This window comes from Mustela nigripes, chromosome 5, assembly GCF_022355385.1.
Source record: "Mustela nigripes isolate SB6536 chromosome 5, MUSNIG.SB6536, whole genome shotgun sequence".
In the NCBI taxonomy this organism is placed as follows: Eukaryota; Metazoa; Chordata; class Mammalia; order Carnivora; family Mustelidae; genus Mustela; species Mustela nigripes.
Genome location: NC_081561.1, coordinates 53,207,637 through 53,271,856, shown reverse-complemented (window position 1 = coordinate 53,271,856; position 64,220 = coordinate 53,207,637). Strand labels below are relative to the sequence as shown.

General features: G+C 39.7%; 1 protein-coding gene across 1 annotated transcript; it reads left to right on the top strand.

The window, feature by feature from the left end:
• Positions 1–4,752: 4,752 nt before the first annotated feature.
• TFAP2D (transcription factor AP-2 delta) lies at positions 4,753–59,086 on the top strand. Its single transcript, XM_059399045.1, has 8 exons — positions 4,753–4,791; positions 5,819–6,316; positions 9,868–9,928; positions 19,456–19,621; positions 19,794–19,912; positions 33,404–33,545; positions 38,561–38,674; positions 58,867–59,086. The coding sequence occupies exons 1-8, from the start codon at positions 4,753–4,755 to the stop codon at positions 59,084–59,086; spliced, it is 1,359 nt and encodes a 452-aa protein (XP_059255028.1).
• Positions 59,087–64,220: the final 5,134 nt, after the last annotated feature.

Here is a 64,220-nt window from a genome sequence, read left to right as displayed (position 1 = left end):
CCGCCTTGTGGGGCGTGAGGCCCGGGGGGCGGGTCGGCGGGGGTCGGCGGGGGGGGGGGGGGGGGGGGGGGGGGGGGGGGGGGGGCAGGGACTCAAGAACAAGTGGAAGGGTGCCTGAGAGAGAATAGACCCAGACACACTAAGATAGGACAGAGCAGGGGTGCCTGGCTGGCTCAGACCATAGAGCAGGCACCTCTCGGTCCTGAATTCAAGCCTCACATTGGGTTCAGAACTTACTTTAAAAGAAAAAAAGATAGGACACAGCGGTCATTGGCTTTCTTTAGGCTCTCTAAAGGCCCCTCTGCTCTGTATGTGCATCCAAAACAAAAAGTGGAAGGAAAGGATTGGAAGGATTAGGAGAGGTACTGATATTCAGATCTACACCTCTTGTTTTGCTTGTGGAAAGAAGGTCTGCCTACTATGTTCCATCTTCAGTGCTCTGCTCTTTCCCCCATACTAGTATTCTTCCAAAGCCGGGTTTTGTAAAATTATCTCCTCAACTCATGTCTGGGTTATGGAACTGCATGCCCCACTGGAGCAGAAGACACTAAACTTCATTGTTAGATAATGTACACACATGCCCTGATATGGCATAAGTTTAATGGATTCAGTCTCATTTCTACCTTTCTCTAAAGAGGGAGGGAGGGAGGAAGGGTAAGGAAGAAAGGAGGGAAGGAAGAAAGAAGGAAGGAAGAAGAGAGAAAGAAGATACTCTGGTTGATTCAGATGAATGAATATATCGAAGGAAATAATTTGGGTTAAAAGTGTCCAAATAATTGCATCAATTACAATCTCTACTCCATTTCATTTAGCATTATACAGGCAATTTTGTGAGGAAAATCTATTTAGACAACGGGAAAACACACAAAATCTGTTTGGAGGAGCAAGGAAAATCCCAAGTAGGAAAAAGAAAGAAGAGGAGGGTGGGGGGGAAGGGGGTGGGAGAGGAGGAGGAAAAGGAGAAATGCGTTTAGTAAAGTTAGGGTAGACACTTGTTTGCTGGTGATTGTTCACCAACTTCAAAAACGCGATGGGTGGAGGACTCTTTCAGTAGAGATGTTTGGGATTGGATGATGACTGAGGCGAGTTGTATGATACCAGCATCTGAACTGTAAGAAACAGTTCAAAACCTCCCTTTTCTACCTCTGGACCCTCACTAAGACAGTAATGATAGATTTAATATATATAAAATATAATAATAGATAATAATAATAGATATAATATAGATATATTGAAGATTCCTAAAGCGACTGCAGTAGAACAATCCCTCCTGGGGTGTGGAACATGGAATCAGAAGGCAGAACAGAAGCTCTGGGTGCTAGGGGAGACCCTTCTTCAGCTTCTAGGGCCTGAGGCTGGCGGGGGGCGGGGGGGGGGGGGGAGGTGTTCTCTTGTGCTTTTATGAGCTCTCTCGAGTGGGCGGGAGCTGGCCAGGCCTTCGGCTTAGGCTAGGATGCTCACTACCGGTTTCTCCAGGGAGGGAGCCCCAGGCGATTGTCACCAAGTCTCCAACGCGCCATGGCCAGTTAATTCAATTAAGCGCCCGCTGGAGAATGTGTAGCCAATCGCTCTCCCGCAAAAGGGCAAAGCAGAGAAAGAGGAATTAGCTTTGCTGAAAAGCCCAGTCTTTGGGTCAAGCAGGATGGCACTTATTAATTGCTCAAGACTATTAATTGGATGGGAAGGGGAGATGGTGGGGGGCGGGGAGAATGACAGAAACAAATCTCGTGCGCGCGCGTGCGCGCGCAACACACACACACACACACACACACACACAACAAGCGAAGCCATACACCTGCCTCGATGAGTTTCTTTAGAAAAGGGGCGCGCCGAGCAACCCCATAGCAGATGGAAGGGAGCGCTGACCAGTATGTGCATATGGCGCGGATGATTTCCCCAACTTTTCTTTCAGGGACAGACAGCTTTTTTTTTTTTTTTTTTTTTCTTTTTCTTTTTGTTGGGATGAGGCGAGAGGGAGCAGTTGGCCAAATGGAGTTTCCCTACCGTTCAGATGCTGGTGTGGGAAGCTGGGACACTGGAGTGGGGGGACAGCTTTTCAAGGCAGATGTGGACCCTGGCAAAGTAGACCCTTAAGCTAAGAAACGCACGTTACCCTCCCAGTTTCGTTTCCTTTAAATACAAATACAAGTTTGTTTTTTTCTCATTCTGCCAGATCTTTAGTTTCTTCTAACTCCACAAAGGTTCGAGAAAGAGTAAATGAACCCTGGACACCTTTTGTCTTGGTATCTAGAAGTCACTCGGGAAAACGAAATGGGGATAAGGAGTGGAATGGAGAGGAGTTCAGATTGCCTGTTCCTCCGCGATGTCCAGAAGGACTTAGAGGGACGAGACAGCTAGAGGTCATTCTGTGGATGTACCCAGCTCCAGGCCAGAGCTCATTACCAAGAGTGTCAGCAGTGCGGGGGCTGCGTGTGGATCTTCTCCCGGACGGGGACAAACACATGGGCCAAACGCGCTGGCACACCAGGCAGAGCAGGCGGCCACCGCGTCCTGAGCCTCCTGGTCATTCCCAGGGGAGAGGGTTTTGCGCCTGCTGCCTGGACCTAAGCCGGGGAAAGAAGGTCCCTTCGCCTTCAATGAAGACGTATCTGACAGTAGAGCAGTTGGGGGAGGGGTTTACAGCTTGTCTGAGAAGGGGCCATCCTTTTCCATTTGAGCTCAGACCAACATCATCTACTTAGAAAAGCGCGTCTGGCGATTCCCAAGATAACCTGCGGGTTCTACCCCCTCCCAGGATGGGGGCTGGTGGTGGTGAGAGAGGTTACACCTTCGCAGAGGCGGGGTATCCTGGGGTAAGGTCGAGGGGGCCGGTCGAGCTCCCACAGACGGTTATTTATTTCCTCTGTGGGTGGAATATAGAGGCCTCACTCAGTCCTGACAAACAAAAGATTCCGCTGCAAGCATTTTGGGATTCAGCCCCTCGGTGCCAAGGGCACTCATCTTACCCCCTCCTGCTTAAAGATTAAGTTGGGCATTCTTTCTTTTCATCTTCACTGGGCTTTCATTCTCCTGACTTCATTAGACCAAAATATAGAATTTCAAGGCGGGGTGGGGTGAGGGCGGGGGCGCTTGCGCACCTTGAAAAAGGGTGCAAGTGTTGGGGGCTGACCCTTGTGCAGGACTGAAGTATCACGGATTTCCATTTCAGACAGTGCATTTCAATTCTTGTCGTGTGCCTTTGTCCATTTATATAAAGCAAAGAGCGCTGAGTGACAGCCCCAGTTAGCCTGCAAGAGCAGATCCTAATAAACCCTCCCAAACCCCGACCTAAAAAAAAAAAAAAAAAAAAAAAGCCACATGCCTGTTTGCCTGCGGCTTATTATTAAGACACCTTCCCAGCTTAAACACTTAAAAGCTAACCAAATGAAATGGCAATTAAGACTAAATTACTCCTTCTATCTCTGAGATGAGTCTGTGGGGCCAGCCAGTTCTGACGGGATAGGGTTGGAGAGCGGACCTTGCAAAGCCTCAGTATTCCCGGCATGTAGCCACCGCTACCCCCACCAGGTGCTGGAACACTTGGTGCAGGAAGCTGAATTTTGAACGAAGTAAAGCTCAAATACTGTTTGAAAGTCAAGAAATCCATCAAAGAGGCAGAGATAGGTGTACACTGCCTCCTTTCTGCCCTCTCTTTGTAAAATATAACTTTCAAACATTAAAGGTTATTTTGGGGTAGTAGTGTTCAAATACCTGGTGTCACTGCTAAATGGTCTTCACCCTCCTCCCCAATCCAGCTCTGTTTCAGAAAGGGATCAAGGAAAACACAAAAGAGGGGGAAAATGGGCTGGGTTGGGGAGTGGAAGACAACGTTTTACCTAAATGTAGAATCTTGCCACACGTCTTTATTCTCTTGTATTTTTCTTAAATATATTGCTAGTTACACCATTTCTTTATGATGAAAAGTTGGGGCTGTCCACCGTGGCTATTTATTTTAAAAGCTGCTGAAAGTGTAAGCTACCACGGGGTGTTGCCTTTCAAAAAAGGGAAAAGAACCCAAATTCGATGTAAATATGGAAAGAGCATTATTGTTTCCACTTGGGTAAAGGCAGACACCCCAATCTGGGTGAAATTGATTTGGGTGCTTGTTGGAAAAAGCAGTCTTCAGCATCTAGGGAGTGGAACCAATAGGAATGAACACTTACTCATGTAAAAGGAAGCTTTAATTACTATATATTTCTATCTCTAATATACACATATCGGGGCTGGATCTTTATCTTCACAATAAAATGTGTGCAAATGCTCTCTTTAGAGATGAGTCCCCACCTCAGTCGGTATAGAAAAGCATGATAAAGGTTGGAAAAAATGGATAAAAATGTTGAAAGAACCTCCAGTTCCTTATTAGGCGAAGATACAATATTTATTCCTTGTCTCCTGGGATAAATCTCTTCTGCCTATTGTCCTCCCAGTTCTCAGTGCTGATGCTTAATTTTCAAAACTTCTATATTACCAAGGGACCTACGACATCAGCCAAAGAAATACTCAGCAAGTACAAAATCTGTTCCAGGGAGCTGCTTTTGTGCAGAGGGAAAATTTTGTTCCTACAGGTTTTTAAGTGGGTACGAGGCAAGGAGCTATCTGATCCGGGCAAAGCCATTACAATTTAGATCTCTATCTATAGAACATTTTTTTTTTCCTTAAAAAAAAATTGGAAAATACAAGAAGTTTGGATTTTTTTCCCGATTCTTTTTTTGGAGAGGGAAATTGCATCGTAAGCTTTCGGAGAAACCCAACATGTCAACTACCTTTCCGGGACTAGTCCACGATGCCGAGGTATTATTACTTTTTTTTTTTTTTTTTTTTTTTTTTTGAGCGCGCGTGTGTGTGGCGGCGGCGGCGGCGGTGGCTGCGGTGGTGGCAGCTTTCCCTGTCTCTAATCTATATTGGACCGTTACGTTTAATTATAATCTGGCTTTCGGGAGAAGTTAAGGAAGGAAAGGGGAGAAAGTTCGTTATGACATCTGTCGCCAGGAAGGGCAACTCTCTGCCATGTTAAGAAACATTTGCCATAATGAGGGGGAAAACATAATCCTAATAATAAAGAAAGGAAGGAGGGGGTGAGGAGAAAGAGATAAAGATGGAAAAAAAGATACTCAGAAAGGCAAAGTAAAGAGATTGATGGGGGGCGGTAGGTGGACAAGGGGGTGGGGAACAACGCACCCCTTTGGAATGGGCTTATTCTAGGAAAGTGAAGCAGAAAGAGGGGAGTCGGATTCCTTGCCCCAAATGGTTAAGGAAATGAACAAGTTGAACGATTTGCACAGACTGGATTTTGTAAATATATGGATAATGATTTTGAGGAGCTCTGGCGGAACAACTCAGCAAGGACAGCCGCGGAATCCCGGTGTTGGGATCTGGTTGCAGCGGCGAGGTGCCCGCCTGCGTTCTGTGCGTGTGGACTCGGGTTCTGCTCCCCGCCGCCCCGGAGTCAGGCGTAAACCTGGCTCCCAGCGCCCAGCTCCCTGTGCAAGTTAGGCTGTGTGTGTGTGTGTGTGTGTGTGTGTGTGCGCGCGCGTGTGTGTGTATGTGTGTGTGGTGTGTCACCCGCACCTATATAGGGTGGGGGATTTTTTTCCGCCCTCTCGACTGTGAGGACGAGGCCGCCCACCCCCAGTTCGCCTGCTCGCAAAGGCTTTCTGGCAAAGGCGCTGAGCCCGGGCTGTGGCTCGGCCCCAGCCCTGCGTGCTCGCTCCCCTTGGAGAGCCAGAGAAAGCTTCTGGCTCCGGGAGAGCGGCGTCTCGGTTGCAAAATGACAAACCTCAAGTTTTTCTGCTCTCCCTTTTCCCCCTCTTCCTTCCAGATACGTCACGACGGATCAAACAGCTACCGTTTGATGCAGCTTGGCTGTCTGGAGTCCGTAGCCAATTCCACTGTCGCCTATTCCTCCTCCTCTCCTTTAACTTACTCCACCACCGGCACCGAGTTCGCGTCCCCCTACTTCTCCACTAACCACCAGTACACCCCGCTCCACCACCAGTCCTTCCATTACGAGTTTCAGCACAGCCACCCGGCCGTCACCCCCGACGCCTACTCTCTGAACTCGCTCCACCACTCGCAACAGTACTACCAGCAGATCCACCACGGGGAGCCCACCGACTTTATTAACCTGCACAATGCGCGGGCGCTCAAGTCGTCCTGCCTGGACGAGCAGAGGCGGGAGCTGGGCTGCCTCGATGCCTACCGCCGGCACGACCTGTCCCTCATGAGCCATGGCTCTCAGTATGGAATGCACCCAGATCAAAGACTCCTGCCAGGGCCCAGCCTGGGGCTGGCCGCCGCGGGAGCGGACGACTTGCAGGTAAATAAGCATGCAGCGAATTTGTCTGCGCCCTCCCCTCTTTGCCCTCCCCCTCCCAAACCGTTAAAGCTCTAACTGTAAGCCGCCTCTCCTCTCTCCTCTCCTCTCATCTACCCTCCTCTCCTCTCTCTCTCTCTCTCTCTCTCTCTCTCTCTCTCTCTCTCTCTCTCTCTCTCTCTCTCACACACACACACACACACACACACACCACTTATTATGGAAAGTTATCAAAACAATTAGAGGAGGCGTGCGCCATTCTGTCACTCTCATTGGATCAAGGCATTTCACCTGGACGCCCGGGAGTCTGGCTAGCTGCGGGCCCCCACTTTCAGTTGGTCTGCACAGAAATCGGTTGTGAATCCTCATTTCTGTCCCTGAGGGGATGGGGCGGAGGAGATCGGGGAGGCTGGGTTGAGCCGACTGGACTCCGAGTAAGACTCGATAAGATGATGACCAATCGCACCTTCAGTCTCTGCGTTTTGCTGGGTCTACCCGCCGGCGTCTTAGGTGTCTGTCCCAGACGGAGCTTGTGGAAACTTACTATGACCTGGGCGGGGAGGGGGGGCTGGTTTGTACTGCGACTTTGTTGGGCTCTAGCAAAAGTTTCCCCGAATATACTAGATTGCTGTGGATAGTAAAGAATTGCAAATGAAAGTCTCAAAATTCACAACAATCAAAGAATCTGCACAATGCAGTTCTCCAGGCTGTGGAGTTGAACCCAAGTCTGTCTAAGGAGACCCAATCCCACCACTCAGTTGGGTAATTCACAACTTTATTTTTCTCACCGGGTTATTAACTTTTACACAAGATGCAACTTCTTAAAAAGAAGGAAATTAGGAAATAAATGAAGGGAGAGGGGAAAGAAATAAGGAAGGAAGAAGTGAGAAAAAGAAAGGAGGGATGAGAGAGAGAGCAAAAAGAGAGGAAGGAAGGAAGGGGGGAGGGGGGAGGGATCTAGTACTGTGGAAGCCATCAATCAGATGATCTCTCTCTTACATTTTTCTTAATGTATTTTTGCACATTTTTTGCCAACAATAGAATTTATAATTTTTCAGACATACTGCCACAACCACATTGCAAACAAATAAACCCACAAATATCCCAAAAAAGAACTGAAAAGACATGAATTTGTAGCTTCTTCTAGCTGAAAGGACAGCTGTAGCTGAGTGTCTACTTTTTCAGTCCGCACAAAGCTGGCCACCCTCTCCACAGCCTCCATAACGAAAGGAGAGATACTCCAAGAGCACAAGTTGGAGACGTAAGAGATCCCTTTTTGCGCACGGAAAATCTTTGCCTCTCATTTACCTCCAAGCAAGGGATCATTTTAAAATTAAAGTGAAAGCCCTTACAGTCCCAACAGAGAGCCGTGGGCACAAGATCGGCACACAAGAAAAAAGATTTGGCTCCATAAACCTTGACTTTCTACATTTATATTCACAAAATAATTTTATACGCTCAGAACATTTTTACATTTTTCACAAGGATCCCCTTATGTCTCAAGGGGGGAAAAATCTGCCATTCAATGCTTAGCACAACTAAAACCTATTTACTCCTTTTAATAGCCGCGTCTGCTGCTGATTTTTTTGTATCTGTACAAATTTTTTTTCTGTGCTAGGCACAAAGCCGGGCATTTTTCAAAAGAGGGGATTAGAACATTTGCAAGCACCAAACAAAGGGCGAATCCCATGCAAAAGAACACCGTAGTTTATCCAATTTTCGACTTAGTGCCATTCAACTGGTCATTTATGCAATGTCATCCGACCAAACAACATGTTTTACTTATGAGGGGGAAAAGTTTGTTAAGTGTAGAGACCAAGATTCGTTTCTTCTGAGAAAATAAACATCTTAACAGTGCGCCAGAGAACGGGAGGGAGAGTGGTTCGCTCCCTTGGAGAGCTTCGAGGCTCTTTACCTTCTACATTTCAGATATTTTAAGACCTTTTCTTCAGTTTATGTCTTTTTTATATTTATAGTCTTTTTTTAGTTTTTTAGTTTATTGCTCATACTGAGGGAATATTCATACTGAGAAACACTCCAACATTTTAGAAGAAGTTGAAGAGTTTGATATGTGATGTATTTATGTATCTGTCTATAGACATATCTATATATGTACATATCATTGTGTATGTGTGTATATATATGCTATATATGTGTGTGTGTGTATATATATATATTATATATATATGAAACAAGTTGTAAATCTAGTAAGTTATTTTCTTGCACTCCTCTTGGACTTAGTTGGCAGAATGAAAAGGAAAGAGAAAAAAAGTAATAGCTACTTTTAAAAAGAGAAATAGGGAGGGGATGTGTGGGAGAAACCCGTCTCTCTCCTTTTATTTCTTCCTTTTTAAAACATTCATCAGCATATGCCTCATTTCAAATGCAACAAATGTAAATATACTTTTCCCTGCACAGAATTTTAAGTGAAAGTCCAATGGTTTGCAGGGCGGTCTAAGTCTGCCTAACAGATGCAAACAGTCTTGTGGCTTCAGTTCCATCTTTGAGTCCCCTAAAAAGATTTGCTATGGCCAACAAAGGAAACTGTCACACCTTTTCCCATCACCGCTTTAATTTATGCTCAGTCTCCAAGTTTTTTTTTTCATATTGATTTGATAATCACTTTAAGGCAGAACATTTAAAATAAGAAAGAGCTCGTGAGTAGGTTGAAAAGGGGGGTCTTACAGGCCTGCCTCAATATGGTGAAAATGGGGAAGCAAAAGGGAGCCAGGGCTGTAAAGGTTGTTTTGTAAAGTGGGTTTTTATTATGCACCGACTCTCTCCGCATTTACTTAACTCTTCACGGGCTGTTGGGTAGGTTAACACCCTTCAAGGCCTCTTTCATGTCCAATACCTCGTTTGTTTGTAAAGGAAAATGAGCCTTTAACACATTTCAACTCAGGGTAAAAAAGACAGAGAGAGAAATTTTCATTTTTCTTTATCAAAAATCAGCAAACCCTTTCCTTCTTCCCAGCTCAAATGATCCCTCAATCCATTAGGAGCCTGAAGATCTACAGTGAGTGAACCTGAAGGTGTTTCCTCTCTAAGGCATATTTTGGGTAGGATACTACTACTTCTGTGGTAAAGCAGAACCAACATCAGATATCTTGAAGGCTGCACTTGAAATGGCTCCTCTGAGCTCCCCAGAAACCCACAATGCCAGACTTGACACTTTTAGTATAATTTGCTCCACGCAGAAAGTGCCGTGGAAACTGTCTGTATATATGCTATCTGCCTTGATGGGGACTCAAAGGGCTTCTCATTCCCTTATGCCAAGATGAAAGACTCTCAGGTACTTTGAAGTGTAATAGTGTATGGTGCTGCAAAATGCATACCTTAAGATTTATACAACTTTTAGATTGTGGTTTTTCTGGCACTTTTTTCCCCCTTAAAATCATGTGTGCTGCCAAACTTGTTCCAGCTCAGTGGTTGCTTTTAACTGTCTACTACAGGGATATGGGGTTCAGGAATGGGGCAGATTGAAAGACTTAACTCATGTGGTCATACCTATTAGTACCTATTTGAGTGCTTTTATTTATTTTTCTTTTGTTAAGGGCTCCGTGGAAGCCCAGTGTGGACTTGTTCTCAATGGTCAAGGTGGAGTGATAAGAAGAGGTAAGTGACATGTTAAAATGAAACGTTCTTCTCTCATCTGATACTTTGAAGATCTGGTGGTGTTTTTGAGCATTGGATCCCTTGCCTGATGATTAAGAAAACAATTACTCTTGGTCGATTACTTTGGTCCCACATAGGCATACTCCCCTCCTTCACTGAGGCTTGAACCCAGACTGTGCCCCCAAAGAGCTATGATAGAAGAGATTTGCTATTCTCCATGGAACAGTGACACAATCAACGTTAGAGGGGGAGAAAAAGAAAAAAAGAAGAAAGCAAGAAAAGAAAGGGGAAAAAATCCTTGTCACACCTCCTTTCCCCATCACCACATCCTCAAGCAGAATTTCTGGTCTCTTTTAGTCCTGAATGTGCCAGCCACAGCCTGGGTGATTGAGGTGATGGTGTTAGCTTGAGGCTTTGAAGGATTCTATGAAAGGCTAGATTCATTGAGGCTTCGGGGAAGGCTAATGAAACACCAATATTGTAGCTGCCCTTATTTTTCTAAGTGTCCAGAACATTTCTTTCTTTAAGGGAGGTGGGAGGAGGAGGTGGTGTTAACTGTACCGGATAAAGCTTTCTTGTTCCCATCTGTTGAGGAAAACATCTGAATCCAGAGTTACCCATGGAATTGGAAGGTGGGGGAAGGCAAGAGTTGAGAGCTGTTGATTTTGGCTCAGACACTGAAGGGGGCTGCATCTCAGATGTTCCATTTTGACAAAAGGTTTTGAACTATGACATTTCAAGGGCCTCAAGGCGGTGCAGATTTTGCTGGCTTCCCCACTTAACTGTACCCAGAGCCTCTGAAGCTTATTTTCCCAGCAAAGCTGAGTAACCCGAGGAGCACACAGGCAAGGGGACCAGCTGTTATCCCAACTTCATACGAATTAATAAGATGTGGCCTATTCACCAGGACTAATTCCAGCTCCAGGGCCGCAGTTGTCTTTAGTAACAGAACTACTAAAGACTGAGTCACTTCTGATGGTACCAAATAAATGTCCTTCAGTCCCTGTCCATCCTCTTCAAAGCTTATTGAAAGAGTCCAGTGCTTTTCCAAAGAAAGCAATGGATTCTTTCATGTTTAAAGTACAGGTTTTACAACCCAGTGTCCAATGTGAAATTCCATTTAAATTTAGGAGGAACAAAAACAAAGACTGCTTTTCTTTTGGAACTTAAAGATTGTCATAGTGGACACTTGGAACTTCCACTAAATGTAAAATAGCTATTAGACTCCGTTGTTTTACTCCAGGGAGATTTGAAACTATTTTTCAAAAAACCACTAGTGTGGTTCAGTAAGGATTTTTTTTTTTTTTTTTTAATGAGTAATAGTAAGCTTGTCAGGCTAATATTCAGCCATGTTAAAGTGAGATGAAATAGGCCCAAGACTAGTAAAAATGAAATAAAATTCACATGCTATTGGAGGGAGGGATTAATATGCCTGGTGAAAGAAGGGTCAGGTGAGGTGTGCAGACCTGGGTCTGTAGCGGCGGTCACGCTGAAGGTGAGGCTGAGCAGTCAGGGCGCACGGAGATGTCGGTGGTGCTGAAGGACAGCGCCACTAATTAGCGCCCGAAGCCGGCTCCTCCCAAAGCCCGGCTGGCGCGACTGCGGTAGACGCATTCAGTTGCGCATTTAGTCCAAGATCACCTTCTCAAACCCTTGGAAATCGCATCAGACCTTACAATAGCTGGCAGAGGGTGGGAATTATTTGAGACCGAGGGCGAGAGCTGGCAGGGAAGTGGCTGTGTAATCAGTTGAAGTTTTTGGAGAGAGATTTAGGGGACACATGCTCAGCATTCCCCCAAGAAAGGCCTAGGATCCTGGATAGCTACAAAATGGGAACTGTGGTCCTGTCCTATTAAAGCCACAGAAATGGTCTTCCTTGGGTAATGTTTTATTTACAGAATTCCGTGTCACCTCGTTTCACCTGAAAATCAGCATGGAGCCTGTGATTTTAAACCAAACATTGATCTTTTAGGAGAACAGCATAGCTCCAAAGAGAAAGGGGTGGTAACTTGGGGCGTCTATCTGTATTGTTTGACTAAATCCCAGGCCTCACCCCCCCCCCCAGCCCCGCTTCCTGCAAAGGAATTCAGAATTTAGCTGCTGAATTTATTGCATTTCCACATGTCTTAGAGAAAGGCCAATTAACTTGGTTGAGCTCTGGAGACCAAGTGTGTGTCTGTTACTCTGAAACAATCAATGTTCATGACAGTTTACAAATGGAGAGCAAGGAATTCTTGCTTAAAAGGTTTTGTACATCCTACTGGAACCTGCCCAGCCCCTCATCTCAGGACTCCTCGTTTTTGAAGAAAAGCTGAGGAAGGCCCTTCTCTGTCTTGTCATGGTAGTGCACCAGAATCTTAAACTAAATAGCTCGAGTCACCTTCGTTCATCAAAAACCAGGAGGGTATTACGTTAAGCACTCTGCCGTATTGCCATATTGTGTAATGGTTTTGTTTAGGTAGGAATGTCTGTTTCTCTTCTAATCCATGTTTACAGGTAACTCTCCACAGGAAACATGATTTCTTGAAAACCACAACTTTTTGCCAATTTTCCCTCCCTTGCTATGTTCTCTGATAAACTTACATTTCTAATGATTTCTAGGATTTATTGTGGGAAGAACAAAACAGATTTCACTTCCAAAGTCTCCTGAGTATTCTTCTAGAAGAAAGATCCCTAAGTGCCTCCTATGAGTTCACCAGGGAGAGGCTGTCCTGGTTTGCAGGGTGTGTGTTGGGAGGGGGGGGGGGCACTCAGTTCTTTAAATTTAGCCATCTCTATTTGCAAAGAACAAAATACCATTTCTCTGACTCACTTCAGTAAGTGGCAGTTACATTGTCTTTGCCTATAATGAAGGCCAAGGAGCCAAAGGAAGCGTGGAACAGGGGCAGCGGCAAGGTAATTACCACCTAGATAAAATATTTGCCACCGCCTCTGAGATGCAGCTCCCGCACGCTCACTCTCACTTAATGGTGTGCGTGATTTTGCCCGCAGCTCCGCCACTCCAACCATCAGAACCAATAATCTTTACTTTACCCTGTGCTCTCGTATCGATAGCTTCTCTCGCCTCCGGCTTCGGCTTTGATATGTTAATATTTTTGAGTAGCAAATTCTGCAGAGATCATATTAATGTTGTACGTACAGAGTGGAGCTTTGCCTTCGTTGAATATTCAGATACTAGGTTTCAAAAGGCGTCTCTTGAAGAAATGAGGCTTCTATTTACAGGAGTCGTCTGTGTTTTTAATCATTAAAAAAAGAAAGGAAAACCCACTCTTCTTTTCCCCATGAATCTTCTGAGGCTCCCTCATGGCCCCCTCCTCTTTGTCAGGCACTGGTCCCTTTCATTTCTCACTCTGAGAATTTAATAGTAGGAGAACAATGTTGATGACGATGACGATGATGATGATGTTGCTAAGAATGAATGGATCCAGGTTGGAATGGCAGGGGTAGGGTTTCGAGTGGGTAGGGGGCTATGGCCTGCAGACGCAGATGGAGATGAGATGAGAAGACCCAGCTTTTCCATCTTTGGGTGGGAAGTGACATTTTGGCCCTGGTCTTTTTTGAGAAATCGGAATGGCAACTCTGAAAAAAAAAAAAAAAAAAAAAAAAAGGAAGAAAGAAAAAAATGAAAAAAGTGAAGAGGGGAAGCGCCCTTGTTTTGCTTTGTGATCCCTCTGCCTTGCAGCCCCAGGCTAATTTCAGACGCTTAAATACCGCCAAAGCCTCTGGGCCACGCAGAGAGGGAGCGGACCCGGCTACGGGCAGGCAGGAGCACTTTCCGGATTGCCCGTGGCTACACAAAATACAAACTACTTTGAATCAAACATTTTGGGGGAATTAATATGATCTGAACTCTGCACGTTTTAAGGGAGCTGGAATTTGTCAGATCGCCTAGAGGTGACTGGCACGCTGAGGAGGAGGCATTTACGCTGAGGTACAAACATTGTCAGATCTGATTTAATTTTTTAAAAATGCTTCTGTGAAACGGAGTTTAGCAGCACTCGCCCAGTCTGCCAATAAGAGGGTGGATGGACCTGACCGCTCTCCCCTTCTACAGTCCCCACAGCTGGCTGCCCACAAGCTGCTTGGGCAGGAAGATGAGCTGCTTCTGCTCTTTCAGTTTTGCCGGGGCTCTGAGTTTTGGAACTCCAGTTAGAAAGAGCCTCTGGCTCTTTCAGCGACTTCCAGGAGGAGTACAATTGGAGTGGGGTGGGAAGCCTTCCTCTTCTTTTGTCAGGGCCCCCAGAACCTCTCTTCACTAGAATTGCCCCAAATCATCTGTATAGCTCATCCATTTTGAAAATAGAACCAGAAACACACCTCTCCTGCCTTGTTAGTCCCCAAATACAGATGCTGCAGATTCGGAATTCAATCTCCTTTATATGAAGATGAAAATTCATATACCAAAGGATCTATAGGCATGGTTTTGGGGGGGAAAATTCTGTGGGGGAGGGGAGCTCCTTTCGTAGCCCACTGCCATCTCTCCATTTTCTTTATCGCTGTGAAAATCACCAAAACCAAAGCAATCCCTGCATTGAGAAATGGGGATTAATACACACACACACACACACACACAATTACACACCCACCGGCACATTAAACCAATGTCTCTCTGTGCAGACCTCCCTTTCTTTTGTTCTGCCTGGAATCTGCTCAGGGAGGAGCGTGTCCAAACCTCGTAATCCAGTTATACCTGGAAGGATACATTCTCCCCCTCAAACAGCGCAGTAAGCGGCTGATGCATCATTTGAGGCCCATTTGATTGCAGTTAAACCGCTATCCCTTTGCTGTTTGATTACAATGAGTATCTGCGGCCGGCGAAGGGGTGGGGAGAAGCGGGGAGGGGATTACCCGAGGGGTTTGGGATTGAGCAGGGCGAGGGGCTAGAACGGAAGCAGCCGAGAATGATCCTACCCCACCCAGTTTACACGCGCACCTCACAGAAATGCACCCGCAGAACAAACAGGGACAGGAAACTCCTATAATCGCTTACACATTTTTAATGTGTCAGAAAAAACGAGCGATCACTGGAGATGAAGAAGGGGAGAAAAAAATCCCTGCCGTTTGTATTTCTTTCATTTGAATTGTAAACATCTGTTTGGCTGTAAGGCGAACAGAACATTTATTTTGCTCTCAAGATTTGGTCTAATTATGTCAACACCGAAGCGACGGGGAGTGGGGCGGCGCTGCGGCTTTGGAGAGGCTGCGCGCGTCAGGCCCGCGCCCGGAAGCCAGCCAGGAAGTATTGATTGCACCTGGAGAGCGCGCAGGGCCTCTAGCCATCTAGCTCTGTTCTTTGAGAGGAAGGCACCCAGAGGGGCTGCGTGGCTTACAGGCAGCCTTAGGGGCGCCAGGAGAGCCACAGCTCCTTGGAGACGGTCGCGGCTGTTTCCTCTGCCCTAATTGCCTGGATAAGAAAAGGAAAAGCGCACTCAGGCGTGGGCGCTTGTCTTTCTATCCCATAGCCGCGCAAAAGGTGGATGGGGATCTTGTTGCGCTCCAAAGCTCGCGCCCCTGAGCGGTGGTAGTTGCTCAACACGATGGTGGAGTTCGGTGGGCTCTATTCAGGATGCTGAGCATGTGTGCGTCCTTTTCCCGTTGCACCTCCCACGAGCTGGGGAATTAAGTTGAGCAGGCGTGAGCATCCCCATTTTTCAGATGGACAGACCAGGGCCCAGAGTTATTCATCAGAGGTCCCATGGGTCGCTAGTTGGCCAACCTCTTACTTGCAGCCCAGTCTTTTTCCCACTCCCTAGGCTGTGCCTGCCAACACAGGGCCAGATATCTCCAGCCACTCCAGGCAGGGCACAGCCCCACTCCGTTTTTCTTTGGCCTCATGGGTTCTAACAAGGTCTGGCAGCTGAAGGATCTGCTTCTGTGTGTTTTGTGCCCAGTTTTGTCCCCTGCACGGTTTCTTTGCCTGATATTTCCCTATAGCTATGGCAGAGTTATCCGTTTTATGATAGTCATGTTCTAGACAAATGACCTTAAGTAGATAGTCCCTGACTTCTTATGCTGTTTCTATCGCTACAGATCTGAGTTTGAGCATCACTGGAAATAGGAAGCCCCATGACCAAATTTCAGTTTTGAAAATAGTGTCCTTCATAGGAGTATTGCTTCTGTGCACTATGATGGAAAAGGGATGTACTCGAGAAAAGCTCTGTATGAGTGCCCTGATTCTGGCGCCATAGGCATCTCTAATTGGAGTGCTGGATCTAGAATGAACGTTATGTAATTTCAATAAGAGCCCACCTGCAACACAGGTACCATGAAGAACTGGTAACCCTGGGGATGAATACTGCACATGCCTTGGCATGGATGACTCTCATGGCTATCTCTAGTCTGGGTCCCCTCCTCAGACCTTCATTCTAAACACAAAAATCTGGTTATGTTGACCTATTAATCTCTTCTTCTTCCCCCAAAAATAAACCACTGGGAAGAAAGATATCAGGTTCCCCAAGCTGCTGTAAACTCTACAAGTTGCCAAATCTTTAGCCAGGACGAGAGAGTTCCCCAAGGCTGCAGCAATGCCAACTATCAAAGCAACAGAAATTCCCTTTAAAGATGCTGTGACATAAAAAATAAAAGACTCTAGAGTTGATGGCTAATCCTGAATACAAAATAAATCTTCCAGGCAGTTTTTGTGTGCATAAAGCATACTCTTAATATACAGCTGGTGTAACTTACTTAATAAATGCTTATTTGAGCGAAAGCCAGAAGCCTAACCTGGATGCAGGAAAGACCCAGAGCCCAGGGTGGTAGCACTTGGCTAGATAGCAGATCCAATGACTTCCCTGGAAGCAGCTAGCTTTCACCACACAGGGTTCACTTTGCCAAAAGGGGGCAATTTTTCAGTTGGAGAAAATCTTATTTGACTCTCTTTTTTTTTTTTTCAACAAAGATCTTTTATAATCTTCTTCTGTATCTCCCTAAATTAGGTTTCTGACCCACTGTAGATTGGTGAATATAGGAAAGGTCTAAAGCTGTGTCCTTCTTTTCCCTTGACTTACCGGGAAAGTAGCACATGCACAAATATTCTTCTCTCATAATTTACTTGAAACCCATTAGGTGAGACTGCTTGTGTCCTCAGTTGCGTATTGGCTATTTTACCGAGAGGAGGGTTTATGTAAAGTGTAAATTTGTTTATGATTCCATAACAATAGATGGAAGCCCATTTTCAGAAGAGGGCTCTGTGAATTCTGAATATAGATATTATGATTCTTTAACATGTTTTACTTCAGATGGCCCCACAGTGACCAAAGTCCTAAAGTTACCAGGCTCCTGATTCTGACAATAGGATGCTAAAGGCCAGCTTCACTGATAGCCTGTTCATCATAATTTTTGAGAAGTCACGATTTTTCTGTAAAATACATTTTGTATCTATAGGTATAAAGGGAGAGCATCAATGAATGAGGATAATGGTAGTTCCCGGCCCCCAAATCTGGGAAAACTATGATGATGAGGAAGAGGAGGGACAAGGGAGGAGGATCAGCTTTAAAATTCTCTGTGACAAGGTTAAGTGGGATAGTGCAGATGAATTCCTGTTTGGGGCTCCCAAGACAGGCATTTGCATGGTTTTCCATTATGTTGACCACAAGTTTAATGCCAGGAAAAGGATTTCAAATTGACAGATGAAATTGTGACCTCTCAGATTTCAGACAGAGGGTCAGTTTCCTGGTACCAGCACTAACATTGGGAATGTGGCCAAGCATGCAGGACTCATCTTCCAGTCTGGAGAGGGCTGGTTACTCTAAGGTTCTCAGTATCCTCTCTTCTGTTTTGGGGAGTCATTCAGGGTGATTGCCAGCCTTAGAATGCTTAAGGAGAAAGAGTTGCAGCACTTTCAGGGGAAACTTGGATGACTCTAAGACAGCCTGGAAGAATTCCAGGTAGTACAGGGGTAGAAACATTTTAAGAAAGGGGTAAAACTAACCTGTTCTTTCCACCCAGGTCCAGGACCCCTTCACCATTTTAAACATCCTCCCTGGTTCTTTAACCACTGTGCTCAGAGAACATACGCAAATCTGAATGCCAGAGACTCCAGCAACACAACATCCTCCCTAAGCAGCTTAGTAAAGGAGGGGAGGAGCTTTGTAGGAGGCAAGTGGTGAGCCCTAGACTAGGACTTCTCAAACTTTAATGTGCCCATGAACCCCATGGGGATCTTGTTAAAATGCAGATTCTGACTCAGAAGGTCTGGAGTTAGGCTTGGGATTCCACATGTCTATCAAGCTCTCAGGAGATGCCAATGCTGTCAGTTGAGAACCACCCTTTGAGTAAAAGGATTTGGGGCAACACTCTCCTGCTTGTTTTTCTTCTTCCAGCTACTTTTCTCTCTTTTCTCTCATAGAACTTGACCTTTTGTAGAGATGAGTCTTAAGATCTCCCATAGTTGAAGAAATCAAATGCATGCTTAGGAAAGCAAGCCTTGAATTGGAACTTGCCAGTGAACCTCATTAGCTCTGCCCTCAGATGGCTCAGTACATGAAGAGGCAGCCTTGAATGCCAGGGCTGTGTAGCCACCATGTTGGTAGTATGGACACTGGATCAGGATTTTTGCAGTATGGGAAGACTGGGCAGCAGGAAACTCTAAGGGATTATCACCTTGGGTTCTCAAGTCTCCTTCAGGTGCCTGAGGCTAGGGAATGTACTCTTTTGTCTTGGAGGAGAATAAAGCTCTAGGGGCTTTCTGGAGCTCAGAGGTCAAAGGCAAGATTGCTTTGGTGATTTTGCTATTACCAGGTATATTGCTTTGTTCCCTAATAGTAATAATGAAAACTACAACCAAAACAATAATATTATTGGCCACTAACACTTAACGTGGCTCTTATTATGTTCTCCTCTTGTGCTGTATTTGACTGTGTGTGCCAGTCCTAAGGGCTGACATGTGATAGAGAGATGTGACCTACCATCTACCCACATGGGTTGAAAGTTTATGACAATGGGCAGATTATTTTTGGTGGTGCCTGAGAAGTGAGTGATTCTAGTCCCTATAGTTGGTAGGTGGAGGAGGGAAAAGAGATGGCAGTTTTCAAGCAATTTGGAAAAGAGATTCCAAAACTTTGGTCTGTATAATAAATCATGGATAAAATATAACCATCCATTGTGTCTATTGCACAGACAAGCACACACATATACAGAGCCATGGAAAAGTAATACAGACCCTCTGTGGGTTCAACTGGCAGAGTTTGGGGTTTTCAATTAATTGAAGTGGTTTTTTTGTGTGTATGATGTCAAAATTAGCACTGATGGGCCAGCCAGCAATATGTAGGATAATTTTTGCTTAAATTAAAAAACTGTACCCCCACAAGCATGTTCTATATGAGATTTGAAAGGTAAAACTTTTATTGTTATCTGAAAGGACATCTTCAGAGCAGCTTTCTGAGATGATCCCAATGATGTATATATGAGAACAATTGTTGTTGTGTATTCCCAAATCCCAAGTGGTGCCTTGATGTTAACTGTCTTTCATGCAATTATCTTCTCTCACTGTGACTAATATGTAATATACTTCCCCTCCCCCCAACAAGGTGGCACCTGTGTGGTGAACCCCACAGACTTGTTTTGCTCTGTCCCTGGCCGTTTGTCCCTTCTCAGTTCAACTTCCAAATACAAGGTGACGATTGCCGAGGTGAAGAGACGCCTCTCACCACCGGAATGCCTCAATGCTTCACTCTTGGGAGGCATTTTGAGAAGGTAAGATAACTGTTTTCTGGCACATAGTGTCTTCTAATTGTACTGACACCGTACTCCTCAACCCTCAGTCCTTCGGCCTTCTGTCTCACGTTGAATTGGTGGCCAAATCTTCTCATCATTTCCCTCAGAATATGAACTTCCAAAACTTAGTTTTTATTTTGTTTTTGGACAGAGCAAAATCCAAGAATGGGGGCCGCTGCCTGAGAGAGAAACTGGATAGGCTTGGCCTGAATTTGCCAGCAGGAAGACGGAAAGCAGCCAACGTTACCCTCCTCACTTCCTTAGTTGAAGGTATGATTTTTCAGCTCAGCAAAGTAATGGTACAAAGTTAACAATTCTTGGAACTCAGGCTTGTTAGAATATGCTGTTTTATTTTTGACTATAGTATTAAGTAGGACAGGTAACAAATTGGGTGAATTTCCCAATCAATCATGATAAAGATGACTACATTAGACAGCATAAGGCTCAGATAATTCATAAAATGTCATTTAATATGCTAATCTTGACAATAATATGGAAGATAATATAAGATTTAAGTACTTCAACCAGTATTTCCTAAATAACAGTAACCAAAAAGCTGGCTGGGTTTTGTCATTTTTATTAGTGTTTATTTTAGGGTTCAGATAAATCCAGCTTAACTTATTATTCAGTGCACCCTGATCTATAGGAGAATTAATCACCCTTTATATAGGGATCACAGGAGTCTAGGCATGATACGAAGCCTGAGAGCATATTGGGTTAATCCTAGTAGGCATCTCTTAAAGTACAGTGGCATTCCATGGCTTTCTAGGTGCATGAGCTCAGTCCCAGAAGGTTAAGGTTAATCAGTGATATAGAGACGGAGGTAACAATATCTTCCCAGAAGTTATTTTTTTTCCCAACTCCCCCTTTCCCTTTTGTTTCTTCTGTAAGGACTAAACTACAAAATCTTATTCCAACTAATTTTAAGAAGAGGTATTATCAGAGACTTATTTTTGACTTTATGGGAGAACTTTGGAATGCCAGATTAGAGTTCTCCCATAACCCAGAATGCTGTTATTTTCATTCTCACCTGAACTCACCTGAACACACCTGTGACACTTTTCTTGCACTGGGTACTCTCTTGTCTACAAGGCACTATGGGAAGTGAAGAGTAAGGAAAACACACACACAAACATCTTGACTTTATCCAGATTATCAATTCATACCTTTTACTGTACCACTTTCTGAAGTAGTATGTTCTAGACATTAGTCTGGGCAAAATTGGTTGGTGATTTTGCAATCCATTATTATCTTCACTTTGTTCCCTAATTATAATAGTGATAACAACAGTAATATTACTGACCACCCACATTTAACAAGTTAGTTACTGTTACTGCATTTTATGTCTTATGATGTGTTTGCTTGTCGATGCTGATACTAAGAACTAACAGACACCAGAGGAAGTGGATGTGTCATCCACTCATATGGGTTGAAGGTACTGGGGAAGGACGTGGTAGAAAAAATGACACATGGGTTGATTCTAAAGGGAGACAGATTCCTGCTCAATTTAAGGAAGAAGATAATTATAATTATAGCTATTTAACAATAGAATAAAACACTTCTTCAGAATATATATGAGGTGGATTCAAGAATCATATGGATATGGGCCTGGGTGGCTCAGCCATTAAGCATCTGCCTTTGGCTCAGGTCATGATCCCAGGATCCTGGGATCGAGCCCCACATCAGGCATCCTGTTCAATGGGAAGTCTGCTTCTCCCTCTCCCATTCCTCCTGCTTGTTCCCTCTCTCGCTGTCTCTCTCCTTTCTCTCTCTCTCTCTCTGTCAAATAAATAAATCTTTAAAAACAAACAAAAAAAGAATCATATGGTTAGTAAGAGTTGACTAGCTCTTAAACCCAACTCTGTAGGAGAATCAGCTCTGGAGGTTTATTAAAAAAATACCTGGGACCCTTCCCTAAACCAATTGAAACTCAGTCTGTAGGGGGGTATGACCCAGGCATCTACACTTCTTTTTCAACATCCCCAGTGAATCTAATGTATATGAAGTTTAAGGATCATTGGTCTAAATGTTTCTTGAGATCCTTTCCACTTCCTAGGACGCACTGACTGAATTCTTGTGAGATTTGTAACTGGTGTGAAAATTAAAGGCCCTAAGAAAGACCATTTTCTGGGGTGTCCTTGAATATCCTGGCTAATAGAAGCTGAAGAGCCAAACATGAAAGGGTATATTCACAAACCTTCTTACTGATTTTTTATGGAGGCCAAGCACTAAAGTATTCTGAGTGGGAATTCTCAATCTGTGGTAACAGAGGAGGTGAAAGTTAAATATGTGAACTCCTAGGGTGATCTTTAAGGTACCACAGAAATATCTAACTGTGTTCTCTGTTCTTCTGGCTTGTGTTCATGGAGGAGTCACAATTAGCCTTGGTGGACGAAACCCAAGATTTAATTCTTTCCAGATACTTTAATTGGATCCTTTTGAAATCCCCCAAATATTCATGATATAAAGAAATACATATTTTTTGTTTAATTCCAGACTGTGATGGAACTGAGGAAAAGAACTTTAGAGGCAAAGGACCTCTTGCATCCCTTAACTCCCCACATATTATAACCCACAAATACACATGCACACTTTCTCTCTATCTCTCTCTCTCTCACACACACACACTTAAAAGTTTTATTACAGTGTGTTATATTCTCTGATTTCTATTCTGGTCCATATTTTTGTGTTCTTTCTAATATTGATGATAAACCTACTGAATTTATTTCAAGACTCACCCTGAGTCATGACACACAGTTTAAAAAACTACAAGTTGTCTGAGGACATGGAGAGAACTTAATACTCGAAGAACAGGGACATTCCATCTAAATTAAAATAGGCTTTATTTTAATAAAGAGGAAGAGCAGTTTTAGAGTTGAGGACTCTCCTGTATCTTTTTATTCCCACATTTTGGTTGGGTTGATGATGACAGCCGATGACCTTCTCCAGCCACCAAGATGTCATTTTCTTTCTGCATTAGGCTCATAGTCATTGGAACCATGTAGATGATGCTGGATGGATACAAAATAACAGTGACTCAGTTTGGATTTGTCAAGCCCCTGAAGATTGACATAGCTAATGCTTCTCTTCAGTACTTTTTTGAACTAACATGGGTCTGATTTAGTTCTTTTGGATTTGTTTTGCTTGTGTAGTTTTAAGTGGTAAATTAAAACTTTCCCATATTTACCAGTTGGTGTCCCTAAGAGTTTGAGTTGAGCCTGTCTTTGAGTGATCCTTTTTTTCTCTTTCTATCAAACATATTCTGTAAGAGCCAGCAACATTTCAGGTTGATTTTTTCAGAAATTCCAAAACTAGATTCCTAGTCATCAAGAAATGGTCCATCAACTCTCTTATGAATCTGTGGTCTTATGGGAAGGAATAGTATTTTTCTTACCATTTGTATTGATATCTCCTTTTTACCTCCTAGATTTTCTGCAATAACCCACATATATATTTGAATACCCAAACCTAGTAATTTAGCTTCTCTTAAATGGCTTTTTTAAAAGTTTGTCTTTTAATTTATTAGTTAAGTTACAGTATAATATTAAGTTCAGATGTGCAATATAGTAATTCAACAAATTCATACGTCACCTGGTGCTCATCATAGTAAGTGTCCTGCTTCATCCCCATCGCCAAATTACCCCATCTCTCCCCTGACCCCTGTAACCCTTGGTTTGTTCTCTATAGTAAAGAATCTGTTTCTTGGTTTGTCCCCCCTCTCTCTTTTTCTCCTCCCCCTTACTCATTTATTTTGTTTCCTGAATTCCGCATATGAGTGAAATGATATGGTATTTGTCTTTCTCTGACCGACTTATTAACCCTAGCTTCCTCCATGTCATTGCAAATGGCAAGATATCATTCTTGTCTTTGACTGAATAATATTCCATTATATATACCACAGTTTCTTTATCCATTGATCAATCGATGGACACTTGGACTGTTTCCCTATCTTGGCTATTGTAAATAAGGCTGCTATAAACATTAGGGTGCATGTATCCCTTTGAATTAGTGTAAATACCCAGCAGTGTGATTGCTGGATGGTAGGGCAGTTTTATTTTTAATTTTTTAAGGATCCTCCATACTGTTTTCCACAGTGGTTCCACCAGTTTGCGTTCCCACCAACAGTGTACCAGTGCTCTTTTCCTCTACGTTCTCTCCAACACCTGTTGTTTCTTGGGTTGTTGATTTTAGCCATTCTGAAAGATGTGAGGTGATATCTTACCATGGTTTTGATTTGTATTTCCCTGACGGTAAGTGATGATGGACATCTTTTCATGTGTCTGTTAGTCATCTGGATGTCTTCTTTGGGAAAATGTCTATTCAGGTCCTCTGCCCATTTTTAAATTGGATTATTTGTCTTTTGGAGTTTGAGTTTTCTAAGCTCTTTATATCTTTTGGGTACTAACAATTTATCAGATATATCATTTGAAAATATCTTTTCCCATTCTGTAGGTTGCCTTTTAGTTTTGTTGATTATTTCTTTTGCTGTACAACTTTTTTTTTTTTTTAAAGCTGTACAACTTTTTATTTTGATGCACCTTAAGTGTCTCTTAAGGCCCTTAATTAAGACTCTTATAGTTATTTCTCAAACATCCTGATGGTCCAATATATTATTAGCATTAAATCACACACCCCACGCCATCCCCATTTTGCTACAGGACTTGAGCATAAGTGAGATAATATCTAACTGGCTTCATTTCTCATACACCAGACTTTGAAATAAAGTTCATGAAAGTCCGCTTTCCATGATGTTACCATACTTGTCAGGCCTTTTCTGGGGAGGATTTGAATATAGCCTTGCCATTGTTTCTATTTTGATAGAAATTTTTTTTTTAAACAAAGGGTAGTTCATGGAAACTCTGGTAGACATCCCATGCAGAAATTATATAACTGGGGCGCCTGGGTGGCTCAGCGGGTTAAAGCCTCTGCCTCTGGCTCAGGTCATGATCCCAGAGTCCTGGGATTGAGCTCCGCATTGGGCTCTCTGCTCACTGGGGAGCCTGCTTCCTTCTCACTCTCTGCCTACTTGTGATCTCTCTCTCTGTCAAATAAATAAATAAAATATTTAAAAATAAATAAGTAAATAAATAAGTAAATGTTTGAAAAAAAAAGAAATTATATAACCTTTGTAAAGATCCAATTGGTGAACAGCAGGGTGCATTTTATAATGGATATTGAAATTAGCAAATAAAAACACCCAAACATTGGTTTTTCAAGAACTATCCCTCTCACTGACATAAATAACATTACTTTCATTATGATAGTCCAAATTTCCATGCTTGCCTTGGGCTTTACCATCATTCTGTTTTTAATTGTTTTAAAATAAATCTCCTGTGTTTCTTTTAAATGGAGTCACTCAATTGATAGGACCACCCTAGCATTGTTCCCAAATCAACATATTGAAGTAATTATTTGGGGATTATTTTAGGAATTTAAGGGAGAGGACTATTTAATGCAAATTTATACTTAAATCACAACATTTGTTACAAATATCGTTGTACCTAGTGAGCACCGGATGAAGAACTTAAAACTGACTTCTTTTCCTCTCATAGAGTTGTTTGAAAAGTGAACATTCTGGTAAGGCAGTTATTGGGAGGGGGGGGGTCCATGTAACAGACATAACTGAGCTAGAATATGATATGAATATTTGAATCCAGAGTCCTCAGAATGTAGTAGTAGATCATTTCCCCTTTTTATCCATCTTCACCGAATGGGTTTTAGATATATAACTAATGGTTGGAACATCTTCTTCCCCACTTTATCATAAACTTGATGTCCTTTTTCTTTCCCCTTGTTTTAGTTATATTCCTGTGACTTCTCTTTTGTCTCTTTCTGGTTATCTATGACATCAGAGAGATGCTACTCTCCAGAAAATGTGGTGGGTTAGAGCTGCTTAACCCAATGCATGATTCTTCCTGAGGAGATCGTGGGGTAATCCCTACCTCTTGTATAGTGGTAATAATTCTATCTTTGGAAAACATTCAAAGAATATGGCCAATATTATTGCTCTGATTCTAGTACTCTTACTATATATTTATTATTTATGAATCAGCAGTTTCTGTTAACTGCCTCCTCTGTATTTTATTCCAGAATAATCTTTGTGGAGTTGGTGGTTGTTAAAATAAACATGAGGAGTCAATGATGTAGTTATTCGTACCCATTGCTTCCCCCTCACTTGACGTTTTCCAGGATGGCCAAAGCTGCAGGGTGTTGCACAAAACCAGAGTGTTGCTGGTTTTGTGCTCCGGAGTGGGGTGTTTTCCTGGGACAGTTCTGCTGAATTTGGAAAAGCTCATGTAACATTCTCGGGCAACACCAGGAGTTCTGAAAGCACCATTTAAGTCCCTAAACATAAATACCTTGACGTGTAGTTTGTTGTGACAGGGGGTCCAATCCTCTGTGTGTGTGTGTGTGTGTGTGTGTGTGTGTGTGTGTATTTCAAAACCATGGGGCAGAGAAGGATGTGAATATACACCAGCAACAGGAAAGGGATCATTTACAAATATTGTAAAATAATCTCCATTCAGGAGTCAAAGGATTTTGAGTTTAAATCCTTCTTTGTAGTTGTTTCATTCTTTAGTTTCAAAAAATGTAACCTTCCAGACCCTGCCCTGCACATCTTCACATGAACTAGTTGTCCCGCATGAGCTAGATGTATTTTCCCTTGGGCAAGTATGCCTCCCGAGTCCCCAATAAAGTCACTGTTGAAATTTTGTCAGACTTTGAGGTGGTTACTTAACCTGACTCAGCTTTATTTTCTTAGTTTATAAATAAAGATAATAACTATAATGGTTAGGATAATGTTAGTTATTATAACAGTTAATTCCCAAATTATCAGTGGCTTACCATGATAGAAGCCGATTTCTCATCATAGTCTGATGTGGGTGTACCTCACCAAGGGCCTTTTCTCACAGTTTCAGTCAAGGACCCAGAGTCCTTCCCTCTGTAACTATTCCCTTCTCTAGGTCCTCGGAACCCCATTCATTAAGCTCACAAGAAAGAGAGACATGGTGGCAGAAGTACACAGCTTCTTACCCACTTGGCTGAGTCCTGCCTGCCCTTGCCCACTTTGGTCCTTTTCACTTCTCAGTCTTGCAGGCCGTGCTACTCAAAAACACACCACTGTGTTACTTCCCTCATGATTTTATTTTCTTCTTTCCATTATTCTCTCTTTCAACACATATGCCTTGACTAAAGTACTTTTCAAACACTCGGTTTCTTCTTTATTTCCATGATTTAGGTTTATCAAAATTCATAGACATTTTAATAAAAGTATAGAGCGTAGTTCTTCCTACTGATGTCCATATCCTGCTGAATAGCAATAGCAGTTTTAGAATTGTTTGTATTTTAATTTACGACAAATATTTGAGTTTAGAATGAAATCTCTCTAAGAATGTAGTCAAAGAGTAATTTTACTTTTGAATTAATATAATTTAAGTAGATAATTTATTCAGATATTAGAAGAAAATTTAAAAGTTACAAAAGAGCATACAGTAAAATATTTGTTTTTCACTCTATTCCCTAGTTGGCTAGTTCCCCTCCTGGCAGAAAACAAATGTTCTATTAAAGAAACGGTTTCTCTATTTCCTTCCAATGATGTGTGTGTGTGTATGTGTGGAATATTTTCATTTTTTAAAGAAATTCTAGTATTCTGTACACACTATTCTACTGTTGGGTTCTTTTTTCACACCTTATAATAGTGTTTTTTCTCAGGGCTTACAACTTGCCCATTCCTTTAAACACTCATGATATTCCTTATTTGAGTGTTTCATAATTTATTTAACCAGTTCCCTACTGAATATTATATAGATGTTTTCAATCTTCAGCTATCACAAATCATGCTACAATGAGTAACCTCACACTTACATAAATAATTCTGCAGATAGGCAACTTTCGGATCTTTGCTAATCTGATGGGTTAAAAAAAGGGGGGGATACCTTGGTTATGAAAGAGGTTGAATTGAGTATTCCTAGAAGAATTTAGAGAGCTTCGCTGCCTATTCATTTGCTTTGTCCTTATGGGATATTTTTAAATATTTTCTTATTGATTCGTAAGTGCTCATTATGTAACAGGAAGCTGGCTGTGTGTCTCTGATCTGCATTGCAAGGACTCCCAACCATGAGCTTTGGTTTGTCTGTTTGCCGTTATGAGTTTTCTGTTGGTTTGCTTATTTGTTTAGGTCTGTGTCTTACAGAATTTTTGATATGAGTATAATCATATGTCTCATATATTTTATATCATAGTTTTTAGTTTGACTTGTAATATTTTAAAAGACTTTTTTATCCCCAGACTGTGAAAGAATTCTGTCATGTTCTAATTACTTTGTGGTTCTACCTTTTATGTTTAAATTGTTGATCCATCTGGACCTTGTTGTTAGATACATGGTATAGATCCAATTTTATTTGCTTATTTCCAGATGGCCACCCAGTTGTCCCAACACCTTTTCTTGAAAACCTATCTTTTCCCTACTAGTAAAAGAAAAGCAAGCTTAATTTCACACTACATCTCTCCATACACATAGACTTTTTCAGTAGACTTATTTCATTTCCTTAACAGTGCTATCTGTTTCTCCTTCTACCATTACATTTCAGTTTTTTTGTTTTTATTTTTTAAAACATTTATTTATTTATTTAAAGTGGGCTCTACTCCCAGTGTGGGGCTTGAACTCATGACCCTGAGATCAAAATTTGAGTGCTCTATCAACTGAGCCAGTCGGGTGCCTCTCCTTTTTTTTTTTTTTTTTTAAATTTTTGTTTTGTTTTTAGAGTTTATATTATGTCAGCCAAGTAAGGCAGAACCCTTTATGCAAAAGCCCTGATAGACAGAGATCTTTATAGTTTAAAATTGACTGTATAGTGACTGCTTTCCTTTTGTATAAGCCACAGAATTCTTGTATTTCATGACAGTGTACAATTAATCCCTAAGTAACACTTTCCCTTCACCTTGGGACAGTAGGTCTTAATGTTGGCCTGAGATTATTTCAGGAGCCTCAAAATAGGCAAATACCCTGAGACTGATATGGAGTGACACCCGGACATTAAAAACAAAAACACAAACCCCAGGTTATGGGAGTAGCGAGTGTTAAAAAGTATAGGTATAGTCTATTTTATAAAATGGTTCCACTGATAGAAGATCTTCTAGAATGAACTATATGTTCATTCTTTCTACCAATTCTTTGTTCTAGTTTTTCACCATTTTCATTAGAAGTCTTCACAAGACTATTGTTGTAATTAACCAATAAGATATTTCAAAGCTTTTTCACATGACAGATGTTTACTGAGTACCTATTTTGAATCAGGGCTGTGCTAATGGCATGTGATGGGGAATAAAACTATTGCTTTGAAAAACAAAGCGTTGTTTAAATAAAATCATCATTAAACTAGGGAATTACTAAATTATAAGACAATTACTTATAACATAGGTTATATTATATGTAGTGATATAGAGTACATCCTTTTCTGAATAGTTTGGGAAACCTATAATATATTAATTTTGTCCTTCAGCTCTAAAGGACTATGGCTTGGTATTACAGTTTATTTAATCGAGTACCTTATCCAGGTTTAAAAATATTCTCAAATTTGTTTTGTTGTTGTTGTTGTTTTGTTTTGTTTGTTAAGATTTTGTTTTTAAGTAATCTCTACACCCAGTGTGGAGCTCGAACTCACAATCTTGAGATCAAGAGTCACATGCTCTACCGACTGAGGAAGTCAGGTGTCTCTCAGATTTGCTTTCTAATAGGTACTTCTTAGAATAATCCCACAGATAGATTTCAGCGTGCTAGTTTCCCATACATATAAGTAAAATTGAAATCATAGACATGTGACTAGAGGTTAACAAATATGAATCATTGCTTTTATCTAATAACATCGGGTATTGCAATACTAAGTTAAACAAATTGTTGTTAAGGCAATACTGTTACAGTGACAGTATCTGGTAATCACAATATAGAGGTATTCTTTAGTGCAAATTAGTGTACTAGGTGGTGTTGATTTTTCATTATCTGAAGTACATTTTTCTCTAAAATACGACAATTCAAAAGGAAGGGAAAAGTCCTTAGTGACATAGAAGGTTGACATGCTGGTTATTTATTTCTATTTAAAAATACATTTAAGGGAGCCTGGGTGGCTCAGTGTGTTAAAGCCTCTGCCTTTGGCTCGGGTGATGATCTCAGAGTTCTGGGATCGAGCCCCACCTTGGGCTCTCTGCTCAGCGGGGAGCTTGCTTCCCACTGCCCCACCACCACCTGCCTCTCTGCCTACTTGTCATCTCTGTCAAATGAATAAATAAAATCTTTAAAAATAAATAAATAAATGTACATTTAGATCTTCTTGTAAAATAATGTAGGAGCCCAGAAACTTGGTAAAACAGGTAATCCAGAAAACATTTTCCCATTAACTTTCTACTTCTAGGCTGCATCAGTGAAGTTCATTTAAACTTTTCTTAATAATTTCCCCTAGTTGTTCACTTTTTGCTTTTGAGTGAAAAATGAGTGCCCTGACATCAGGGAGCAAATTCTTTTTTAAAAAGAAAGCATGTGTATAAGATTCTAGGGGATCTGACTGATTTGTGAAGGTAAAGATCAATGAGCTTCTGTGTCTCTTTGGTAGGGCAAAAGCAGGTATAGCAACCTGTGGTAGAAGAATGATTCAGGAAGGGCTGAGAACATTTTTCCTTCTGTTTCCGTATGGCAAATACTGCCGTGTCACCTCATAGCCTTGTAAGATGAGGTAGGATGCCCTAGTTTTTGTTTGCAAAACAAGTTTAAGTCATTTTGAAATCTTAATGCACTGTGCCACTTGACCAACCAGGACCTTCCACCCTTTATCACACGACCAGGCAATACACTGACTCCAGCATGGATGACCACCTTATACTGTATTATTTCAAGGATATTTTAGATGTAGGATGGATGTTTGGGGTTAGGGTTATTGTTTGTATAAGAGTATGTTAAGTGCCAGTCTTTAGGGTCTATAATCTAAGTATTCCTTATCTCCCTTTCCAAAATGAAATAGAAACCCCTAAGAAGTATTCATTTTTTTCAATGCTAACATCAGCAGTAGGTGACACACTGCGTAACTCTCTCAAAAAGTTAACAGAAGTAAAATTACAGAATATGATATGAGCATCAAACAGACTCCCCACTGAGCATGGACACCCCCCCAACATTGTGGGGTTTGATCTCATAACCCACAAGATCATGACCTGAGTGGAAACTAAAGAGTCTGATGCTTAACTTACTGAACCACCCAGGCTCCCCTTCAAATGCTTTTTATGATCCTAAAATTTCTATTTTTCTTAAACTTGTTCATTCTAAGGTACCTGCTGTACAGAATTTAAATACAGATTTGTCCTCCTTGCTGGATATCATGTGTATTTTAATTCACGATTCATTTACTCATTCATTCTTGGGTCCTTACACACAAAGCTTTTGTGGCGTGATACACATATTTTAACTACGTATCAGAGTGCCTTCACTTGCCATTTCTTTTAATGTAACATAGCTATACATCCAGTAACAATGTTACATTGCAAGCCAGAGAAAGCAGTAAACAGAACTAAGGAAAAGAAGGATCTGGCTGTCAGTGTAAATGTAAATAGCAGCTGCTCCATTCAAACTGCTTTAAAAACTGCACACGGTGAGAGCTTTGCATATAATGGACCAGAGTCAGGTTTTAACATCAAATTTAAGGGACATGCGGCCACCCTCCCATTTGCACTGTTTCATTTCTCTCACTACTGCAAAAGCAGTAGAGGGCAAATGAGTGTGTGTGTGAGAGTGTCTGTGAAAATGCTTTCCAAATATCTTTCTGTGACAATATTGCAATATGCAGATATATCAATATCCATAACTCAACACAATGTACAAAGATGACACTGCGAATGGGTTATTGTGTTAGTGGCAAGATACTTGTAAATCCCAAGATCACATGAGCTTATCCTCTGTCATGTGTTAGGGTCACTGCTTTAGACTATATGCCTCAAATTTGAAATGTCTTGAATTATCTCCCTTCTGTCATTTTTCTAGCAAAAGTGACCATCCTATATGGCATTACAATGTCTTTTTTTTTTTTTTTTAAGATTTTGTTTATTGGTTTACCAGAGAGAAAGCGAGCATAAGCAGGGGGAATGGCAGGCAAGGCGAGAAGCAGGCTCCCCACTGAGCAGGGAGCCTGATACGGAACTTGGTCCCAGAACCCTGGAATCATGCCTGAGCCAAAGGCCGACACTTAACCGACTGAGCCACCCAAGCATCCCACAATGCCTTTATTTTTTTCCAAAAAAACCTTTGTGCCATTTTTCTGTCAAATATGCATAAATTTTCTTTCTCAATTGGTTAGGGGGATAAACTGCTAGTAATAAGCCCTTTAAAAATATTTCTTGTACATTGCAGCTTTATCTAAAACCGTGACCCTTCAATAACCAGCACTATCCAGACTCCTCAACATAGGGACCCTCTGCATGAAGTTATGCCCTCTTCCTGTTTAGAGTGGATGACTAAGAAGGATATTTCCTACCATGTGAATATGTGAATCTTAACTAAAAACTGGCCCCTGCTTTGAAATTGGGGGGGGGGGTGTGGAAATCATGATCCCTAATTCACAAAGCATTATCTGACCTAATTCCCCCATGTTGACCACCTTTTCCCCCTTTGAACATCAATAAAACGTTTTCTCTCTAACACTCACATGATGCTTGTAGTACAATAGCTTGTGTTATAAATAATAACAACATGATGTCAGTAAACATGAGCAGATGATAGTGCTCATAAAGGTTGCTGCGTGAATTAGAAAGTGCTACTAAGGTGTTTTTGCTACTGTTATGGGAGTGGTTGTCGATGCCCTTTTAGATCCCTCGTTACTCCTACATATGCACTGCACCTTGAGCAAAGTAGGAGCTCAGTATATGTGCAGTGAAAGCTTGTTTTTGTTTTTGTTTTGTTTTTTTTTTTGAGTTTTCGTGCTCAAGTGAAATTTGGCTTGAGCTTTAAAACTACTATTGTTTTCAAGGTTGAACTTTATCCCCAAATCTTACTTGGCAGATAAGCCATTTTTACCTCATTTCTTACCAATTTATTCAGGTTTAAGATTTTTGTGGAAGACTAAAAGTTACTTATGATTTTACTATACTTAAAAAGCACTATGTTTTTATTAGTGTGCATAAGAAGCATTGCACACTGTGCTAAAAGGTACTGAAGACTGCCATGAAGCCTGATATGCTGGTACTATGATCACAGAATATTGCATCCTTGCAAACAGAGTGGTGTGAAATCGATAAAATTCATTGTTCTCCCCTTTCCAATGTGTTCCAGGTTCTTTGGAAAGTTACTTGGACCCTTTGTCAATATTATGATAGATCTCCTAGGAAAGATATCTGAATGTTTCAAATACACTAAGGTTAGGTTTTAGGTTGATCAACAACAGAATGGCAAACCCATTGAGTTTTTCCCTCTGGCATTAACCTGTAGGATCTGAGAAGCTAAACTGGTCTCTAGGAAAATCAAAACTCCTAGATTGTTTTTCTTGTTTTCCCCGCAGTTTTTCACACGCCCCTGCCTGGTAAGTAGCTTCTCTGTTCCTCAGTTTCTCCTCCTCCTAATCTACCCCCACCCCAAAAGTCTTCTCCTTAGTATTATTTAGAACAAATAGGAAAAAAATGATCTATCTGACCACAAAGAAGGAGGAGGCTTGAGGAAAATATAAAGTGTTACTCTTACTGAGTTTAGACATTTGTGGAAAACTGACTTTTATTGTCTGCCAACAGGGGAAGCTTTACACTTGGCTCGGGATTTTGGCTACACTTGTGAAACAGAGTTTCCAGCCAAAGCTGTAGGAGAACATCTTGCCAGACAACATATGGAACAGAAAGAACAGACAGCACGAAAAAAGATGATCCTAGCGACCAAGTAAGCAGAATGGGAAGCTCTGTATGCCTTCTCTCAGTTTTTCCATTTTCTTTGAGTGAGGGAAAGAGTCTAGAAAGTACCAGCTCTCTAAAGCAGGGGGTCTCACATTTCAGCAGATATATTACACAAGGACACACCCTTAGCCCCGGCCTTGTGCCATAGCAAGATTTACAAACTGCCTTTGTTTAGTGATGATGAGTTTTTAGAAAACCTCTTCAGAATATGCAGGCATTCTTAGGAGAAAAGTATTAGGAAATGTAGATTCCAGGCAAATATGTCATTAACTTCTATGTGATTTGGTCTAAACCACTCACTGCACCTTGGTACATGAGGATGAAGATCTCTAAACACTGTGAATGTCTGGAGAATATGAAAAAAGAGGACCCAGGTATGTGAGAGGTAACACAGAGTCCTCTAGGACCAAGGGATCACCATCACTGCCCCCATCTTTTCTAGTGTATAATGAAGCAAACAATCCCTATCCTGCCCCACCTGAAGTGTTGATACTGTCAAAAAGAAAAGATGGCATGTATGAGAAAGCTTCTGAAAATTGTAAAAAGTCCAACAAAAATGTGAATTAAAATAATGACAGAGATGATGTAAGAAAGGGGAAGCTTGCATAAGATGAGTTCACACTCCCTCAAACTTGACAGTTCTTTGATAAGGAATGGAAGAACTACCATAGATGCTGTGAAAAGCCAACAAAATAGTCAAACTGTGCTGCAAGTCATGTTCAAACTTTTAGAGAAAAATCTTTCAGACAGTAGCTAATTCTTACTCTCTTCTCTTTATTAAAATAAGTTATGCTACATAATAGACTTAATAATCTTGCTAATTTCCTAACTGTATATTCAAATTTTAGAACTAATAGTCTCAAGTGGGTTAAGCTATCATCTCTAAATTAGTTTCTTATTTGGGGAAAACTTTCAAAGAGAGAGTATAAGGTAGATCGCATTAAAGACGCTGCTTCTTAGAAACTGATGGAAAAAGACTTCACAACAGGTTAGCTAAAATCTAAATGGCCTCAAAATGCATAAAATCAAAACTAAATATTTCTTCTACCAACTTCTAATGTCACATAGGTCTTTTTGTGTGTTTTTACAAGTTTAAGGGCTTAAATGGGATACCTACCATCCAACAGTCTTGCTCACGATATTGAGTCCCTTATTTGGGATTGGTGCTGCTTGTGGCTGCACTGTTTGGGTTTGGGATATACCTTTGTATTACTCTTCTGAGAATAATTTAGATGGTTCGTCTTGCCCCAGAGAGAAGGAAAACAAAAGGTGGAGGCAAAAGGAGAAAAAAAGTAAAACAAGAAAACAAAAGGGAAAGGAACAGCTGAGAAAGAAAATGAAGACCAAGAGTTAGAAAAGAAACTTATAAGGCAGGTATAAAATGTGGATTTAAGATTTTGGAATAGATCTTATTGTGTGCAAGCTCCTGAAAACTTGCTATTAGAAAGAGCTGAACCTGGATTTTTTGTGTGGCTTATCTCCTGGGGGATCTTTTCTTCGGTTTTGCTTCTGCTCTTACCCCTTACACGGAAGGACCCAGAGGGGTCTTCATCAGTAATATTTCAGTTTCTCCAGGAGGAGCAGAAAGTACACATAGTCAGTACGAATTCTCAATATCATAAAGACATGTTCAGATCAAGAGAATAATACACTGCTAGAAGTTAGCTAGTGTCCTGCAGGTGTTTCCAAAGCTTGGTCTCTTTCTAGCCAGCAGGATTATACAGATTTTTCCAATATGTATACCCATAAGACACTTATGAATGACTCGGTTATCCCCAGATATGCATTATCCAAGAGAAGTCACCTTTATATTTTCTACCTCAAAATTAGTTTGTTATAGTCTCATCAGGCTTATTCTAAGACTTTCTCTCCCTACTCTAGAGCAGTCCTTCCTTTTGTGCCCCTTACCCCACAAGGGTTCCATAGCTGCTCACCTCTACCGCCCACAGCAATGCCGCCATTAACATTCAAGTACCCATTTTCTTGAGAGTTCCCATAACTCTGTTTAAATGTCTGTACATTCAAACCAATGCAGAGATTTTGTTTTCATAGAAGTCCAATGTTAGAACTTGAGGAGATTAAGAGAAGTATTTTCATATTTGCCCAAGTTGTGCTGAGACATCTATTTTACAGTAGTGGAGTCAACTTGGGAGTAGTATTTTCCTTTTGCCTAGGATCTCAAAAATGTCTATTTTTAGATGATATTTTGAATTTTGGTTTCATAAAATATTGTGAGAACAGAAAACATGTACTTTTCTTCAATCTTTCTGCCCATAGCTGGACATTTGTAAACCATTAAATAATCAAGAATTGGGCTCACTGATTCCAGTAACCTTAAGTTTTATATGAGTAAATAGGTCATAAACATTTAGAAATTAGGAGAGAGCCTGTATAATTTTTCTTTGTCTTTTTGGTTGTGTATATCTGCCCCATCTTCTTATTGGACAATGTGAAACAAGAATGAGAGACTGTGTAGTCATTACAAATATATACAAGACAAGGAGTTATCAACCTAAGTGGATTAGTTAAGGGATGTGTAGGAATAACAAGCTTTTCCTACAATATATGAATGGATCCAATATGTGTTCTGAGCAGTTTCTAATTTTCTAATAGTGAAGTTTTGGATATTTTCAATTAAAATCTTCAACATTGAAATTAAGTAGCCTACATGGATACCCATGCATTCTAGTTAGCTCGTCTTTGTTCACAAGACTGTGACAATGGCATCAAAAATACATATGAATTTCAAAATCTTTGGATAAGAGATCCAATAACTGATCTGCATTGTTGGATTGGCTTACATGTTTCTCTTTTACCTCTATGAATAATGGATTCAGTTGTATGTAATTGTGTTGCCAACTGTATAATTAAATGAAAGGCCTATTGACGAAGGGTAGAGCCTCCTAATTCCCCTTAATTTCTTGTGTTTTGTTGATTAACCAAATATCCTGGTGTAATTAGACAATTAATTATATAGGAAAGACAGACACTGAAATAGACCATTTTTGAATTCTAAAAATGTACTGGACAAAACATTTGATTCATAGAAAACACATTAAACTTCTTCATTGAATTTAGAACTAAATATGCTTAACATTTGATCTGCATTAAGGTAAAGCAGAATCATTAACACGTTTTAATTGTTACCATAACAATAATTGTCAAAAAGGGAAACACAAAACTTGAAATTCAGACATCGGCTTAAAAATTATGTCCTTAAGGACAGTGACGTAAGTGATAAAGTTAGAATTTATGATTCACCGAAGATCATCTTGTGTTACATAATTCATAATGTGTCATTTTGTTTTGAGAAACGAGTATTTCTTATTGTAGTTTTATAAATAAAATTTAAAATAAGGATGAAACTAGTCATAAAAATAATAACTCCGTAACTGTCATAATGAGATGATGATCATAATTGCCCAAGGGGAGTCTACAAAATTGTCATCTGTTTTTAAGTCAAGAAGCTGTCCTAAATCAGTGAGTTAAGAGCAGCAGAATCAAATACCAGAGGTCGAGAATTCTGGAACTGCTCCTGGTACAGCTTCCTTTATAGTGTAGCTGAATTGCTTAGCATAAGTTCAATTTTTCCACACTTGGCCTTTTTCTCATTTCTTCAGCAACTTTAAGTTTATTATAACTTGCTGTATTATTTATACAGTATAAGGAAGTTGATTTACCAGCTTATAAGCTAATTTATTCAATTATCCAAATAATTCCAATATCATACCACAAGAACTAAAGCAATGTTTTGACATTCAAATTTTTAAATATATTTTAATCTGATATAAAATTAAAAGACTCATCTTAAACAACTCCAATATTTTTTATAATAATGGTTCCTACTGATGACCTACCAAATAGTAATTCATATTGCCAGTCTGAAAAATGATAGCATGAATCTGGATTTTAAATTTTATTTAGAAATTGCCTAAAAAATAAAGATAACAGTATATCTAACTCTATTCAGTAACACAAAGTAACAGATAATGATGCCCTACCAAATTACATCATTTGAGGCTACCGACTGGCATCAAAAACTTAGTTTAAATTGTAGTAAATCTGAAAGTCAATCAACTAAGTCTAACTCAGAACAGAAAAAGCGATAAATTCAGATCAAATATTCTTTATGAACATATACACATGCAGTTGTTAAAAGCATGCATTAAGATGCTATATCTCAGAGACTAAAATATTAGCTGGAGGATATGGAGGATCCTGTTTGATTTAGAGCAGATCAGGGCTCTTTCTGGTTTTTTGTTTTTCCTCTCCTTATGATCCGCTTTTACTTTCAATTAGGTTCATAATGAAAAGGGCAATTTCTGTGAACTCACACTATCTGAAAATCACACTTAAGGGTACCTTTTGCAAGAAACAGTATTACATGGGATATAACAATCATTTTTGTGAAGCTAGTGGGCTGAATTGTAGTAAATGACTTTGTACTTTAAATAGTAAAATATGAATTCATTTCACAGCAGTCTAAATTCTAATGAAATGCTGGGAAACAGGATTTTCCAAAGTTTGCTTGAATCATGGCCTTGAAAGGAAACTGTAACTTGATTTAAACTTTTTACAAATGTGATATCCCCTCCAAAACTCATATTTTAATTTCTTAAAAAAACAATGGTTCAGTGCGATTCTTTTATATAGATATTTTTATGCTGAGGTTGATCTGTGAATATTCACCTTAAAAATGAACACAGTTTTGTCAGTGTCATGGGCTGTTGATCACTTCCAAAATTTTTACAGTTTTCCTATAGTTTGGGAGCAAAGTCACCATTGTGAACCTCATCTGTTTGTTGTAGATGGAACTTTGGAGGTTGCTTTATGAACATTAACCTAGTCCTCTTTAAATTAATTAATTAGCTAATTAATTAATTATAATTTTTTAATCTCATCCTCCTTTAAGTGAGAAAGCAGACTTTTGGTAAATATTGTGGGATGAAATTAAAGCCCCATATTAAGAGTTCAACTTCAATGATGAATCTTTTATTTTAGACAAATTTGTAAAGAATTCCAAGATCTCTTGAGCCAAGACAGATCACCACTGGGATCCTCCAGACCCACTCCAATTCTAGACCTTGACATCCAGAGACACCTAACACATTTCAGGTAAGACTGGTTTTCCAATCTCCGCAGACTCTCTTTTAAATTCTTAAGTCATCTTTATGAACCCAGATACTTTCGTATTCCTATCACAGTTCTATTTAAAGACAGCACTTATATATTCATATAGTGACTGACTGGATCTTTTGAAATTGTAAGCATATAAGATCAAATTATAAAAATAACTAATGCATGAAACATTTTAGATCAGAAAATTTAGCGTCTTTTTGCAATTTTGAGGAAATTGTGACTTTGCAAGTGAACAATATTATTTCAAGTAAAGACACTTTTGTTTTTTGTGTTTTTTTTTTTTAAGATTTTATTTATTTATGTGACAGACAGAGATTACAAGTAGGCAGAGAGGCAGACAGAGAGAGAGGAAGGGAAGCAGGCTCCCTGCCGAGCAGAGAGCCTGACGCGGGGCTCAATCCCAGGACCCTGAGATCATGACCTGAGCCGAAGGCAGAGGCTTTAACCCACTGACCCACCCAGGCGCCCCAAGTAAAAACACTTTTGAATCAGGATTCTGAAACCATTTAAATAACTTCTTTATCTTGGTGAGGTACATTGTTGAATGGACAGGTGATATGACACAAACTAATGGGACATCATACACTGATTTTACAAGTGTATATTAATAATTTCTGCCCAATTAGAAGCTGCAAATGACTCAAATTAGACCACACGTATATTTTAAAGCTCCTGGAATGTGTTATTGAAAGCGCATTTAATATTTTATTTTCTGATTTGCTTTGGAGAAGAATAGAATTTTTTTTCTGGTTAATTTATACCCTACATGCATTATGGAAAGGAAGAAGATAATTACTCAGGTAACTTCCAGTTTCAAAGCCCTAAAATTCTAAGCCTTACATGATATTTCTCATCAATGTAAAAAATATTTTATCTTCTTTTAACTATCACTATTTGGTTTAAAAAACAATGTTAAGCAGGGGGTCCTGGGTGGTTCAGTTGGCTCACCATGTTGATCTCAGCTCAGGTCTTGAGTTCAAGTCCCACGTTGGGCTCTGCACTGGCTTGGAGCCTACTTAAAACAAAACAAAGCAAGCAAACAAATAAAAACAATGTTAAATAAAGACAATTGTACATTAAATTTTAAAATGTTTTCAGTACCTCTCACTAATGATAATGCTGTCAGGGAGGACACTGCATTATATAAAATAGTAGATATTTTGATGAGTTGGAATTTTATCTGCAACACCAGAGACTTTTAAATAGAGTATTTTATCTGGCATCATGCCACAAGTCTCCTTAAGATATGGTAGATACATCTTTGAAGACTATATTTTGGGTTTACTTTCTAAAAATGCACCAGATAGACCAAAAATCTATCTCACAGGACTTTTCTCCCAGCACTCAGTTGGGTTAATGAAAGTGAGTATAATAACATTGGTAGAAATTGCAATGCCCAGAAGTTAAGGGGAAGAGGCTTCAAAGTCCATAGAACCATCTTCAAATCCAGACCCTCATTCTGGTGAGCTGGGTAGTTTTGGGGTGGCATGCATTCTTTCCAACCCTCAATCTCCCTAGCTTTAAATCAAATAAGAACCCTCCCATTATATGACAGTAGTAAGCTAACATGACAGAACGCATATAGGGGAGCCGGCCTGGCTTGTAATTCTGGATCTTGAGGCTGTGAGTTCAAGTCCCACCTGGGGCATAGAGCTTACTTTAAATAAATTAATATGTGAAAAATAAAGTGAGATAATGAATATAAAGTAAGCATTTAGTGAATGATGGGTTGTTTACTTTGCTGCCAATCAAGGTTTAGAAGGTATGGTTTGCTCCACTGTCCTATCTGTACAAATATTTTTCATATTTTTTATCCACACTAAAGATATTTGTAATTTTTACAGAAGTTCAGTTCTGAACTTAATTTTTATGCAAAATCAAGTCTCGATTTAAGGAAGTTTGTGAAGTGACAAATACACTCTATAGAAGAATTTACTGTTAAAACACAGGGAATTCAGATTTTATATCATAGCTACGAGGTTATTTCTAGTTACAGGTGCCACAGCCAGACAGTGAGCTGTCTTTTTTCAGACTCAAAACAAAATACAGCATCAATGTGTAAATTGAATACTAGCGACAGTGTAAAATAAATAGGCAAGCCATGTCTTTGCTCAGCATAGGCACAATCTGCTAATTTATTGATACTGTAGTTAGTTGCCAAATCAATGTCATAGAACTCCTTAAAGAGAAAACTTTGACTTCTAAACTTGAGCTGAGTGTTTCCTTCCTAGGCTTTATTTGCTTGTATTTACCTCCCCCCTATGCAGAATATGGTAATAAGCTAGTCTGGTGCTGTCCAGAAAAAAGCTACATATACTGAAAATTGCCCCCCCTCCTCCCATCCTCAGTTAAAAAAGAGATTATATTTTGGGTTAAAACTCTTAAGGTTACGTATGGCTGCAGATTCTTAGTCACAGCAACTCCAAATATACAGCCATATGTTAAAAGAATTTAACACTACATGGTCTATCTACTTATAAAAGTATCATCAATACAGTTTTGGTATTATTATTTATATATTAATATATATGGGCACAAATATAATATATTATTATTATGAATATTGTTATATATTAAGTATTTTGTTATTTTAAGTATTATTTAAGTATTATAAATATTGTTATATATTAAGTATACTTAAGTATATATTAAGTATCAGAAAGTTATGATTTCCTATTTATTATCCCTTTTTAAGATTCTCCAGATTTTTTATTTGCTTTGTTTTCACTACATTCCAGATTATTTATTTTGATGAGATGTTCCGATTTCATAATGGAAGGTCGTAGGAGGATAGAAATCACTTAACTAAAATTCACTTTATAGCAAACTTCCTAAATTATATCTTTTTTAATTGTGATAATAAGCACTTACATAAAATTTACCATCTTAACCACTTTTGAATGAACAATTTAGCAGTGTTAAGTACAGGCACATTGTTGTGCCAACAGCTCTCCAGGACTTTTTCATTTGGCAACTCTGAAACTCTATAACCATTAAACAACTCCCCATTTCCTCTCCCCCTAGCCCATGGCAGCTCTCATTCTACTTTCTGTCTCTGCGATTTTAATTTTAACTCTGTGTCTCTAGATGACTCATGTAAGTAGAATCCTACAGTATGTCTTTTTGTGCCTAGTTTATTTCACTTAGTATAATGTTCTCAAGGTTCATCCATATTGTAGCGGAAATTAATTTAAAATTAATTAATTTAAATTAATTTAAAAAGGAAGGAAATTCTTAAAAAGGAATTTCCTTCCTTTTTAAAACTGAGTAATAGTCATTGTCTGTATATGCTACATTTGCTTATCTACTGGTTCCTTAATGGGTACTTGGGTTGCTTCTACCTCTTGGCTGTTGTGAACAGTACTGCTATCAAAATGGATATGCAAATACCTCTTTGAGATCTTGCTTCAATTCTTTTGGATATATACCCAGAAAAGAATTCGTATATTCTATAGTAATTCTTTTTAATTTTTTGAGAAATTATCATAGACCTATAATACATGAAAGAGATTTTATAATAGAAGATTAAGCAGAGTACAGTAACTACCTGGGGTAGTTAGATAATGCATTCATCTTTCTATCCACAGTACTTGACACATGGTATGTACCCAATTAAATATGTTAGTTGTTTTTCTTAGCGTCTGCACCATTTTACATTCCCACCGACAGGACACAAGGGTTCTAATTCCCCCACATCCATACCAACACTTACTATTTACTGTTTCTATTTTTTTAGAAGATTTTATTTATTTATTGACAAATACAGATCACAAGTAGGCAGAGAGGCAGGTAGAGAGAGAGAGGAGGAAGCAGGCTCCCTGCTGAGCAGAGAGCCCGATGTGGTACTCCATCCCAGGACTCTGGAATCATGACCTGAGCCGGAGGCAGAGGCTTTAACCCACTGAGCCACAGAGGTGCCACTCTATTTTTATTTTTAATAGCAGCTATCCTAATGTGTATGAAGTGAATCTCATTGTGGTTTTGATTTGTATGTCCCTAGGGATGAATGATGTGAGGCATCTTTACATAAGCCTTTGACTGTTTCTATGCCATTTTTTGAAGAAAGGTGTATTCACGTCCTTTACCCATTTTTAATCTGGTTATTCCCTTTTTGCTATTGAATTGTAAGCTCTTTATATAGTCTGGATATTAGCCTCTTTTAGATATAGGATTTGAAAATATTTTCTTTCATTCTGTAGGTTGCCTTTTTATTCTGTTGATTATGTCCTTCGATGTACCAAAATTTTTATGCTGTTCATCTTGCCTTTTTTTTTTATTTAACTTTTGTTGCCTGTGTCATATCCATGAAATCCTTGGCAAATTCAAAGTCATGAAGCTTTCCCCCATTTTCTTCTAAGAGTTTTATAGTTGTAGTCTTGTGTTTAGGTCTTTGATGGATTTTGAGTTAATTTTTATATATAAGATAAGGTAGATGTCCACTTTCATTTTTCTACATGTCTTAAACTATATGTCCTTTTAAACAAAAGATACATGGTTAACATTTCCAGTTAAAACCCAAATCAAAGTCTCCTGATGTATAACAAGTCTAAATGTATGTCTTTTTTTTTTTTTACTCTGCATTTATCTAAAAAATCCTCAAAAGAATAGCTTAATAGGACAATAAAGGTCAGTTTGTAGCCTGACATTGAAAAAGACTTCATTCACACTTTTTAAGTGTAGCCCTTAAACCTGGTTTCACAGCAAAATCTCTCTTGGAGCTTCTTAATAAAAAAAAAAAAAAAAAAAAAACACTCAAAGACAGGAATACAATTTAAAAGTTCTAATTTAACAGGTCAAGTCTAGCAATTAGACTTGAGCATCTGGGTTGTTTGCCGAATTCTGAAGTTGGTTCTAATAGTTAGACAGCTTTAGGAACTGCAGCCCTAGGATGTTTCTAGACTATTAGCTTTTTTTTTTTTTTTTTTTACTTTGGAAGAAAAACAATTCTAATTCATTTTTAAAGTGACACTGAGAATTATATAAAGTTCTGTCTTGTATACCAATGTATTGAAAGGATTCTACATTTATTATTCTGCTAATAATCTGGGTAAAAACATGTCAGCATGGAATGTGTCTCTTTCACAATTTCCTACTGACAGTGGTAACTTTAATTTTGATAGAAGGATAAGGTCAAGAGAAAAATGAGTTAGAGAAGAAGCATAACACATTCGATTTTGAGAATAGCCCATTGGTGGAATCTGATTTTTCTACTGTATTTGCTGAGTTCTGGCTGGGAAAGAAGTAAGGAGAGAGTGTAATCAGATAAGCATAGAGAATGCTCTGATTAGTAACATTGACTTTTGCTATTATTTTATTTGGTCAAAAATACTTCCTAATGTGGACCACTTGAATTACACCTTACAGGGTGGTTGATTTGGTACCTCAAGGGCTGTGTCTTCCTTTCAGTCCATTGAATATGTCCAGATAAAGCTAGGGAATGATCTGACCTCATAAAGCACAGATAACTACTTCCAGTCTTCTGTGGTAGTTGACATACCTGTGTGCTCTGGGAAACTGTACAGCAGTGACCTTTCTCACAACCTATAGCCTGGAAACCTGCTTGTTTCCATCAAAATGACAGCAGTCAGGCTCATTCATTATTTATAATGTACCGAGTACCACCCAAAGTGTAGAGCACACCGCAGACACTCTAACACTCCTAGAAAGGGGAAGAGAATTGATTGAAATCTGCACAAGACCCCACAGATACAATTCCCAGGAACAGCAGTGGCAATTAGACAAAGGTGGTATGGGGCCTCATGGACAGAACAGATTCAGCTCAGACAGAAGCCCAGGGCCCTCATTTTCTACAATGTTAAGAACTTCCCTGTTTGCAATCTCAAGGAGGTCTTAGCAACTTTTCCCTTCTTTATCTCTTACGTTCTCATAATCACCTTGAATCTGAAGTCAAGCAAAAACATGTCTGACAATATAAGGAAAGGGAGGGAGTCAGACTATCTTTAATGCTCTGTTCAGAAAAAAACAGCCAATCAGAAAAAGGAGGAAGCTTTCTTTCTCAGCACCCACCTTAGGAGCCTGAAATGTTATTGTTTCTTGTATTTTACAGTGGTAATGACCAGTGGTGCAAAGATTGGGACTCAAGGATTGTCCCATTCTTAGGAACTTGCAATGTGGAGGAAAATTACTTTCAAAAACTTATAATATATGAGAGATTTTGTAAGAAAGGATTAAGCACAATACAGGTAATGACCTGGGGTAATTAGGAAATGCTTTCCTCTATCTATCCATAGTACTTAGCGTGTAGTATATACCCAATAAATATGTTCATTGATGTGGATTATGATAATATCTCTATTAGGTCCTGGATGTATTCTCCACTGGGTTATTCCCAGGGCCGTGATGTTTTAAATGAAGCATGGGTTAGGGAAGTGAAATAATCAATAGGCTTAATTCTTCCCTTTTAGTCAAAAAGTGAATTGACATCACACCTTCTTAGAAATAAACCCTCCTACTCTTCCCATAATTCCTGAAAGCAAGAAATAGATAGGTACTTCCCAGATATCTGTATATTTGCTGGTGACAACATCTTCTTCATTGATTCTCAATGTTAGGAGGTCCCTTACAATTTCTGGATCTTCTCTCCAGGGTACTTGTTAGGTTGTCCATTCCAGATTTAAAAACTTTCAATGATAGGCTGTTCTTTCATTGCTTACATGTCCTTTCTACCTCTGACAATCTATCTGAAATGCCTTTCTTCCACTGAGGCAACATCTGTCTCCTTAATGTCCCACTTCTTGGGGGCCTTCCATAGACATTTTAATTCCATTTCCCTCTCAACTTCTGAGACAGCTCTGGTGTCTGAGTTTTCTCTTGCTGGGCCGTTCATCCCCCTTTTCTTTTCTTTTCTATTTTTTTTTTAATTTTTTATTTTTTATAAACATATATTTTTATCCCCAGGGGTACAGGTCTGTGAATCATCAGGTTTACACACTTCACAGCACTCACCAAAGCACATACCCTCCCCAATGTCCATAACCCCACCTCTCCTTCTCCCAAACCCCCTCCCCCCAGCAACCCTCAGTTTGTTTTGTGAGATTAAGAGTCACTTATGGTTTGTCTCCCTCCCAATCCCATCTTGTTTCATTGATTCTTCTTCTACCCACTTAAGCCCTCATGTTGCTTCACCACTTCCTCATATCAGGGAGATCATATGATAGTTGTCTTTCTCTGCTTGACTTATTTCGCTAAGCATGATATGCTCTAATTCCATCCATGTTGTCGCAAATGGCAAGATTTCATTTATTTTGATTTTTTTAAAATTTTATTTACTTATTTGAGAGAGAATGAGAGAGAGAGAGCACGAGAGGGGGAGGGTCAGAGGGAGAAGCAGACTCCCTGCTGAGCAGGTAGCGCATTGCGTAACTCCATCCAGGGACTCCAGGATCACGGCCTGAGCCAAAGGCAGTCACCCAACCAACTGAGCCACCCAGATGCGCCATCCCTGTTTTCTTTTTGTTCCACATATGACATGAATTCCAGTCAGCTACTCTCTTCTAAAAGCTATACTCTCGGCAGCTGACGCAGGATAGTGCACATGTCTCTACTTGAACGCGACGTGTTTGGTTGCCTCTAAGGAGCCTAAAGTGTATATAGATTTTTTTTTTCTCCTTTTAGTTGAATGAGAAAGTGGTAGGGAAGGTAATCAGCAATGGGTGATTCTATTAATCCTATGAAATCACTCAGCGTCAGAAGAGAAATGAAGAAATTTCCATTTAATCTCTAATCTCAAAAGAAAACAACATGAATCGAATTATACAATGAGGCTTCTTAGCATGTAAGAAATAAAATTAGTAAGCCTCCTTCTGGATGTTCTGCGCATTCAAGAGGACTTCCAGGACCATTTTGTTTAAGAATATTCAAAATAACGGGACTGAACTATGAAGGAAAAAAAGTCCTGTATTTCCACTTAACCTTTTCTATGTAAGATTGAAATTCAACTTTAAAACTCAAACTTCAAAAACTGTGTGGCATTCCCAGGTGCAAAGAAAAACATACCTGTAAATGTTCAGGTCTTATTCACTAGTTAAATATGGATAATTTCTATTTACATAAGAGTAAAAATAGTCTCCCTTGAAGTAAAATTTTCACTAGTAAAAATGTCGGCTAAAAATAAAACAGGCAACAGTTTCCACACCCTTAGCAGACAGGTGGAACTATGATGAACTTCTTGTATGAATCTACATTAAGTTACTTACGTTTATTTAACATTAAGCAGGAAATTGAATAAATCAGTTGCCAATATTTATTGTATTTCACAAGTTGCATGGCACCAAACCAAAGCCTGCTGGAGATCTATGTATAAAAGCATCCCTCGAAGATCACTTGATGACATGTTAAATGATTTTTAGGTATAGCACATGGGAGACTAGTAATTCAAACGACAGAAATGAGAAGCAACTGTTTCTAACAAGTTCCAAACATGGCACTGTAGAAACAACATGTGTGAATAATTGGGGAATGCATAGTTGGTGAAGATATTTGGGAATTTAAATAATTTCTGTCTTTGTTGAACTGTGGATTGGAGGACAGTCTGGAGAGAGAGCATAGGACTGCAGGAAGCACTCAGGATGGGTTTCAGGAACCTACCTCGGTGTCCTCTTGTTACCAGTTGATAGTGTGGATTTAGAGGAGAACTTTTACCAGTCTGGCCTCTGTACATTCATCCACATATTGATACAGTTAAGCTAGATGATCTCTAAGGCTTCTTCTAGACCAATGATATTTTACCCCATTCTCCATTTACCGGTCTGCGTTAGTTAAATCATTATTTATGCTGTGTTTCTGTATGATCTCATCTTTTCCTCTTTATGTTTTAAAAATTTGTTCATTTTAAAAAGTCAATAATTGGGGCACTTAAGTGGCTCAGTCAGTTAAGAACCTGCCTGCAGCTCGGGTCAGGACCCCAGGGTCCTGGGATCAAGCCCCACATTGGGCTCCCGGCTCAGCTGGGAGCCTGCTTCTCTCTCAGACCCTCTGCCTTGTTTGTGGTCATGCATGCTCTCTCTCTCTCTTTCTGCATGAAATAAATAAATAAAATCTAAACCAAAAAGAGAGAGAGAGAGAGAGAGAGAGAGAGGGAGATAAGTAAAAAAGTCAATAACTGAATAGAATTCATCTAAAAAAGCACAAGAGCCCTAAACTCAGCCTTTCCATTCCCTTATTCTATATAGAAAATATGAATTGTCTGATAGGGAGAAATGTAAGGAGATAGTCCATTTATTCCTAATCTGTATTCTTATATGCAAAAGTAGGGTGCAAGTGTTAAAAATGTCTTTACCTTCAGAAAGTTGACTTGAATGTGATTGACTTTGGTGTTTCAAATGCGTGTGCATTGATTATATCCGTAGCCTCCTTTGCTAATGAGCTGGACTGAAGTAAAATGGAATCACAAGGACTCAATCCCCTTTGGGACCTGAGTAAGTAGCTGAGAAGAGCAGGAGGAACATGACCTTAGGGCAGTAGATGGGCAGCACATATCCCAATCTGGCAGAGATTAAGGCAATCATAAATAAACTTCTCCAAAGAGAGGTTTTGAATTTTGTAGAACTCTAGCCCCATGAGGTACTCCTTGAAAGTGTCTCATGGTCAACTGTTATATGGCTCAGGAAACCCTGCCTATTATAATCTGCTTGACATATGCCAGTTACAAATTAGCATTTCAAAAACTCCCAGTACCCTTTTTGAATAGAAGAAATGCTCAGCTCCATGTTTCCAAAACGTGATCACAGGAACTCTTTTTATCTCAGAGTCACTATTAACAGCCCATGGAACTAAGGTTCTACAGACGTTCTAGGGGAAAATGCTGACGTTCTTCATTCTGTTTTTCCTGGGAAGGATAGCAGCCTATCCTTCCTAAGAAGGGTTTACTTCTTGGCCCTATGGGAACATACCCAGCTTCCTGGCTGCATTTAAATTGAATAGGTATTATTTTAACAATGCTGATGTTTTGGACCTATGCCAAGTAAATTAAATTAGGATCTCTGGAAGGGAACCTACACATTGATATTTTTTTTTAATAAGCTCTCTGGGTGACTTTTCTATGTATCTGTGGTTCAGAAGCACTAGCTGAAGGAAGCACAGAAAGTTTGTGAGTGCTGTCAAGGTCTTGCTAGTGAGTAGATTTCAATAATTTCTCACCACCAGAGAACTGTATACCTTCATTATGCACTTTAATTAAACCCCACTGGAACCATTTAATGGAGTTTAATTAAACTCCACTGGGGCCATGGGACAATATAATCTATGTAGAAAATCAGCACAATCAGACAGTCCCTCTCTTCCTCTGTGTCCATGGCCAAGACATAGGCTACAAAGGGTAGATATTATCAACTTTTAAGAGGATAAGCCCCAGCTACTTTCCTCTACTCTCTGTCCACGACTTATATTCAGGATTTGCGCTGCTTCCAAGAGATGAAGTGCCTTACCCTCCTAGCTCTGAAAAGAAGTAAGGTTCTGCAGAGAAGCCCCGTAATCCTTTGCTGGTATTCTCCAGGGGTGTTCCCCAGCCTGCTGCACTCACCACTGTTCTCATGAGTGGAAGAAGGCATTTTTCTGACTGCCCCCTAAAACCATAGTGGGGAGTACAGACTGAGCCTCAGGCTACATTTGGACCTAAACTTGTAGTAGCTGAATAATCCAGGAGGGAAAGAGACAGAGGCTTATCTTCCCTTTAAATCTTGCTGCCTGCCTGCCTCCCAGCGGCCAAAACAGAGCTGAGGTTGGTGACAGTTGCATCTGTATGTAATTCGGGGAATTAAAGATACATGATAGCAAATACCCATTGGAATGATGCAACATAACAAAGTAATGAGAATAATAACGCAACTTTTTCAACTTTTATATGCACTGAAAGAAGAAGAGATGGTTGCTTGTCAGACATTTTCCAGGTAGAAAGTTGAAATTTGACAAAATAAAGTCAGCTTTTACTCAGATACCTAAATGATGACAATGGGCTATTTTCTACTCATGTTCTGTCTCCTAGTTTGTAGTATAAAAAATATCTAAATACATTCAGCTTTTTGTATCCCAAAAGAAAGCTAGAAAAATCCATCCGCTGTTGTCATACACACCTGAAAATGCTAACGAGACTGGCATTTCCTTTTCGGTATGTTTTATTTATTTATTTGCTATTCTTTACTTTTTTTTCTTTTTTTAATTATTAAGTAGACTCCACCCCTGATGTGGGGCTTGAACTGACAACCCCAAGATCAAGAGTCACATGGTCTACTGACTGAGCCAGCCAGGTGCCCCACCTTTTCAATACATTTTAAACTAGTGTTTCCTTATTAGTATTTAGAAAGGATGTGCTGGACCCTAGGCCCAACTCTTTAGGTAGAAAGAATTCAGGGGGAGTTTCCATAGGCATTTGCTCTAGGCTATGTTTTAGAAAATAGCTTTAGTGTTTTAATTTAAATCAGTTTAGACAGATCAATTAAAGCATTTCTGAAGGACAGCTAGAGCAATATGGAAACAGTTTTGTAACATTTCTCTAGCATACAACAAAGCTACTGAAGTATAAACCATATTTACTTAGATTACGGGAAGTAAAATAGCTCTTATTCCTTAGGCAGTTGTCTTTTCAGAATCCTCTATTAATTTATATTCCAAGTAAGGGCTGAAGCTTTGGAGATTGTCTCCTTCTTTTTTTCTAGTATTTTATTTATTTATTTGGCAGAGAGAGAGAGAGGGAGAAGCAGGCTCCCTGCTGAGCAGGGAGACCCATGTGGGAGTTAATCCCAGAACTCTGGGATCATGACCCAAGCTGAAAGCAGACGCTTAACCAACTGAGCCACTCAGGTGTCCCTCCTTTTTTTTTTTTTTTTAATAAAAGATTTTATTTAGCTATTTGACACAGAGAGCGCATGCACAAAAGCTGTGGGAGCAGCAGGCAGAGGGAGAAGGAAAAGCAGCGCCCCTATGGAGCAAGGAGTCTGATGCAGGGCTCCATGTGAGTTTACTGCCTGGCTTAATCCCAGGACCCCAGGATCAGGACTTGAGCTATAGGCAAATGCTTAACTGACTGAGCTGCCCAGCCATGCCTGAAGATTTTCAAGAAAAACTTACTTATAAGGCCTTAGCCACAAATAAAAAATGCACTTAATGAGATACCACAAGGTGTGATGAGAAGTTTGTGAAATTTCAATTATACAGAAGTTTCCTGATAGATTCTCCTCATTCATGGCAAGTAGTTTATAAGCATAAACCCTGAGTTAAAGCTGGATTTTTCCTAATGTCTTATTGGCAAAACCACACAGGGAAAAAGAAGAGGATTATAATTTATTCTCTCTCAAATAGCAATTTCTTCTTTTCCATCTTCTATTATTACCTCTGTCATTTCTGTCTCCATTTCTTCATTTTTAACCTTATTGGTAGAGGATACAGTTTGAACTATGATAATATATTTTCCCTTAAAAAGTTGAAGTCTAGGGGCACCTGGGTGGCTCAGTGGGTTAAGGCCTCTGCCTTCGGCTCAGGTCATGATCCCAGGGTCCTGGGATCGAACCCCACATCATGCTTTCTGCTCAGTGGGGAGCCTGCTTCCTCCTCTCTCTTCCTGCCTCTCTGCCTACTTGTGATCTCTGTCTGTCAAATGAATAAATAAAAAAAATCTTAAAAAAAAAAAGTTGAAGTCTATAATCAGTAGAATTTATTCAGGTCAAACCCATTGGTCAAGAGGAAACCAGAATGCCACCTTATATTTTAATTATTTTATTTTACTTTAATTTTATTCATTCATTCATTCATTCATTCACTTATTCATTCATTCATTTATGTATTTATCTTAAGGAGTCTCCCTGCCCAGCATGATGCCCAATGCAGGGAGCTTGAACTCACAACCCTTAGATCATAACCTGAGCTGAGATCAAAGAGTCTGATGCTTAATGGGCTGAGCCATCTGGGTGACCCCGGAATGCCACCTTATAAAAGACAAAGAACAGTATAACTCGGCAGGTACATGTGTACAAACAGTCATACTCTCTCCCTAAAAAGGGTGGTTCTGCTCTGAGCCATCCCTCCAATTGCTGTAATCTGAACATATCCTAACACTTAGGGGGAAAGTCAGAAGTAGAATTTCATCTTTTAGATCCAGCCATAGTTACTGTCTCTGAGCTCAGCCAATTTGAAAAGATGGTTTATGTTGCAGAAAGATGCTCTCGAGAATGTTTATTGGGGGATCTAGCAGAATAGGAGTTTTTAAAACCATGAATAAAATTAAGACCATGACAATTAAATAGAAGTTGCATTTTCTCTGACATCAGGTGCCATAAACTTAGCAGCCTGGATTTTCTCAATGGGTAATTGTGTTGCTCACAGTGAGTTGTCAGAACCTTCCTGTTCCTCGGTATGAAACTGTAATAGGAAAATGAAATCAATGAGCTGGAATCTAGTTAGGGAGAGAGAGAGAATAGTTCAAGGTAAATACAGCTTGTAAGCCTGACTAGTTGTGATCCAAACCTAAAATTTGACTCTTGCTTTTTTTTGTTTTTTGTTTTTTGGGTTTTTGTTTTTGTTTTTGTTTTTTTTAGCTTAGATTTACTGATTTGCTGAGCCTTTCCCAAAGAATTGCTCTTGGGTCAGATCTCTCTGTCAGGATACTGCAAATGGATATGTTTTTAATCTCCCCTAAATTTCACACCTTTGATTTTGGCCCACCACAATGCTTTTTTTAACCACATTAAGATATTTTAAAATGTTGGTTCCATTATCCAAGGCAGGAATTTTCCTCTCTATTTTAATGCCAGCACTTAAATCTAGGATGCCTTCAATCTTACTGTCAGTTAACATGGCAGGCAGAGGGGGATGCATGGGAGAGTCTTGGGTGCACTCATCCAGAAACGTCCTTCAAGGCTGACAAGTGCCCTAGGTCTACACTTTGGGTCTCATTGTCCAACCAGCTGTGAGTCTCCCTAAGTTGGCCTTCATCTATTCACGTGTCCTCTTGACTTATCACATGGTATTTGGGGAGATTTTTATAAGATGCTTTGTAAAAAGCCTATAGTAACATGCATTTTTAGTCCTTGATAATACTTTGTTAAAAAATACTACTACTGGGGTTTGGCTGCCTCAATCAGTGGAACATGCAACTGTGGATCTCGGGGTTATAAGTTGAAGCCCCATGTTGGTGTAGAGATTACTTAAAAGTAAAAAAATCTTTTTAAAAAATGCAGTTACTTTATTGGGCTCCTTACTGAACCCTTCCATGGTCTCTTACAATATTAACATTTCAGAATTGTAAGGGCCCATTATATGAACAAATGGTAATTAAATCCATTCAATGGAATACTTAACCAGCAATAAAAAATGATCTATTGATAAGCACCGCAACATGGATGAATCTCAAAATTATTATGCCAAGTTATAACAGTCTACAGACTTTATTATTCAGTTTATATGACAGTTGGGAAAAAGTAATAACTACACGGATAGAAATTAAAGCACTGATTCCCAGGAGCTGGGAGAGAAGGCATTGATAGGCAAGGAACATGAGAAAACATTTTGGGTAATTGTAGTGGTAACACAACTGCATGCGTTTGTCAAAATTCAACAGTCTGTGTTCCTTAAAAGGGTCAATCTTACCCTATGTAAACTAACATTCAATGCTCCTGATTTTAAAAATGTTCCATTACCGGGGCGCCTGGGTGGCACAGTGAGGTCAGCATTCCACTCTTGGTTTCGGCTTGGGGTTGTAACGTCAGGATCCTGATCTCAGGGTGATGAGGTCCAGCCCAGCCCCAAGCTTAGCTCATCAGTATCTGCTGGAGATTCTTTCCCTCGCTCTCCCTTCTCCTCTGTTCCTCCCTACTCTCTTTCTGTCTCTAAAATAAATAAATCTTCATTTTTTTAAATGTCCCATTGCAAGAAACTTGTTAAGGGATGAATTAAATGTAATTTAATAAACTAGAGTTCCCAAAGTCTGTCTCCTTCCACCCCGCCCCTTGATTATTAAGGAAGATTGCTCTGTTCTCTTTCACACCTTCTCTCCCATCTTCTAGATTTTTTAAAGATTACTTAGCAACTCCAGTCTCTCAAAAGCACATGCCTATTTTCTTTATCCTGAAATAAGAGTTTCCTATACTTAAAAAAAAAAAAAAAGTCTCAACTCCATTCATTATATCATTGCCAGTTTTAACATTAAACTGTTTGAAAAGAAGGCTGAGTATCTTAATTACCATTTAATCTTTCTTCTGCTAACATAGCACCATCTCCCCTCCCCTCCTGCCCTTCTCTGCAGCATTCCTCTTTCCCATTCTTGGAACCTAACCTTACACTGAATCTTACTACCATGGGCTTCAGAGACTCCCAAATGAAGCCTGGGAAACGTTAGCCTTTCACCAAGTCAGTCATTCCAGACACTGAGGTACCCCGCCCCCTCTCACCACTCTCGCCTGAGGCTCCTGCCTCTGGAGGTCAGCAGTAGTTAAGTGCTGGCCGTTGATAGAGTACAGGTTGATGATAGTGTCCTAACACAGCCCTGTTTATTTTTGTTGCTGTTGTTCATTCGTGGTTTATTTTTATTTTAACAACTTTGTATTTTTTAAAGAGTTTTTAATTTTCTTTCTTTTGAAGATTTTTTTTATTTATTTGACAGAGAGACACAGTGAGAGAGGGAACAGGAGCAGGGGGAGTGGGAGAGGGAGAAGCAGACTTCCTGCTAAGCAGGGAGCCTGATGCGGGGCTCGATCCTTAGGACGCTAGGATCATGAACTGAGCTGAAGGCAGACACAACGACCTAGCCTCCCAGGTGCCCCTGTATTTTTTTTTTTTTTTAAGATGAGACTATAACTTTAGATTACTGATTTAGATTTATATTACCACAGAATTTTAGAGACACATATAGCAGATTATTCATCATTCTACTAAGATCTAGCATACTTGGATTATCAGTGGACTATGAGTCCACGAATATGGCTCCCAGGGCTTTTCATCCCTTTGTGACTGAGATCTAACCCTGTCCTCCTGTGATCCTTCCAGGCTCTGGTTTTACAGTTTGGGTAGCAGAGATGTTATTCCTTTCTCCTAAAAATTCTATTTAAGTTCTTTTATCACTTTGGCAAGTTTCTATCCTTCGGCAGGAGCACATCTTTTTCAATGTCTTAATCAAGGGACCAGGAAACTAACTCGCCCCCCCCCCCATATCATCCAAGGAGCTTTAGTGGGTCAGTGGACTTCAAGTTCGGCTGAGAAAAAAAGGGAGGTCAAACGAAGGTGCCCAAGTAGGAATGACCAGGTTTGGGTATAGAGAAGTGAGGAACCTGAGATCAGCCTTTCAAAAATAAAGACCTAAAACACATGATTGCAAAGAGGGGAGGAAGGAGGCCTGAGAAATGCAAATATGACAGGAAATCTGATACAGCATTTATCTTAGCTGCCACCTTCAACAGTTTTGAAAATGTGGCATGATGAGGACACGTGGAGCACAATGCTACTTGGCTCTTTCACTTGTTCTGTTCCTGAGGATACACTTTTAGATGAATTTGAATTTAGAAGAACTTCTAAATTTTGCCTACCTACTTCAAAGCGTTCATGGCTACCATTTAACCCAGGTAATACTTGCCTGTGAAATGCCCTCTCCTGTTGATGTGATGAAAATATGTGCACATGCCAAGTATAACATCAATATTAAGTCTGTGCTGAAAAATATACTTCTAAAGGCAAAATTGATCTCTGTTACCAAAGATTTTAGAGATCATAAACAGATGACCTCAGTTTATTTTCTAAGACTGAAAGTCAGCCTTAATATTTCTCTTTTTTCTTTTATTTTTTTTCTGTGGACTCTACATTATTCCTTTCCACCTTTTTGTCTGCCACTATGAATGAGATATACACCTATTTTCAGCACTATTCTTTTTTTTAAAATATTTTATTTATTTATTTGACAGAGAGAGATCACAAGCAGGCAGAGAGGCAGGCAGAGAGAGAGAGGAGGAGGAAGCAGGCTCCCTGCTGAGCAGAGAGCCCGATATGGGACTCGATCCCAGGACCCTAAGATCATGACCTGAGCCAAAGGCAGAGGCTTTAACCCACTGAGCCACCCAGGTGCCCCTTTTCAGCACTATTCTAACACAATATTAAATTGCTTTAATTATTGGATTAGTAAACCTCACTGAAAACTGCTAGAACAGAAGCTATATTTTGTACTTATTATCCTACATGGTGTGCCATGTATGTTTTTTGATATGCAGGTAGTGTTAAATGAAAGAAACTAACAATTTACGTGGTGTTTCCCATGTTGAAAGATAACATTCCAAACAATTACCTTTCTTTTTTTTTTAAGTTTTGTTTATTTTTATTGAAGTACACTATTATATTAAGTTTCAGGCATACAACATAAACAGTTACTTTCCTGGTGTTGAAGATTCCACAATCCATTTTAGACTTCTCAGTTGAGCTCAGTGGTCTTCCAGTTTTCATAACCTTCTTTCCATGTCCTGGCTTTAAAGAAGAGCATTAGCACCTGTGGGTTGAAAGTCAGGGTTGGAAAGAACTTGCAGATGTCCTAGTCAGACTATTGTCATCTTACCAAACTAAATAACTTCTTCCAGATCACAAAGTGCCTACAGCCAGAGCCCGTGTGAAGACGGCATGGTGGGTTCTGAGTGCAGGGCACAGATGAAAGTGTATCCTACTAATGATATTGCATCGTGTAAAAGCAAGCAGGACCATCAGCAAGGAAGGAGACCATCTTAAGTATCTTTCATTATGGGGACACTACTTCTTCACATGGAGAATTAAAGCATTTCTATAGACCTACCCACTTTGTACTTGATTTTTAAAAACCTCAGTCTTAAAAGAGTAAGAAGTATTCTCATTTTCCAGGCCTACAAGTCTGCCTACAGAACCAACTTTGAAAAACAAAGCTAAAACTGCCAACAGAATGTGATTTCTAAAACAATAAAATAAAATAAAACACACCCACATCCTGAGAACATAGGCACAGAGGCAATGCAGAATATCAGATTTCCCAGAGAAATTACTTAACTCTGCACATTATTTTCATATGATTATATGGAAATAATCATACCTAATTCTTAGCATTGTTCCCAGGATTGTAGAAGGTGATACAGAAGGAAGCATGTAGAGCAGGGCCTGGCATATGTTCCGAACTCAAATATTGGCTTATTAATTTTAATAATTAATCTAGTGAAACTGAATTCTGCATACTCTGCCGTAGATAAAGAGGGCAGTCTTCACCAAGAGGACATGGCACTAGAAAGAACAATAAAATTCATCCTGTGGTACAAGGAGCTCAATCAAAGGAATTAAGCGTGAGCAGAGAGGCCGATTGTAACCAGAGCCAAGTATTTCAACACTAATGAACGGGTTCACTCAGTTGTTTTTGTGGCAGCCACCACGATTAATTCTTCCACCACTCCAATCAATTCCATGTGTTGTCCAGATTCCCTGATAGATCTTAAAGCATATGGGTTCCCTTCTAGTTATCTCACTGAGAAACAGAGCTGAGATCAGTTTTCCAGCTCAGCAATGCAAGATACTGTAACAAAGATATGCAGATGCTTGAATTATGATAATGTCTTATACTACAAATATTGGCGTGCATAGTTGTCTAAGCACTACCGGTTCTTATTCTCTAAATAATCGAAGACTGAAGACTTTCCTTTTTAATGTATATTGATTATGACCCAAGCACAGATTATGACATTTGTAAAATGTTCAGTTGAAATGTGCTGGCAACCTGTGCAGTATAGTGTGAGACATGCAGAAAATTTTACTCTTACCATGAGTATCCCATAGCCAACGATACCTACCATTTATTGTCCACTTACTATAGGTCTGGCAACATCCTGAGCCCTTTTTATGGACTAATAGAAGCAATTTCATGTGATAGATCCTGTTATTATCACCATTCAGGCATATCCACAGGCTACCTTGGACTGTAAATCCTTCATTTGCATTGTTTTAAAATCTCCTTATTTTTGCTCCTAATGATTACATAACTTACGAGGGATAGCAAGCAAGTTAACACATTTTGGAGGATGATACTGTCTGATTTAAAAACTGTTAATGTCATAACAATGATACTAGGACTTGTGAGCAGTTACTAGCTCTACCTATTGAATGTATAATACATATTATGTTGTATCTAACATATGCATTATATATGCCAAACATATATTTCCATATTATTACAAGATATTAATTATGGGGAGCAGCCAGGCAGAGTCTCACTTCAGAAACAATTGACAAAATGAACAAGCTAGGGGTGTTCTGTTCACAACAGTGAATCTACAATTACGTATTTGTTCAGCTAGAGGTGGTCATGACTGGAAGGGTTACGTGTGCTGCAGTTACCAACAACACTCTCTACATTTACTCACTACTTATGATTATTAGTTAATTGGTTAGCCACTAAAACCCAAACATGAAGTGGCTTACATAAGAGAGAATTTTGTTTTTCTCTCACTGAGGACACTGAAGGTGAGTGAGTTTCTTCAGTCGTGTTCTACCTGTACCACCAAGATGATTATCTTCGTCTGCAGAGCTGCATAACTATTTTGAGAGAAAAATAAAGAGCACTCAATTTCCTTGTAAGCAGGTGGGAATCACATACAACTCTTCCCTTCATGTTCTAGTGTAGGAAGGTTGGTCCCATGTCCAAACATAACTACAAGGAAAGCTTAAAAATGTCATTTCCAGCTAGATGACTGTGTACCCAGATAAACCTTTGTTACTATGAAGGAGAGAAGAATGAAGTCAAAGGAACAGCTAACCATCAAGAATACTCAGCCAATCTTTAGTTCTTCTTGTGTGAACTATACTCATACAAATATAAATGTTATTCTTAGAAATGAGATGCTTCCCACGTACAGAAAGTTGTAATTCTGCCTTTTTTTTTTTTAATTTTGGCTTTCTTAATGAGATAGAGAATCAGAGCCAAATCCTGTGTTAAATATTTAGGTTTGCTGATCATTAGTGTTTTTCCAGTCTCTCCATGACAAGTCTACATGCATCCTGAATTTGTTATGGACAAAAAATATACATTGACTTGTGTTCTATCTTTCCTACTGCTTGACACCCCTTAGGAACACAATAAATGTCTGTTTGATTGAATGTTCTGGATCAGATGCTTGTTCTGTATCATACTGCAAGTTGTTCATTTCTTTTTCCTTACCACTTCTCATTTCCAGTTTGATCACTCATGGCTTTGGGACTCCAGCAATATGTGCAGCCCTAAGCACTTTCCAAACAGTCCTCAGTGAAATGCTGAACTACTTGGAAAAACACACTACCCACAAAAATGGCGGAGCAGCGGATTCTGGCCAAGGACATGCCAACTCAGAGAAAGCCCCCCTGCGGAAAACTTCAGAGGCTGCCGTGAAAGAGGGCAAAACAGAAAAGACAGACTAGCTACATCAAACAGAATCTATTTCTAGAGAGTCTTGCTGCTGATATTTTTTCTAATATATATATCATTGAGGGTGATTAATCTTCAGTGGACCAAATCTCTACCCTCCCCCAACCCTCCATAAAAAACAAAAATGGAAATGAAAAATGAAACAAAAAGGACAAACCCCCCCAAAAAAAGAAAAAAAAAAAAAGGAAAACAGCAGTGTAACTGTGTGATGAAATTGTCACTTTTTAATTTTATGTTATGATAAACTCTTTTTGTGCACGTAATTTATTGTTCCAGATGATATAAATCACAGTTTTTAAGAACTTCTGGACTCTGGAGAGACAGCACATGTTTTTTCACATCTAACTGATGCACTTTCTTATCCAACCATGTAGTTAGGGATTAGAAAGCATGACCAACTGGAATCCACCACCAGTGCTTACCGCTCCAGTCTTTCTTCACTTAATTCCCTGGGAACAGAAGAGTGCCTCTTCCCATTAAATAGACCAGTCTGGCAATCAATCCATCAATAAATGCTTTGGGAACTGAAAAGGGAAGTCACGAATCTTTGTCTTGTGGATTGACAGAAATCCTGAAATTTTGGTCACCCCTACCCTACTTAACTACCAGTGCCTTGGTGGTATTTAAAAATTCCAGAAAAATCTGCCCTGTTTATGTATGACGATTCCCAACCCACCCTAGGACCTCCCTCCACCCATAACTAAGAAGAGACAGCATAATATGGAAGAGCTAAGAGATGAATTCTTCTATTCATTTTCTTCACATCCCCAACCTCACAGTTCAAAGAAATAGACTTGCACTTAGTGGCTCGGGGCAGGATGGATACAGGAAAGGGTAGCTTTGCCACTCTTGGGCTCCTGAAGGAAAGCAGTGCTATTTTGCTGCCTGGAAAAGCACAGGAATAGGAACAGTGATATTTCCAGGGATCCTTGCCCCTCAGAGATAGGAGACAAGTCCAGGGGACCGGTGGAGGCGCCTTGAAGCGCTGGTGGCCAATGATTATCTGGTTACAATAAGAGCCATTCTTTTTCTGCCTTCTTCTTCTAAATGCCTGATGGCTGTGTTCTAAACCTTTAGAGGCACAGAAACATCCGGGTCTGTGTTCGACAAAGAAAACAAAACTAGGATGATCAGAGAAGACTTTTGCTTTTAAGATCCTTCCTTTTTTTAATAGCTTGTTCTTATACCTTCATTGTCCTTTAGTTAAGACACTGAAAATAAGAGCTTCCTGGCTGCAAAAGCCAGGTGCTAATTGAATGAAAGTTTGGTCCATTTAAACTTGAATGTGTCAAGAAACCTGACTGGTATCACATTGTACTGACCTTTCTATTGTTAACAATTTTCAGACTTCTAGGCAAATAAAGATATAGGTCATCATCTATGAAAAGAATTATTTTAATAATATATGGACTCCTGATACACGTTTAGCATGAAAATATGTCCTCTTACTAACTCATTTTAATTACTTTCAAAAAGTGTTTGCCGTATTATAAGCCCACGGGAATATTAGTATTATTTTTAATTGAGAGGAAACTGCTTGAGATTTTTCATGGGGAAAGCACACAAAATATTTTTACCTAACATTAATTCTTAAAATTATTTGATCTTTATCTTCAATCTTGTACAGAAAAGAACCATAATCAATGAAACTCTAAATTTTCTAAACTAAATTCAGTTAAGAGAAGACACTACTGAGGAATTCTATGATAAAGGTGTTTTATAGTTATACCATAGAAGAGCTTAAAATAAATGTAAAAGTAATGAATTGTGATTTCATGTGTTTATCTAGTTCCATTTTTTAAATTTTGCCATTGTTCATGGATTAAAGTTTTTGAAATAAAATAGAATAAAGCAGGGATTCTGCTGCCATTCCAAATTTCATCACAAAGTGAACAATTCCATTTTACATGAAATTTCCCATATTGTAAAATATACACATGAAACAAAAATGATGAATATTTCAGCTTGTTAAGTAATAGGAAGGCTCTATACAGATAATACGGGCTACTAATATTTCCTTAATGAGTTTTCCATATTCACTTTCTTTTATTCCTTTTATTATTACCAATTACATATGTATTTAATATGGCATTTTGATATGCATATCTGCTAGATATTTAATGTAGTTATATACCATGTCAAATGTTCACCCATAATCAGATAAAAAAATTAGATCTTACTTATAGTTCCACCTTCTCCACCCATAGTTGTGACTAGCTGGGGTTCTTAACACCTCAGTGGGGTGTTATTATCTATTAGCCTTGGAAACAAAAGCATAACTATAAATAACTACAGTGCATATTATTTACCAGGATTCTGGGTGTCTTAAGAGCCTTAAAAGGACAGCACCCATTGTTTAACTTAACCAGCCATTAGGCCATAAATGAATTGATGGACTGGTCATGTTTAGAGTCATTTATTATCATATTCTAATAGACATTGTTAACATACCAACTTTTGCCTTGTATATAATAGGTACTCAACACTTTTTAAATAAATGAGTAAATGAATGTGTGTGTGTTCTTTGTCCAAGATGGGCCAAAGGACCAATTACTTTTTTTCCTCCCCAAAACTCAGTGTTTCAATCTGGATTGCTTCTTCCATAGTAATTTATAAATAGCTCTTTTTATTTCAATAAGTTAACATTTTCACTATATCATATTAGTTTCAAGTAGATATACTCAGTATAGGACAATAAAGAAAACTATGTAGATACTCGAACTTTAACAAAAGTGAAGTTATAATCAGTATCACAATTTATAGTAAAGGAAGGTTACCTGAGGAGAAACTGATTTCTAGATATTAAAAATAGTTTGTCCAAACTAAGTATTAGATACAATAGCTAACATTCACATAGCACTAACCATGCCCCTGTTTGCTCTTAGCCGATGGGATAATTAACTATGGTTCTGACAGTAATTATGAGCGTAGGTATCTGTTAGTGTCCTCACTTAACAGATGAGGAAATGGGTGTACAGAGAGGTTCCAATAAAAATCTATTTTATTTTCAGTGTTAAAAGAAATAATAGAGCAATGGAAAATTTTTCAGATTAACTATTAGTTGCCTAGAAAAACTGTCCAAATTTCATACTCACCCACAATTAATAAGTGTACAATTTTTATATTTAAACTTGTGAAAGATTAGGCCAAATTCCTATGAAAATAAAGGTCTAAGGCTGTTTTAATAACCAATTTACAAATGCCACCTCCATGGCTATTTCATTAGAGTTACCATTTGACTTAAGTTTAGTGGTTCTAGAAAAGTAAATGAAACTGAATTACACTATATTTTTCTCCTCTGGAAAGATCAGAGCACTTGGTAAGATTCCTAGTCTATTCTCCTACTCCCCTCTTTTCAGATGCTTTAAAAACAGGGATAATTCTTCATGGCTTTGCAGTTCCTTTTTCTTTCCCCTTTTTTGAGGGTATATTCTCTTTAATGTCTGGGACAGAACATCACCCTTTAGCACACCTACGAGAATCCTGATCCTGTGGTGACAGTGATAAGAATTTGACCTTCTGTCACCTGGTGCTTTTCAGGTAAATGTATGAGTAAATTGCCCTTGTTAATGATAAGTAAAATAATATTATTCCATTTTCCTGTATGTTCTTCCTTTTATTCCTCTTTGGGGGCATTTTAGAGACTCCTTTACACAAGGAGCATACAGTGTCCTTATAAAAGCCAAGTCACTTGCACAGGCCCAGAAAAAGTCACTATGCACAAGGTGGCCTGGCCTCGTGACTAAGAGCATAGACTCTGAAGCTAAATAACCCAGCTCAAACCATGGCTTTTTCCACTTGCTACAGCATGACCTTGGGCAAAGTGCCAAATGTCTCTGTATGCCCACTTCCCCATCTGTAAAGTGAGGACACTAATAGATACCTACTTCCATAATTACTGTCAGAACCAAAGAGTTAATGTATCCCATAGGCTAAGAGCAAACAGGGGCATAGCTAGTGCTATGTGACTTAGCTATGGCCTCTAATACTTAGTTTGGACAAACTATTTTTAACCTGGATATCGGTTTCACCTCAGTTTACTGAACCTTTTCTATATGCCAGGCTCTGTCCTAGAGGCTGTAAATACAGAGTAGAATAGAACATTGTTTTGCAATCTTATCACAGTCTCCTGTGAAGACCCCAGCCCTTAGAACATGGTAAGTGTTATAGTGAAAATATGCAGCAGTTGCCCCAACACAAACCAGAGCACTGTCCAGGAAACTGGAGAGGAGGGGTGGGGATTATGTCTGGGGACAGGGAAAGATTAGGAAAAGAGACATTATGGTTCTGGGTGAATTGAAAATAGTTGGAGCAGGATGCTATTTTGAAAACTAACGGATGCACCTTTTATTTCTGGTTATTCCTACCTTCCTCCCCCATCTTTGGGCAACTAACATTTTGCCTGTACTGCCTCAAGGCAGGAAGGTGACCCGATGGAATGCAGGTAATAAAAGAGTTGAACTTTTGTAAAAGTTTACAGTTTTAAAATCTTGGGCCCTAAGGAGGAATGGAGGTTTAAAAGCATCTCAGTCAGATTTTTCTTACACACACACACACACACACAGGCCCAGAAAATAGTCCCTGTTTTGGGAAAAGAAGAAAACAAAAATGTAGGGAAGTTCAGCTGTGATCGATCTCTCAGAGAAGGGGCCATGTCCCGGGGGTGAGGTTGGGGGCAGAAGGAAATATGTCCCCATCCCCAGAGGAAAGGCCAGGGAGGAAGAACTTCCAGCAGAGCGCAGAAACAGTTAGCAGAGCTGTGTATGTGGTAGGGTGTGTGTGTGTGTGTGTGTGTGTGTGTGTGTGTGTGTGTAGGCAGATTGAGAGAAAGCCCATGTGGCTGAGACCTAAGAGTTTCTCTTCAACATGGTGCAAAGGTACCAGGATGATGTGGGTGGAAGCAGACAACAGAACAGCAGGAATTCCCCCACCCCAGGGAGGGTGCAGCACAGAGAGGGTATTTTAGGTGCCCCCAGATGCATACAGAGTCCTCACAGGCTGGACACAACCATGCCCAGGAGAAACCTGAGACCTGTGTCAAAGACCAGATGGGAATTCAAGCACATCAATTAGAGCCCATTTAGGAGAACAGAAACCTGCTAGGGTTTTCAAGGAGAAAGGATTTAT

Coding starts and splice junctions, on each gene's coding strand:
- TFAP2D (XM_059399045.1), top strand. CDS start 4,753: ATGTCAACTACCTTTCCGGGACTAGTCCACGATGCCGAG. Junction 4,792..5,818: donor GACTAGTCCACGATGCCGAG/GTATTATTACTT, acceptor TCTTCCTTCCAG/ATACGTCACGACGGATCAAA. Junction 38,675..58,866: donor AGACACCTAACACATTTCAG/GTAAGACTGGTT, acceptor TCTCATTTCCAG/TTTGATCACTCATGGCTTTG.